General features: G+C 39.3%; 8 protein-coding genes across 13 annotated transcripts in view; 3 read left to right on the forward strand and 5 right to left on the reverse strand.

Moving 5' to 3' along the window:
* The first annotated feature begins 5,905 nt into the window (after window positions 1–5,905).
* On the forward strand, window positions 5,906–9,449 carry arr3b (arrestin 3b, retinal (X-arrestin)). Its single transcript, XM_057349105.1, has 11 exons — window positions 5,906–5,951; window positions 6,580–6,624; window positions 6,705–6,898; window positions 6,982–7,041; window positions 7,115–7,191; window positions 7,277–7,412; window positions 7,905–7,989; window positions 8,326–8,398; window positions 8,638–8,775; window positions 8,918–9,022; window positions 9,296–9,449. Exons 1-11 carry the CDS (start codon window positions 5,906–5,908, stop codon window positions 9,447–9,449), a joined length of 1,113 nt encoding a protein of 370 aa, XP_057205088.1.
* Window positions 9,450–10,136: 687 nt separating this feature from the next.
* nkrf (NFKB repressing factor) lies at window positions 10,137–14,979 on the forward strand. Its single transcript, XM_057349669.1, has 3 exons — window positions 10,137–11,598; window positions 11,716–11,840; window positions 12,392–14,979. The coding sequence occupies exons 1-3, from the start codon at window positions 11,384–11,386 to the stop codon at window positions 14,428–14,430; spliced, it is 2,379 nt and encodes a 792-aa protein (XP_057205652.1). The 5' UTR covers window positions 10,137–11,383; the 3' UTR covers window positions 14,431–14,979.
* Window positions 14,980–15,033: 54 nt separating this feature from the next.
* On the reverse strand, window positions 15,034–19,558 carry ube2a (ubiquitin-conjugating enzyme E2A (RAD6 homolog)). The gene is made up of 6 exons (XM_057349670.1): window positions 19,346–19,558; window positions 19,041–19,121; window positions 18,657–18,682; window positions 17,947–18,036; window positions 16,343–16,431; window positions 15,034–16,207 (listed from the first exon to the last, which is right to left on the reverse strand). Exons 1-6 carry the CDS (start codon window positions 19,387–19,389, stop codon window positions 16,079–16,081), a joined length of 459 nt encoding a protein of 152 aa, XP_057205653.1. The 5' UTR covers window positions 19,390–19,558; the 3' UTR covers window positions 15,034–16,078.
* A 2,347-nt stretch (window positions 19,559–21,905) lies between these two features.
* On the reverse strand, window positions 21,906–28,568 carry si:rp71-46j2.7 (uncharacterized). 3 transcript variants are annotated; one of them, XM_057349779.1, is made up of 16 exons: window positions 28,282–28,568; window positions 27,569–27,665; window positions 26,958–27,171; window positions 26,534–26,676; window positions 25,563–25,722; window positions 25,419–25,474; window positions 25,080–25,273; window positions 24,864–24,977; window positions 24,646–24,771; window positions 24,435–24,560; window positions 24,188–24,346; window positions 23,164–23,713; window positions 23,009–23,075; window positions 22,668–22,843; window positions 22,493–22,581; window positions 21,906–22,396 (listed from the first exon to the last, which is right to left on the reverse strand). In XM_057349779.1, the coding sequence occupies exons 1-16, from the start codon at window positions 28,462–28,464 to the stop codon at window positions 22,304–22,306; spliced, it is 2,547 nt and encodes an 848-aa protein (XP_057205762.1). In that variant the 5' UTR covers window positions 28,465–28,568; the 3' UTR covers window positions 21,906–22,303. The 3 variants fall into 3 exon arrangements, with proteins under 3 accessions (XP_057205762.1, XP_057205763.1, XP_057205761.1); XM_057349780.1 differs by having other exon boundaries at window positions 24,435–24,542; window positions 28,276–28,568; XM_057349778.1 differs by having other exon boundaries at window positions 28,276–28,568.
* Window positions 28,569–30,383: 1,815 nt separating this feature from the next.
* On the reverse strand, window positions 30,384–32,867 carry slc25a5 (solute carrier family 25 member 5). The gene is made up of 4 exons (XM_057349781.1): window positions 32,657–32,867; window positions 31,146–31,632; window positions 30,924–31,064; window positions 30,384–30,831 (listed from the first exon to the last, which is right to left on the reverse strand). Exons 1-4 carry the CDS (start codon window positions 32,765–32,767, stop codon window positions 30,674–30,676), a joined length of 897 nt encoding a protein of 298 aa, XP_057205764.1. The 5' UTR covers window positions 32,768–32,867; the 3' UTR covers window positions 30,384–30,673.
* Window positions 32,868–33,404: 537 nt separating this feature from the next.
* slc25a43 (solute carrier family 25 member 43) lies at window positions 33,405–38,439 on the reverse strand. Of its 2 annotated transcripts, XM_057350120.1 has the most exons (6): window positions 37,862–38,438; window positions 37,674–37,765; window positions 36,063–36,304; window positions 35,631–35,803; window positions 34,718–34,852; window positions 33,405–34,412 (listed from the first exon to the last, which is right to left on the reverse strand). In XM_057350120.1, exons 1-6 carry the CDS (start codon window positions 37,943–37,945, stop codon window positions 34,197–34,199), a joined length of 942 nt encoding a protein of 313 aa, XP_057206103.1. In that variant the 5' UTR covers window positions 37,946–38,438; the 3' UTR covers window positions 33,405–34,196. The 2 variants fall into 2 exon arrangements, with proteins under 2 accessions (XP_057206103.1, XP_057206102.1); XM_057350119.1 differs by having other exon boundaries at window positions 37,674–38,439.
* Window positions 38,440–49,567: 11,128 nt separating this feature from the next.
* Window positions 49,568–64,870, forward strand: lnx2b (ligand of numb-protein X 2b). 3 transcript variants are annotated; one of them, XM_057350070.1, is made up of 11 exons: window positions 49,568–49,764; window positions 49,932–49,991; window positions 53,489–54,041; window positions 56,396–56,586; window positions 57,949–58,145; window positions 60,094–60,495; window positions 60,583–60,717; window positions 61,749–61,923; window positions 62,041–62,284; window positions 62,401–62,559; window positions 62,664–64,870. In XM_057350070.1, the coding sequence occupies exons 3-11, from the start codon at window positions 53,647–53,649 to the stop codon at window positions 62,797–62,799; spliced, it is 2,034 nt and encodes a 677-aa protein (XP_057206053.1). In that variant the 5' UTR covers window positions 49,568–49,764; window positions 49,932–49,991; window positions 53,489–53,646; the 3' UTR covers window positions 62,800–64,870. The 3 variants fall into 3 exon arrangements, with proteins under 3 accessions (XP_057206053.1, XP_057206052.1, XP_057206054.1); XM_057350069.1 differs by lacking the exon at window positions 49,932–49,991; XM_057350071.1 differs by lacking the exons at window positions 49,568–49,764; window positions 49,932–49,991 and adding an exon at window positions 52,649–52,802.
* Window positions 64,871–65,086: 216 nt separating this feature from the next.
* Window positions 65,087–69,257, reverse strand: part of chic1 (cysteine-rich hydrophobic domain 1) — a 4,933-nt gene continuing 762 nt past the window's right edge. The window contains exons 2-6 of the mRNA XM_057349411.1: window positions 69,210–69,257; window positions 68,202–68,357; window positions 67,765–67,821; window positions 67,331–67,390; window positions 65,087–66,961 (exon numbers count right to left, since the gene is read on the reverse strand). The exon at window positions 69,210–69,257 is cut by the window's right edge and continues 7 nt beyond it. Of these exons, the coding sequence (XP_057205394.1) occupies window positions 66,911–66,961; window positions 67,331–67,390; window positions 67,765–67,821; window positions 68,202–68,357; window positions 69,210–69,257 (372 nt within the window). The 3' untranslated portion in view covers window positions 65,087–66,910. The remainder of the gene's footprint in view (window positions 66,962–67,330; window positions 67,391–67,764; window positions 67,822–68,201; window positions 68,358–69,209) is intronic.

Genomic DNA, 69,257 nt, shown 5'->3' on the forward strand with positions numbered 1-69,257 from the left:
AAGGCTACCACTCAGTCCACACCGCACGCATGCTCAATGCCATGTTCATCCTGGCCTTTTTTGGCTTCCTCCGATGCTCAGAGCTCACGCCACGTCGAGTTTCAACCCAAAACTGCATCCAACCTTCTCCGACCTATCCGTCCTAGACCCCAAAACCATCTCCTTCTTCATCAAACATAGCAAGACCGACCAAACAGACAATAGCCACCACATCTACGTTTTCAACCTCCAGTCCCCCATCCAACCATACCAAGCCCTCTCAGCCTACCTGCATCTCCGACGCCTTCAGATCAAACTCCCCTCCGACCCACTCTTCGTGGACGACTCCAATCGCCCCGCCACACATTTCTGGTTCCAAAAGCACCTCAAATCTCCATACTCCTCTGCGGCTTCCCAACCGACCACTTCTCAAGCCACTCCTTCCGCATAGGCGCGGCAACCTCAGCCGCCCAAAAAGGCCTCTCCGAACCCCAGATCCAAACCCTGGGTCGCTGGTCATCATAGGCTTTCAAAAGCTACATCCCGTCAGATAGCTCCCTCTTCAAAGAGGCCCATTGGACCCTCATTGCCCGAATCATCTAGTGCCAGCCCGCACCAATATTACACAATTGCCCGACAGGAACCCGCTCCCCCTTTCGTCTCCCCACCGCAGCAGATTCCTCTCCTCCAGAAGTCAGTATCGCCGCAGCAACCGTCCCCGCAGGGGCCCGTGCTTCCATCACACGCTCTGCCGCAGCAGACACCACCTAACACGGAGCCAGTATCGTCGCAGTGACCAGCCCTCGCAGGGGCCCGTGCTTCCATCACAAACTCTGCCGCAGCAGACACCACCTAACACAAAGCCAGTATCGCCGCAGCGATTGCCTCCCCAGGGGCCCGTGCTTCCATCTCTTGCTCTGCCGCAGCAGACACCACCTAACACGAAGCCAGTATCGCCGCAGCGACCGCCCCCGCAGGGGCCCGTGCTTCCATCACGTGCTCTGCCGCAGCAGACACCCCATAACACGAAGCCAGTATTGCTGCAGCGAATGCCCCTGCAGGGGCCCGTGCTTCCATCACGTTCTCTGCCGCAGCAGACACCACACCCTCTCCCCACTGCGGCAGCAGTGCCCGCTCCCGCAGGAGCCATCCTATCCCTTCCTCACTGCCGCAGCAGCGCTCGCTCCCGTAGGAGCCCAGTCCTTTTCTCCGAGGCTGCTGCAGCTTCGGCTTCCTTCACTCCTGCAGGAGCTTTAATCTTTACTTCACACTGCCGCAGTAGTGCTGCTCCCCAGGAGCCCTATCTTTACCCCGCACTACAGCAGTAGTGCCCGCTCCAGTAGAGCCTTATCTTCTTTCCTCGCCGCATAGACACGCTCGCTCCTGCAGAACCCTCAACAGCGGCCCCGCTCCAAGCTCCCGGTTCGGGCACAAGGGTGGTCAAGGGGTGGGTGCTCCGAGTTCAGGGAGAATCACCGAGCTCGGAGCCCTTGCCCCAGGACAGCACGCCAAACACGCATACTATCCGTCCCACTTTATTATCTGAGAGGCAATCTCATGAACTGTCTGAAGTGTAGCATGCTGAAACCTCTTACTCTATTTACTAAAGAGTGCCAGCATGCAAGAGTAACTGTTGTGTTTTGTTTTAATTAAAAAGCATACGTTTATCACAGTGGCATAAAAAGACCTCCGTTATACCAGGGGCAGCATGATAAAAGGAGAAGCACAGCGACCCGAATGTGTCTGACGTGTTTCTGGCAGTGCAGGATTCAGGTAGATTTGTTATGTAATACGCACCACAACTCCAGATCTTCTTCTTGTTTAGACGTTTCATGGCGATTGGCAAACCTGCTTATGGTGTGCATTTAAACTAAAGACCTGTGGTGTCGTTAGCACCTGTGAGCGAGCAACCATTTGGCATCGCGAGCAACCATGCCGTGATGCTTTCCAGAAACTTCATATCTTTATATTTTCGTCCTTAAAATAATGTCTCTAAAATTATTTCAGTGGTAAAACAACTCTTACAGGGACGAATTCTCCTGCCGCTGCTACCTGAGCAGCATCCTAGCTGGTCAAACCACACTCTGTAAGTTTTGTGTTCGGGTTGGTACACACAGCCCCGTCCATCCCCTGCCTGCGGAAGAGTGCGACCTGCTTTACGCCATACGTCACATATTTTTCTCATAGCCTGGGTAGAGTTAGCCAACAGCTAACTATGAGACAAAATGATCTAATAGGCATGTCTCAAAACCAACGCCATGGCAGAGCCATCAAAGAAACCAAAGAGGGTTTTGTCAGAGGAAATTAAGAAACATAGAGAGTGATCGGACACAAGCCCGAACACGAATCAATATCTGACGGACTTACACTCGGTGGTGCGAGCTGCAAGAGGCAATGGGTTGCAAAACGGATGGAGACCTAGCCTTCCTTTTGAAAAGATTTGAAAGTCTTATATGTACATTTATTCTTACTGTCCTGTACTTTTGAGCTTATTAGTTCTTAGGCTGTGCTCTGTTTTTTTATTGGCGCACTAACGTTACTGGTTTACAATTTATAACCGTAAGGTAGATGAGAGATAATGTAATGTTGCAGGTCTCAATAGCTAATGTAGCATGATCTTGCCTTGTAACGAATTTAGTGTTACGCTTGTAAACGATGACTACCAAACCACAATAAATGTTTTATGGTCAAAAGTTGCTGATTCCTTAGTTCATGCACGTAGACTACCAGTGAACCCATGTACACGATATACTGGCCGACCATGGGAACAAGGGAGCTGATTGAGACACAGGGACTGTTTGCTAGAATTCCCCAACTCTGTGGCTGTGAAAACCATGGGGATTTAAAACAAAAAATGGGATAACCTTTCGTTGTTGTCATGTGCTAGTGTAGCAGATATAATGTTTGAGTTTACACAACAATAAATATATTTTCATAATCATACACAGTCAGCTTGCTCTTGAGGATCCGGCTCGCACCGTTCCAATATAGTGGCCCATGGAAACAGATGCAGCAAGCGGCATCTAGTTATTTATATACTGTATATGGGTGCTAGCTGCAGATGCAAACTTTAAAAGTTCTTACCTTACATCCATAAAGTAGATGCAGTCTTTTTAAATTTATTTTCTGTTGTCTTTTCTCTTTGAGAAAGAATCAGAATTTGTCAGGTAAAAGAATTTACAGTAATTTAAGTAGTCCAGCACAACACAAAAATATGTAGGCTGCAGTGCAGATCCAAGTAAGAGCCAAAAAGCTGTTAGTACTCTAGGTCATAGCCACTAACCACTTCTGAAGTAGTTCCAAAATAGTCTCATACAAACCTCATTTCCTCTGAATGCTAAAAAAGCGTAACCATGCAAAAAGATGTAAAAAGATTAACAAAACAATGAGAGTGGTATCAATCGTATCGTAAAGTAGGTTTAAAGTCATAGTTGTTGCTGTTGTCCTGTCCTCTTGACTTGGAAACTGAAGCCAAAGTGGAAGCTTGCCCTTGGACAGATGCTATAGAAGCTCTTTACCATATTATTATGAATCTCAGCGATCCAGCCAAACCACCTGACACCGACACTCTCATTTATACCAAAATATAATCCTTAAATCCTATTCTGGGTTTATTTTTAAACACATTGTACCCTGAAAAAGAAGAGGACTAATTAACTAATAGGATTGGAGAACAGCCACTTTGTAACAGCCGTGTAAGACAAAGAGAGGGATGAGGGTTTGAGATACAAAGGTAGAGAAGATGTGAAAAACCCACCACAGAACCAACAACACCATCTGCAGACCGACAACAACTCAGAGGACATTCTGACAGAACCAAAAGCAGGTGAGATCTGAATCATGAATCCTGATAAAACAACTGTAGGCAAAAGGTGCAAAAGCTATGGACAGCAATACATTTAAATTGAACTATTATGACACTGTTTAGTAGTATTTGTGTATTATTGTAAAATATATTTAACAGGCAGATTGATTGTGAATGTAATATGTGTACCCAGATTCAATGGTGATGAGACCTAATGCCAGAAATCAACTGTAAAATAATAGTTTTTCACTGTTTACGTTTTTGACCGTATTTTAAAAATACATGAAAAAATCTGTAAAAAGCAGTAAAATTCTGTAAAGTTACAGTTTTTTACATTATACATGGAAAACCTGTACAAAAAAACATACAAATTCTGTAAAATTATGTTTTTTACAGTGTAAGGTCAGTGCGCGTTATAGTTATTCCTGAACCTTAACCACAAGGAGTGAGGTCATACATAAAATCAGTCATGGGAATGATAAATGCTTTTGATTGACAGTGGTGAGAAAATAAGGATGTCTTGCAAAGCACTGTAACCATTGTGCACAACTTTTGTTTTTATTGGCATTGCTTAAGAAAAATAGAACCTTTTGGGTTTCTTCGTCTTATTTTTGTTGAACTGCACAGACAAATTCATCCACTGACACACACAAGAGTCACATAGTCAAGAGTCAATCCTGAGAGGAGCTTCTGTAGGATTATAGCAATTTATCGTTATGCTAATCTCTTTTTCCCTGATTAGCGCTACTGGATTACATCTCAGCAGGACAACATGACATGAATGGTCCAAACATATTTAGTTCACTGCAGGATGTTTCACAGTGTTGGTAAATCAAATGACTGCCCTCTGGCACAGTAGACTCTAATCATGTACTTTTGATTTCAGAAGGCTTCTGGAGACCATAAGCATGACTAAGTAAGTTTGTTATTAATTTAATCAAGTATTTATGACACCCCTTTATATGAAGCATGCCTTTTGTACTCTTACATTCTGTTAATAAGGAGTATTAAATGTGTAGAGGTTCTATTCGGTCTTCAATCCCACTGAATTACCAGATTACAATAAATCTCTTTTAGAGTGGATTGACTGGATTTCTTCAAGAGTTTAAAAGTAACCGTGCAGAATTTAGCACATGCAGATGACTAATCACCTCATGCAGATTTATTTCATGTAAAAGCAATACATACAGAACTCTTAAAGGCTGAGAAAATGTAACACAGAAGAATTAGTGCCTTTTTGTTTCTAGAGGTTTGGTAAACATTATAGTTCGGCGAAGTGTGTAATTTGTAAAGTGAGACAATGTTGCTGTATCAGGCCAGTTGGGCCCTGTTCTCCAAAGATAAACTGTAGGCTATGTCAAGATTTCCAACTGTGATTTTTTTCTCTGGTTAATATCAGAGGTGCACCAATATATCCACCAACAATCGATATCGGTTACACTATTGGCTATCGGCGGTAGTTTAAGAACAGCTGATGATCAGGGCCGATATATCCTGTCAATCAAAAGAGGACAGGAAAATTGAATGAATATGTGCTCTTTACATAGAAAATGTTAAGAAACATCACCAGTTTGATGTTCAATATCAACAGTCATTATATGAACTAAGAACATTCAGAAAGTTAAGAAATAGAAATTTAAACTTCAGAACTGGTATAGGCAGATATCACAAATAATCGGCTATCGCGTTGGTGGAGAAATTTAGTATCTCGTTAGTTCTTCAAACACACATGTAGATTTGTTTAGAAAATTCTGATACGGTTCCACAGTGCAAGTGTGAAGTGAAGTGTGAAAGTGACACTGCATTTAACCCATCCAGAGAGTAGTGAACACACGCACAGCAAGTGGTGAACACACGAACACCCGGATCAAGTAGGGTAAGGTGCCTTGCTCAAGGGCACCTCAGTCATTACCCGCCGGCCCTGGGAATCGAACCGGCAACCTTCTGGTCACGAGTCCGACTCTCTAACCATAAGGTCACAACTGCCCCTGCAATCTTTTTAGGGGAATCACCCAGGGATACAACTTACTTATGGCTTCCTCTGCATATTAAAATAAGACACAATCAAATATTTTTTGAAGAGAAAATGAGATGCTATGACATGAATTTACTTTGAACTGAATGTTGTTTCTACAGGGTCTACAAGAAGACCAGTGGCAATGGTTCGGTAAGGTCTTTTCTTTTAAAGTGATATTTCAGAGGCAAAACAAAAGTTCCCCATGTTTTACTTTAAAAACAAGCCTTTGGTTCACGCGCAGCTGAGGGATAGCGGAAGTTAGACATTATCGTTAATAGAGCTGTCAACGTGGATATTTCTCTTAAACAAACGCATCGATTCGCTTCCGAAGACCTTTGTTAAGACAAGGAGCTGTGTCGAGCTGTTCTTTGATTGATGGATGCACTTTTTGGAGCTTCAAAAAATTGCCCCATTCACTCCCATTCTACCGCTTGGAAGAAAAATGATACATGGTTTTATATATCCGACTGCATTATTCTTCAAGAATACAGTCATATTCGGTTAGCATGCCTTGATGGTGAGTAAAACGGGGAAATTTTGTCTTGCCTCTGAAATATCCCTTTAAAAGCACAATCACAATACCCTTTATCTCAATTATCTTTTATTGCAGCTTTGCCTCTACTTAGGGAGAAGAGACTTTGTTGACCATGTGAATAGTGTCGATTTAATCGGTTGGTTCTGTTTCATTAAGTCAAATGATACTGTTGTTATCGTTATGAGGCTTTTTTATTCACCAACTGCAATTTCCAGTTTATAAGATTTGTGATTTCACTTTCAGATGGAGTGCTTAAGATTGACCCTTCAGATCTTAATGGAAGAAAAGGTATGATAAACACATCGTGTAATCTTGTCAATAAATTAACTCATAACTACATTAATATTTTTTTTTTTTCATTAATTCAGTGTGGGTACAGCTTGCATGTGCCTTCCGCTATGGAAGAGAGGATCTAGATGTGATTGGAGTTTCATTTAGGAAAGACATCTGGGTAAAACGCATTCAGATGTACCCACCTTCAACAAACAGGCCACCCGACACACCAATGCAAAAAGCACTTGTGATGAAAGCTGCGGACCAAGGACACCCCTTCACTCTTGACGTAAATCAGCAAATTTACTCATATGCAGTCCCTGACAACAAAAGAGCATGTCAAAGATTTTAGTTGTTCTTATTTTTTCCCAGATTCCAGTTCATCTTCCATGCTCTGTATCCCTTCAACCGGCATCAGATGATGTCGGCAAGGTACAGTAATAGAAACATACACATTCAGTTTCAGTACACACTTGCTCTCTCTTACATTTTGTGTCTCTTACAGCCTTGTGGGGTTGACTATGAGCTCAAAGCCTATATTGCCAATGAGGCAGACAACCTTGATGAGACGATTGTCAAGAAGTATGCAGTGCTCTATTTTAACATAAAAATACTATCCGAAGAAATGCATATTACTTGGATTGCAGTATCTCGTGACTTTTTATAGGGACACTTGCCGTTTGATCATCCGTAAAATCCAGTATGCCCCAGAAAAGCAAGCAGCAGGACCCAAGGCTGTGATCAGCAAACAATTTATAACAACAGACAAATCAATTCACCTGGAGGCCTCCATGGAAAAGGAGGTACGGTACCTGTTGTAGATCAATATACAGTATATGCAGTATCTCACAGAAGTGAGATACTGTACAGTATATTTAAAGGAGTAGTTCACCTTCAAAATGAAAATTCTGTCATTATTTGCACACCCTCGTCATTTCAAACCTGTATGACTTTCTTTCTTCCGCAGAACACAAACAAAGATTTTTTTGAAGACTGTTGTTGACAGCCCCCATTCACTTGCATTGGTTACAATAGAAGTGAATGGGGGGCTGTGCTATTCTGTTACCAACATTTTAGAAAATATCTTCTTTTGTGTTCTGCAGAAGAAAGTCCTACAGGTTTGAAATGACAAGAGGGCGTGTAAATGATGATAGAATTTTCATTTTGAAAGTGAACTACTCCTTTAATTTGGTACCTTTATCATGAACCAGTCCTAAAGTTTCAGTATATGCACATCTGGGTCTTCTTTTATTAGGATGACATCTCAACTCACAGCTGTTTTCTCCACATTTCAGCTTTTCTACCACGGAGATCCGATTCCTGTCACAGTAAAAGTGAACAATGAGACCAGTAAAGTTGTAAAGAAAATCAAAATTACAAGTATGTTCAAATTATTCATATTACAAAACAACTAGTCTGTATCATTTAAAAAAAATTGTAGTTTCTCACTGGTTTATGTTGTTCCAACCTGGAATGACTAATGACTTACTAATGCGCAATACAAAAGATAAAATCTTAGAGACTGACGGCTTCCCTAACATTGAGGTTTACACAAATAGCAATAAAAGGGTTGGAAAAACATAAGGGTAGTTAATAATGATAAATAAATATCTTTTAGAGTAAACGATGCCTTTAGTAATGATTGAGTAATATCTGTTATTAGGACGAATGTGACACAATTATGCAGAATTCATTCTAGCTCATTGTGTTTTCTAGTTCACCAAATTACAGATGTTGTGCTTTACTCAGCGGACAAATACCACAAATGTGTCCTGAATGAAGAATTTAGGTAAGTGAAAGAATTCCACATTGCATGTGTAAAATGTATTGTAATTATTAGTTTGGTAATGTACTAGTTTGGTTTGATTTTTAGCATTTTGTGTCATGTTAAATAAACGATGTTTAACTGACACAATAATGCCTAATAGAACATTTCAGATTTTTACACTTGTCATATTTTATGAAAGAACATTTCTAGGTTTAATAAGTTTTAGAAAAATTTCAACATTCCCTCTCTTTTTGTAACAGTGACCAGGTTAATGCTAACTCCACCTTTGAGAAGGAATACAAAGTCACTCCATTGCTGGCAAATAACAAAGATAAATTTGGTCTTGCCCTGGACGGCAAACTGAAGGATGAAGACACCAACCTGGCTTCTTCAACAATGTTAGTGAATTATTATATTCTTTAAAAATGTAAGACACATTGGATACATGTCACATTTTCATATTCCAAGTCCAAAAAAATAGCTCTATATTTTCAAACACGCTAATGTGTACAGACAGACAAAAAAGTTTATTCTGTGCAGTCTGCTACCTGATATGGATAAAAAGATGCAAGGCATGATGGTTTCCTACAAAATTAAGGTTACCCTCATAATGGGAGGTGGTCTCTTGGGAAGCCTCACAACAAGGTAAAGGTCTTTGTTTTCTTTCATCATAATGGCAGTGAGTCTCTGTGGAGTGTCATGGATGTTGTCTTTGTACCAGAGCACTATTAACTCTGATCTCTCAGTTCTTTCTCTGTCTTTTATTGTGATATTAAGAAGGATCTTTCCCTTGATAATGTCTTAACAGCTACTTACTGAGGAACAGTATGCTTAGTCACCGTACCATAATGACACAACAAAGAAAATCAATTCAGCTGTGTGTGGTGGAACTCATTTGTGTTGAACTTTTGTACACAGTGATGTTACTGCTGAGCTCCCACTGGTTCTGATGTCACCCAAGCCAGCAGGTGAAGTTTCTATTGTTGTGAAAAATAACACTGTATGGGTGTTGACAACTGATGGCAAATTTTCCTATAGCTGTGTGCTTATGAACATGTTTTACAAGTTCTGATTCTGTGTTTGTATAAACACTGGCACAACCATACTAAAGTACATTATTTTCTTGTCTTCTTTTGCATTGTGTCAAATTGAGCAGATGTGTAAGTATCGGAGTAAATTGGTGCTTTCTTGTGCTTGTGTGCACTTTTGCATACTTTGTATTATTATAAATCTGGCACTGTTTAAGTAATGCCTTCCTCTGTCTTTTTTCTATTTTAGGACTGATATAACTCTTGAGTAGGTTCTAGAGAAAATGATGCTGAGTGAAAAGAGAAAAACAAGAACAGATGCCAACGTGTTTAAATGGAACAACTTCATTTTATGAGCCATAGATCATAGACTCCTCCTTGTTGCAAATACCTGTGTAACCGGAATCGGCTGTATAATGTTAAAGATTGGGTAAAGCCCTTGTATTCTCGGATGAATTCATTGACATTGAAAGGTATGTAGGTATCTTTTGGTGTAATGCTTTTGAATGTTTTATTACTTCTGCCTTCATTATGGGAACTCAAATTAAAGTGTTTTACCGTCCTTTTGTATATAAAATAGTGCTGTGAAATATGAGAGTTTATGAAATATATCATTTGTTTTATTCTGGCATTTTTGAACATGAATAAATTTGACTGTACTACCAAACAAATAGATATTTTGTTATCTTCAACTTCATCTTTCCTTGGGACTTTCTATAAATCCTTCTTTACTAAACCAAACAACTAAACTTCAGTTGATCACCTCAATCAATGATCACAACCAGTCAGTGATCAACCCTCTTTCTTTGTATTTAAAGCTACAGAACTGCACACAAATGTGGGCGGGATAGAAACGAGTTTAGATTAGATTAGAAAACTTTATTAATCCCTGTGAAGGGAAATTCATTCATTTCACAATACAAAAGACACAGCAAACAATGGACATCAATACATACAAGATACAAAAATATAAAACATTATTAAAAAACCTAACAGCAGTGGGTATAAAAGACATTCTAAAACGCTCTGTAGAACACTGGGCATTACCAATCTACCACTAAATGAGCTCTTAAATCCACTAAAAATACAATGTAGTGGATGATCTCCATAAAACAGAATCACTTTAAGTTTGTCTTTAGTTCTCTTTTCAACGATAATCTCCAATGAATCAGGAGTAAAACCTATGACTGAACCGAACCAGCCCTCCTACTTAAAAATAGGATTCATAAATTATCATCCACTGCAATACTGCTCCCCCAACACAGCACTGCAAAGAACGAACACACTGGCTAGAATTCCCTGATAAAAAGTCAGTTCAGTTTCAGATTTTTGAGTTTCAGTCATGGCACCTTATTCGCATGAATACAGATTTTGTTCATTTAAAGCCACTGCGTTATAAAATATAAGGGGGGCATTTGAATGGGCAGGACGCATCTTATCACTCGACACAAGCCTTGTGAACATCTACTAAAAATGTAGATGAGCCGCATGAGTCTGTGATTGGTGGCAACAATGTCAAACAAAGTGCAACTCAATATAATTCAAGGCATCGCAGCATCTTTATACAGAGGCGCACTACAACAACAGATAACATGAACTAAAATATTAAAATTAGCTAACTTACATTCGTTTTTCTCATTTATTGTTAAAAATAAAGTAGCACGAATAAGAATAAGTTGATTAAGACTTGCGATGTCTGTGGAGATGCTACTGTGTCACCTAGTCGGGTAGCTATCTTAACGTTAACTTACTCACAAAGTGCACGTCTGGAGAACTTGTGTAACGTTAGTAATAAAAAAAAATGTCCGTGTGCAATTTAAAACATCAATCCACTGCATTAATATCTGTATGGGGATGATCGGATGTGGTTGTTTTTAGCTTTAGCCGGTTGGAAAGGCCCTACGATGTTCCCAGCATGCCCCGCGCGTTCGACGTCTGTTCTGTTCCGGTTAGCCGCTCGCTAGCGTGAGACACCAGAATGATCAGCGCTCAGTCACAGGGCCTGAATGATACGATAAAACCTTCTTGGCCCTGTAATATAGATGAATACCGACAGCAGTCCGAGAGCGACAAGCTGTGGACCGCCAGGCGTAAGTTTATAGTGAAGAACGTCAGCGAATATGAGGGAAAAGCTCTTGATAAGATGTTGGCCCTGTCGATGGTGTGGGTTAACCATGTGTTCCTGGGATGCAGGTGAGGATTGGAGCATGTGTAAACATATTCTGTAACTTAATTTTGGAAGGAAGTGCTGGAATAGTAATGTCAGCTGAATAACGGGGTCAAAAATACTGTTACTTGTTTTTCGGGTAGGTATGACCCTCAGCTAATGCAGAAGGTGCTTGAGATGGCAGAAGGGATTTCTGTTGGTGAAATGCGCTCTTATGAGCTAGTCCCAAGTGCTGAAGCTAAAAGAAGACCGCATTCATCCGAAGGAAGTAAGTGTATTAAAATGTCTGTCCATTTTTGTTTGTCTGTAGACATACACAAATATGTTATACTAAAGTCATTCTGCATTGGAAAAATTATGTTAAAGGAATAATTCACCAAAAAATTCTGTCATCATTTACTCACCTTATAGTTGTTCCGAATTATAACCAAACAGTTCTTGGACCCCATTGAATACCATAGTAGGAAAAAATCTTTTTTTATTCTGTCGAACACAAAAGACGATATTTTGAAGAATGTTCAAAGTTATGGGGCACTTTTGACTACCATTGTCATTTTTTCTACTATGGTAGTCCAAGAACTGTTTGGTTACAAGTAATAGCCCAAATTTCTTTCTCCGTGTTCAATTAAACAAAGAAATTTATACAGATTTGGGACAACTAGAGAGTGAGCAATTCATGACAGAATTTTCATATTTGGGTGAACTATCCCTACAAAGATGATTTGTATAAAATTTGAAACACTGTGATTCCTAATTAAAAACAGCATTATGTATTATTATATATTTGTATATTAACTCCTGTATGATTCTGTTTCCTAGGTGAGCGGCCCGTGAAGAAGATGTCTGTTTGCAGACCGCGATTCGAGCCGGTTCACTTTGTGAGTGGCGGGAGCAGCGGCAGTGGAATAGGAGGAACTGAAGAAAAAGAAAATGAGAAGGAAAGCAGGAAGAACGAAGAATTACAGAAAGAACCAGATCATCAGACATATAACTGTAGCCGTGATACCGGCCCCTCCTCCTCTGCTTCTTCAGAAATATTAAGGTATGGATATGACAGACAGGCTGACTCACAAACCAATCGATTTGATGGAAACGGTGCAACCGGAAGGTCCGGAGCCTGGGATAACAAACGCTGTGGACTTGGCTTTGGCCAACCGGAAAGGCCGAGCTCTTTCACCGGAGTTCAAAACGGACCGGGCAGGGGCGGCTCTGGTCTTCTCCCTACACCCTCGCTGCCGACTCCTATCCTCACACAGACGATACAGGAAAAACAGAGACTAATATTCAGAGTATCAAGAGCCATTGCGGTCACTCTCAGAGATCCCACATTCACCGGTGGACCTGAGACGCCGATATACAATTTCATACTTAGCCGCAGCATTCAGGCTTGTAAAACGAATCCTGAATATATCTATGTAAATCTAAAAGATATTCCACTCTCCGACTTGCCTAAGAACAGGAAAGTGCCATCAGAAGGATACGCATGTGAGCTGAGGTGTCAGGGCGTGTACCTGGCCACGGGTTACTCGGGAAGCAAAAACGGTGCCAGAGACCGTGCGTCCGAACAGGCTGTCAAGCTTTTAATGAGGCCGGTGGAAGTTCGTATCGTGCAAAGACAGTATAAGCGTAAGAATGTCAATGATATGGTGGTGTGTCAGGTTACCACTCCGAACCCAATCCTCCCTCCAACTCTTCGCAACCCAGAGGACAAAGTGCCCCCCAGCACCAAAGGCCAGTATGAGCCTGACAGAAGCAAACACTGGACTCAATTCGTTCTCATGGAAAACGCACACGATGCCATCTGTATGCTTAATAACTCAGCTGCTTTTAACCGTATGAAAATCGATTATACCTTTAACCCGATTCCTAACAGCAATTTGTGGTTGTGTAGTGTTTATTTGCAGGAAGAGCTGCTGGCACAAGCCAGAGGAACTAAGAAGAGCTCGAAACATTCAGCAGCAGAGGAAGCGGTCAGGGTATTGCGAATGCACCAGGCTGCTTACCAGCAACCGCAGCAGCATCTGTCTGGAGAAAACCACAGTTTAGAGCAGTCCGGCGGTCGCTTTGCCCAGCACGATGGCAAACAAACACAACTCAGCCAACTGGTTATCCTTGAAAACTCAGACAATGCCATTTGCATTATAAATGACACCGCACAATTCAACAAAGTGTTGGCTGACTACAAATTTACAGTTTTACCAGATCACAACTGGAGGTGTGAGGTTTACCTGGATGGTCAGTTTGTGGCCGCAGGCATCGGGCCCAAAAAGACTGTGAAGCACGTTGCGGCAGAGGAGGCCCTCGCCACGCTTCGACGAACACAGGCGGTGGTGAAATCCAACCTAAGAAAGGAGGATCACGCAGATGCAATTTCGCGAAATCAAATCATAGCTCACTCCGGAGAGGAATCCACGCGACAGGAAATCAAGGAAGACAACATTGGTAATCAGCTGCTCCGTAAGATGGGCTGGACAGGTGGAGGTTTGGGGAGAGATGGGGAGGGCATCGCCGTACCTATCAAGGTGAAAGAGCAGTTTACCAGGGAAGGCCTTGGCATGGATATGAACAGGCATGGGAAACAGCTGACTAAGCGTGACATTGACGAAATCATTCGGAATTACGCCTGTTCGGACCGTCAGGACGATTTGCGCTTTTCCAATGAGCTCAATAATGAAGAGCGCAAACAGATCCACCAGATTTCCCAGAGGTACGGCCTGCGTAGCAAATCTTACGGACAGGGCAGACAAAGGTTTCTTATGGTGAGCCGCAGAGTTCAGAAGGACCAGCTAATTGGTCAGCTTTTGCAGGATGGCCAAGTAGGACGATATGAACTGGTGAAGCCTCAGGCCTTACAATGACTGAACTCACTCGATGGGCCTCAAAGAAATTACCAGTGCAAATGAGAGCAAAATCGTTCTATTTGTTCCATTCATGTGTTTCAGCAGAGTGTATAGCATATTTTTAAAGTAAGATACCTGTAAGTTTGTTTATAATGTTCATTCTTTTCCTCAGTTTCCTTTATGTACTAAACTTGGTCAAATCTTGTATCATGTTATTGATATTTATTGACTGATATTAGTAGAGACCTGCCAGCGTGTTCTCAGAAGTTACATTCCATTTTCTCCACTTTATTATATTTTCACAAGGAACAATACATCATTGACTCGTGTTGCAAGATAACAATACTGAATATATAAAAGTATTGAATTACAGAGCACTACCTATTTTGTCATTTTTAGATTGGTGACCGTACAATTTAAAATGGGTCTTCAATGTTTCTGCTTCCTGTTTGACAAATGCCTGTGCAGCAGTTGTTATGACCTGCTGTATGTGAGTTAGTTGCTGTTGTGAACCAGTCTGTTTGTTCTGACCCACATTAAATGAAGACATGGTTCATTGGCATGTAAATCTTGATATTTTGTGTTTGTATCTTTATTTCTTCAAAAAAATGAAACCACCACATAATTTTACTGTTTATTTACAAGAAGTGAGAAAAATGTACAGTTTCTTACATGGATTACTAGTGCAAATCTGACACTCTTGAACTCTTGTGGTAAATTAGAAAACAAAACATTTAAAATAGCTCAAATCAACACTGCAAAACAGCAGCATGCCCACGTGGCTGGATAAGCAATGTAAAATAAACGGCACTTTGATGGAGACCAGTAAAATTCATGCAACTGGGGTGCAACAGACACACAAAACAAGTGAATACAGGACAGAAACAATCAACAGTGCCAATTTGTAATGTTCAGAGTCCCGGTTTGTGGCAAGGGTTTTTGTAGAACAGATGTACTAGCACACAGTGTCAATAGATATGTCTTTAGGTAGAACCTTGAACTGCAGCGTGAGCTTTTTGAGCACTAAATTACAAATTAACAGAGAAAACGTACATGATTTAAAAAAAAGGCCAAGAGCGACATCTGATGCATCACTTTGCATGGAATTATGTATTTAAATGCCAGGTGCAGTTACATAAAATCTACACCTTATTGAATCATGGACATTTTTCTTACAAGATAATGTAACCATCCTCTGTTTCAACTGGAACTCTGTATTGATGTATATTATGACCCTTACTCAAAGAGAAAATGAAAGAAACCTCTGGATTCAAACAAGGACACTCAAAGTTGGATAAGAAACATACTTAAAACCACAACCAACATGTTAATACCCAACACAAAATCAGCCCACACTGTCTGAGCAACTCATAAAGCAAAAAAAAGATTAAAAATAAAATTCCAAAATGAGGGCAGGCCAAATAAAAGTAAGTAACCCTGGCAACAATATTTTGTTAAATTAAGGTGTATCCTTTTCCAAGTTTTTGTATGAAAAGGGAGACCACAACACAACAGCACTCTAATCTTGCAACAGCTACAGAACAGACAATTCTACTGAGTAAGTGGAGGATGATTCAAAACATGACGTGTTTTTATTTTATTCTTTGCAAGGTGGTTTTCCTCTGGTTGGCTGAGGCTGACTATTGTTCATATGTTGTGAAGAGGGTCAACAGTCACGCCAGCTCTGTTCCACGATGGCGGACACACGTTTCTCATACTCTCTCTTATTTTCTTGATACAGCTGCGCTGCCTGGCTGTTTGCAGGGCTGTTTGGGTTCGGCTCATCCAGTAAAGACTGCGATAAGTGAGAAGCATGTTAAGAACCTGAATCATGCCAAAGCAGAACCTAATGCGTGTAATAATACCAATGGTCTTACTGTACCATCAAATTAAGAAAAATTGCTTTAGGATAACGTAAAAGCTTTCATACCTGTATTGAGGTTAAAATTGAGGAAACATCATATGTTGGACTCCAGCGATTCTGAAGAATGTCCAAACATATACTACCATCTGCATAAACTGAGAACAGAAAGAAAGAAAATGACATTATTTTTCATGCTGCATTGTAGCATATGTGAACAGTTTAGTATATACATGAAATAGAGTGCCGCAAAGATGACGTTTTTTGTATACAAAACCTGGAAGTAGGGCTGTGCACGATTAACCGAAATATACGTCACGTGTATATACGTCATTTATGCACAGCTTGTGAGTGAAGTACGGTAAAATGCTGCTGAACCCGAAAGCCAGAGGGCGCTCTTGTGCAGAAACTCCAAATACGCACTGCAGAAGAAGACCATAACACACGTAGTTCTAGGAAATGCCTAGGGACATGTTTTTTATCACTGTTCCTCAAGCCTCCTCAGGTGTTTTCATGATAATAAAGTATATTTATAATGATCATGTTTGACGGGTGTTGCTTTTTTAAATGCACGTTATAAGCGACTCAAACTCGCACTGCTTTTAAATCGAGCAGCATTTCCTACTGATCCCAGAGCCGTGCTTCACGGACAAGAAAAAAATGATCGATGCCTTGCTCGATTTCAGCATGATTTATTGGTAATCGCGATTAATCGTGCACAGCCCTACCTGGAAGCGAGTTAGCAATTTGCCCGAAAGTCAATGTTTTCCTAATGTTTTTTTGGGGGGGGGTAAATGTCTGAAAAAGCTCTGAGGTTAACAAAAGCTTTGAATATTATTATTCTGTATTTTATATTCTATTATTTTATATGAAAATAATTTATATTTTTATATTTTATATTCATACAGTTCTTTGTTCTATTACATAAAAATTTTTTAAATCATAAACAGGTCTTAAAAATGGTGGTTGAAAAGTTAAAAGCAACTACAGACATTGTGAAGGAAAGCTAAACGTCATTGCATATAAAATATGACAAATAATGAAATGTGGGCACAAAACAAAAAAAACGTGGATGGAGATTCATTCATAGAGTAGTTAGTTATCAGGGACCACGTTTTTAATAAAAATTGAAAGAGTTGTCGGACTGTGGTGTACTCTGTTTATAGCCTTATGTTAGCTTTTTAATTCTGCCAATTGTATTTAGGCTTCAAAATTCATAAATGTTGTGTTAGTTTGTAAAGATTATCTTGATAGACAAAACATGTATCATAAGCCTTTGTTAATCACAGAGCTTATTTTCGGCAATCTTCTGGGAAAAATCCAAAGGCTTTTGGTCGAGGGAACCAGTGCGATGCTAACTTATGGGTTGGCTATGCGGCACTCTATATAAAGTTGCCCAACTTCATACAGCTGCATGATATTTTAGAAAACTGATAGGCGGTACAATAATGCTTCAAGTTTCTAAAATGTTCTGTATAAAAATTTATTTAAAACTGTAAATTATATAACCAACATACATGTTATAAAATCTTTCTAGGAAAAGAAAGTATCACTACAACTTCTGACAGCGAACAGCTTTGTTCTACAATTGCAGTACATAAATACAAATCTGTAATTATCATAAAACACTTTGATATGCACATTTGCAATATTTTGATGTATTGTGCACTTACCATTAGGGTGAAACATTTTTGAGACAAACCGGACTGTAGGAGGCTTGTTAGGATATTCTTCTGTAAATTCTATTGTGAGCTTAAAAGTTCCTATGACAAACAGAACAAATATATTAGACAAATGTAAACACCACCAACACCACCAAAAATTCACCCAAAAATGTTAATTCTGTCATCTCTTACTCACCCTCGATTTCTTTGTTCTGATGAACACAGAGAAAGATATTTGGAAGAATGTCAGCAACCAAACTGATTGATGGTTGAATAAATACTATGGCAGTCAATGAGGGATGAGATCTGTTTGGTTACTGACATTCTTCCAAATATCTTCCTTTGTGTTTAGCAGAACAAATACATTTATACAGGTTTGGAACAATCTGAGGGTGAGGAAAATGATGACAAAATTTTCTTTTTTGGGTGAACATTCCCTTTAAAGGCAAGAGTAAAACGTACTATTTGTCAGTAAAGTATGCACTGCCATTTAACAAATTGTTTAGGCACTCATCCAATTTGACTAGGGTCATTTTTTAAAGAACTGAACCTACTACTCTGAGTAAGAACATCTGACAATGCCAAACAAAGGCAATTTAATCCTTAACAGGTCACTTAACCTTCTGTAGGCAAATCATTTCCTCCTTTCCTAATTTTAGGATTAGCCATTGCGAACAAAACAGAATTTGAACCCCAGTTCATACAGTAGTTTTTCTTACCATCTTCAAATGGTGTTCCTTCAGGGCTGTGGGTAGAAGAAAAGTGTCAACAAGTCAGATTATACAGAATATTTGGCATGACAACAAAGTACAAAATCACTGAGCTACTCTAATCCAAAAGTAACAAAGCAGAACAGTCTACGGATGTGACATTATAAGCGGTTTCCTTTACCAACACAACAAGAAAACACAGCTCTTATTCAGCACACCGTCACTTCAGATCAAATAACCAGCACCTCTTATGGAGGACCACTGGCCATCTGGCCCATTTTAAACAGGTTATATTACCGCTAACAAACTGGGTTGTCATCAAAAACACTTCAATTACATTAAGATAATAAAACGGTTCGCTGTCAAAAAAAAAAAAAGGAAAACGGTACAAACCCAAAAATGACAGCGTTCCAGACCATAATGTTGTTTTCAGACGGAGCTCCGCTAACTCCCGCTGGAGGATCTTCCTGGAGACTGAAAAACAAGTTCCCCGGTAAAGTTACTGTATACATATGGCCCGCGATACAATATCTAACGTTACATGACCGTAACATTCGCGATTAACGTTACATAAGTTCTAGACAAACACAGAAACCTGTGACGACGAATGTCGTTAAAAATATAATTTTCTAAAAAAATCGCCACGTTAAAGCCGGTTTCCATAGGCCGGGCCTTTAGCATTTTTCCGTGTCGCTTACCGTTTAAAATCTCTCATCAAACGCCGTCTTGCTGGGGTTGACATCGTTCACTTGTGTAACCAAGACGTAAACATAAGGTATCGACTTTATTTCTTTGAATCAGGTTTGTTTTTTTCGGTTTATTAGAAGTTGATTTTATCAATTCGGTGAAATATCGAGGTTAGCCGTTGGCTTGCTCGGCTCCTCCTGTCTGTTTTCTCTATTAAGCCAGTCTCTGGGGGTAGAGGACGATACCACCATAACGCGGGTAGAGAAACTATTTTTTCTAAAATAAAGCAGAGGTTACGCGTTCAACTGTAAACCAAACAGCTGTTTAAAACATTTTAAGACACTATATAATGGACTGGAAGTATTTATTTAGAGTTAATTGTTTTATATCAGGTACACATATGGTTAAAGTAGTTTATATAAATCCCTTCACGTTAACGCAGTTGCAGCCGCCCAACATAGTTACGTCATGTGTTTGACAGTCGTGGTAGGTACACTATACTATGGATGGGCGTATCCACCCTAATATCGATACCAACGTTGGTATTGGTATCGGATCGATACTAGTCTTACGAGAACGATATTTTAGTTTAAAGCTTTCTAATCTACGCTTAGTATTGCTTTCGTTTCATTAAGAGCAGATATGGATCTGAATATGCTGCTCCTTTCACGGGTTTTGACTAGAAGGGATACAGCTACCTCCACTGGGCATGCGCACTTCAATACCGCATAATTTTTGTCAAGCAGAAAACAGTTGATTAATATTTTGTTATTATTGTAAGGTTAGGTTTAGGGTTGGGGTAGATGTAGCCGTTAGCTAATGTAATTTATTGTAATTAGATGGCGAGGGTTTGCACCACTTCCGGCCGCAGCTGTATCCTTTTAAGCAACAACCCATTTCACACGTTACTCTTCCTCTTCTTCTACTTCCTTGTTTTTTTGGCGCATTACACCCTTTGTGCAGAACGCCACCTACTGTACGTTGCTGTTGTGCAGTCCTGATCCTCAAATACTTCATTTAGAAAATAAAATAAATATAACGAGAAAAAAAAACCTATCAACACGAATTCCTAGGGTTCACGGTCCCATCTGGAGCTGCGTGTTCAGCTCCTCCAGAATGTTCCCATAAATCCCTACATTGTCCAACCTAATTTTAAATCCTCACATTAAACCCTGTACTGTTAAAGTACCTTATTAGTAACCTATATCCTTCACTGTCTTTATTAATCTCATATCCTAACACATATCCTATGTCATTAATTACTTTTCCTTTTCCACTTAAATATGTTATTAATTCCATTCTTTCTTCATCATGTTTTTTACAATCAGATATTACATGCTCCACTGTTTCCCACTCCTTCCCACAAAACTCACACAAACCACTCTCATGTGCTCCCGTTATAAATAGAGATGAGTTCAATCCCGTGTGTCCGAGTCTCATCCTTGTCAACATAACATGATCCTTTCTATTTTTTCCATAAATGTTTTGTTTATTTGTAACTTTTTTTATTTTATTATTTTATAGAAGTGCCTACCCTTATTATCTAAGTTCCATATTTCTTGCCAGTCCTTTAAAATATGATCTATGATTAACGTTTTATCCCCCCATTTACTTAAAGATACATGCATATCTATTTCTTCCTTTTTAAGAGCATCTTTTGCCAGTCATCAACCTGTTACACTTCCTCTGCTCTCTGCTGCTGTTTAGTTGTCCTGTCATCACGTGACTCCGTGCAGCGGCACCAAACGCATGCAGGCACTGACCAGCGCTTCGACTGGGCGATGACAGAAAGAAAGTGGAGTTATTTTACCAATTCGCAGTGTCGCCTTTACGATCTCCTTACAAAATAAACTAGAACAGTCCAGTTACACACTATATTTGTACTATTTTTGTAATTACATGTCGAACGGGCAACGTAACTGGCACATCCCAGGCACGTAATTTCATTACTAAATTAAAAAAAACAAGAATAACAAAAACATTTTGGTATAATTGTGTGCACTTTATTTAAAATGTATATTTGTTTTTATTTTTGTAATTGTTTTAATGACTGAGATTTGTTAAGGGAGAAGTTGTTTGGGTATTATATTGTTTCTGTAGAAAAAAATGTAAAAATGTTGTTCTCCAGTAATAATTTTGTGTGAATTTCATGCCTATAAATTTAGTTCATTGCAGTAATAAAAATATTTTTCATTTGGCTTAAAAGTGTTTAAAATCTGTCCTTGGTTTTAACATACACATGACAATATACTTGCAATTTGAGAGCACAAATTACAAAATCTTTCAGTGTATACTGATTTAGCATGCTGATGATGCATTCACCACATAAATCATGACTCTGCAGTAAAGAACATGTATGTTTAAATGCATGATTTTAAAAGTAATAATTATAGATATCAGTGATACTGGGCCTGTATTTACGTGGTATATCGATACAAAATTTTGACACAGAGAGAATTGCTTTAATGTAACTGGTAAGCCCTATGTTGTGTAAATCCGAGTGACAGGTCAACTAAACATTTAATTGTGATATTTATCATGGTACAAGAAATCCGATACGAGATTAGTAGTAAAATATATTTATTAGCCAATTAATACATTCCTCAAAGTCCTCAACAGTATCTTATTGTAGTCTTATTGTAAATACGTGGTCATTAAGATTTTTTGTCCTGAATACATTATCCTGTGCTCTTTTTTAAGAAAAAGAAAAAACAAGTCCGTAAAGTGAACAATGTAATGGTACATAACAAACAGTGAGATTACAGTGATAGAGATGTGTACAGTTAAAAATGTGACTTTACAGTTAAATTTGGAACACAGTACATAACTTAAAATCTACAGTAACAAAGGTTAGTTAAAGCGCTGAGTGCCTGAGGTTTATCAGAATGCATTTAAAGAACATTTATAAAAAATATTACATAATACACAAAAAATGAGACATAATTTAAGAAAAAATTAAATAGATAATATTATGAAACAAAATCATTCACAGTTACATTAGTTATTGTACTAAAGGCAGGCTCTCCAGGTAGGAACTCCCTTAAAACATATTTCAGCAGCATCTAGGAACACACACAGAATTTTTTTTAAACACGATGCTGGAAAAACATGTAGAATAGGTTTTAACTGCTAAATATAATTAATAATAGAGTTCTCACATAGAGCAGTTTCTTGTTCCCGTCTGTATCCTGGAAGATCTTGAACACAGTTTCCACATCGCCCTTATTCAGGATTAGAGATTTTGAATCTAAAACCCCCACAAATTTACTGAACATTAGCAACATAAAATCAACACGTGAACCAGTATGTTTAAACCATAAATATCGTACATACATGTTGAACTTAAGAGCTGCAATGCCCTTTCCTTGGTCTCAAGCTTTTCCTCACTGTCACGTGGTGGTCGGAGAGGCATGTTTCCATTAGGCCATATTCTGTCCCGAAAATTGTCAATGTAGGATGCAATCTGAGCTTCTGTTGGATTCATCTTATTTAAAAAACTATTCACCTTTCTGTATGGGAAGAAATTGTATGTGAATCTTCACATCAACAACAACAAAGGTTTTTACACTGTTGCCAAGATTTGAATGCTGTGCTCAAAAGTCAGCAATCTAAAAAATGGAGAAAAATCTGGCCACACATAACAAAAACACAGGATACAAAGAAACAAAACTTACTTTTTTAACAAAGGCATGAAAGGTTTCAAAATGGCATCCACAAAGATATTAATGAGGAAAGAGTTACCTGAGGAAGAAATATAAAAATATCAGATATTTTTTATTAGTTTTTAACTACTTAAAGACCAGCGAAGTCAAGAAATCTCAAATCATACCAGTTATTTCCTTCAATAAATCAAAAATGGCTTTGGTGGCCTCAAGTTGCTCCCAATTGGTCTGGTTGAGCTCTTTTTTCTGTACCTGTGGCAGACTGGCCGTCTCTCCAGTTTTCTCTTTTCCTTTGAGCTTTTGTGATCCATTCGTTTTTTTGTGTGTTAACTGTTCTTTTTTTCTTCTAAAGCCATCAGTTGTGTCAGCCTGTAAACCTTCATTACAGTTACTGGTCAAGTTTGGGACATCACTGGAGTGTACAGCAGGAGTTATTAACTTTGATCTATTAACAAAGATATCTAAGCTCTCAGCAAGACTCTCCTGTCCGTCCAAAACCACTTCAGGGTCATCTGATATTTGTTTGCTGTCCTGCACATGCATTTCTGATTCCTGAGGGGTCCAAAACCTAAAGTTTACAGCTGTTGGCTCTTCCGTAATGCCTCCCTCCTGCTCTTCAGTTGTGTCAGTGCAGGCTAGGCGTGCTGGATTCTGTGTGGCATGATTTACTGGGGCTCTTGCTTCATCAAGCTTATCTTCCCTTCTGAGGTTATGAGACTGAAAAAGTATAGTAAAACACATGATAAGGTTAGGTTACCTGGATTGCCACAGGGTGGCAGTATTCTCAATGTACAGTTGTACACTGCTGTGCGGTAGTACTTGGGGTTTGTAAAATTAAAATGCATTGCAAGCAGCAGTTTAAAGGTGTTTTCACGTGTAAGCAGATTCGATATTAAAGGGATAGTTCACCCAAAAATGAAAATTCTGTCCTGAATTTGTCCCCCCCAACTGTATACAAAGGTTTACAAAGAAATGTATACAGGTTTGGAACAACTTGAGGGTGTGTAAATGATGACAGAATTTTCATTTTTGGGTGAACTATCCCTTTAAATCTTTCTGCATCTATATTGATCCTTGATTAAGAGAAGTCTTAAGTTATTTTCCACACAAATGATCTGAAATGGCTATATTTTACATTGATATTTGTTTATTATGCATTTATCAGTCTCCAAACTACAAGTCTGTATTTACCTCTTCCTCATCTTGGCCAGGAGTGAGAAAGTTTGCAAGTCCACTCAGAAGACCCCACACACCTCCATCTTGTTCCTCTTCGCTCAGTAACCGTGCAAGAGGGCACAAGAACTGGAATACAGGCTGACTGTGACTAAGTTGTGCATCAGAAACTAGCTCCTGAGGAGGAATTTAATTCGAAAAATGAGGTTTGAATTTTTGCTAAAAGTTCCCACAAATTAATGTCTGCAAGTCCACGTCGTCTTACTTGCAAAAAGTGCTCCAAAGATGATCTAACTTCCTCTGTGTATGCGTCATCGAGTTCCCTATTTGATTTTTCTACTATTGTAGATATAGAGGGTAAAGCCGATGTATACTTTAAAAAAACACATACCTTCAAAAAGTGAACCTACAGTATATATTAAAATATTAAGAGAAAGTAATAATGGACACAGCTTGTTCATGATTTCCTCTCTCACCTGCCAGAGACTATGAAAATGAAGAATTTCTGACTGGGTCTTTCTCACATCCCAGTGGAGATTCTCTGGATTATTTCTCTCCTCCAAGTGAACCGTGAAACACAACTCATCATTCTCCTTTTGAACCTAAGGTAATAATTCTTTTATTTTACTGAAAAACAAACATTTAAAAATTGCAAATGGTTTAGTTTTTATCACTGGTCTGAAATATGCCTCACGTTTCTAACTTGGACCGCCCACTTCCCCACTCGCCACATCTCGTAGGAAAGTTTAAACTCCATCCTGTCCTCCTGGACCTGAAAACTTGTTGGGCAAACATCCATATCACTGTCCTTTAGATACATAAAAACAAACAGACTCAGTTGCACAGAACGAAACATAGGAAAATAAAGAATAAAGAAATTAGATCGACACATTTTCTTTGGTTTGCTCACATTGTCAGTGTCTATGTTACTTCTGATGGAGCACTCTCTGCTGCTCCCTCCATCGTCCTCTATAACAGCAGGTCTGCGTGCTGTTAAAGCCCTTTGCAAAAGCTCTCGCTCCTTCTTCTTAAGCTTTTTCTTTTTGGCTTGCTTTGACTTGACCTTATCAACAAATTTAGAAATTTTTTCTTTGATCCTGTTGCCTGATTTGGTAACGGGAAACAAACAAAAGCATGTTGATTAAAAACAAATCAAGAAAATAAAGTAACTGACAACAAATAAAAAAGCAATACATCATATAATTATTGTAAACACACAGCTCAGTAATGAAATATAGAAATATATCACCTTTTTTCTTTCCTCTGGATTCTTCAGACCTGCTATCCTCTGTGTCATCTGTCAATCTTTGTCATTTTTTAATACAGCATGTTAAAACCAGAAATTCACAAATTTTATTTATTTGACTGAAAACTTTGTGTTGAGATAACTTACACTTCAGCTCCTTCACTAGCCGTGGAGGATGGTGTACCTTCCCTGTCAGAGTTCAGCAGCTCTCCAACCGAGCTTTTAGGGGTTATTCTATCCAACTGCAAAACCACCATCTGATTCAAGTTGTCTGGACTGCAGAGATTTGTCACAAGCACATCAAGCACTACAGATGGAAAAAGGGGTGTTAACATTGGCAAGTATTCAGTGTGTTATTAGAAAATACACGATACAGTATACTAACTATAACACAAATGTTAAATTTGTCAAGTTTATAGCAGCATTTGGCAGATAACATGACCTACTGTGAATATGAGAACTTTACAATGTTGGTTGAAGGAAAGGTTCTTGGTCACCACTGACTACCATAGTAGGAATTGCTTTATAAATTTCTTTGTTCTTATAAACACAAAAGAAGATATTTTGAAGAATGTAAGAAAGCAAACAGTTCTGGGGCACTTTTGACAACCATTGTAATTTTTCCTACTATGGTAGTCAATAGTGACCAAGAACTGTTTGGTTACAAGCATTCTTCCAAATATCTTTCACTGTGTTCACACAAAAAAATTATACAGATTTGGAACAACTCGAGGGTAAGTAAATGATGGCAGAAATTTTATTTTTGGGTGAACTGTCCCTTTAAGACTCTTATGAAAAGCCAATTAAAGGCACCATATGTAAAAAATCAATATTATCCATGAATATATATACATTATATACAGTATAGCCATAAATTTGTCTTTTGTCAGTGGGGGATATGAGGGGGTTGGAAAGTTCAGTTTTTATGGATGGCTTTGTTTATTGAGATATTTAAACTCAAAAGATGTGGAGGAACAGGTGCAGTGAAAGCATGTGGAGATCATTCCTAAAACAACAAGAACCAACACTGTAAATGGCACATATGGTGATGCCAGATAGCTGAGTGGAATGTTCTGATCATTAGCAAGATTATTGAATTTAGTACAAAGTTCACTAACCTTTCGTGGCCACAATCTCAGTTAGGAAACACTGGTAAAGCTTTGGTTGCCAGAGATATTCAGGGAAAAGATTTCGCACCAGGGCTTCAGAGAAGGTTCTGAGAAATTCCATTTCCTCAAACCTTGTGCTGAACACTGGGGAACTAAACACTCACACACACAAAAAACAACAGGCCAGTATTTTTTTCCTGTTTTAAAATGACATGTAAGTCATTTACTAACAGTATTTCTTAGAATTGCACCATGTGATAAGTCATAAGGTTAGAAAGGAAAGTACTTATGTTTTGTATTACAATTTCCCCAATATCTTTATCAAACGAACTAACACTCATCAACACAAGAAAAAATCCTGCAATAATAAGATGCTCATATTATGCAGAGTTTATTTTGAGGAAACAGAAAAAACAGACAAGGACATGCTCACCTGTCTGACTGCTTTGCATTGTGGAGGTGTTGAGTCAAGATCCGAACACAACCCACACTGGTGGCAGACACATCAAAGTTTTTGGCCTTACATATTATTTTCTCCACGACCAGGTTAAACTCGTTCTGCAGTGCCCTGTGTAAGGGCTGACTATCACCAAGTTCTGGGGCAGTGTACCAGGGCTGGACCAGGTAGGCATAGGCACATTTAAACACTACAAAAGATACAACACACGTTGAGTGCGCAATTGCTGTGGTTTATTCACAAAAAACATCTTCACCAAGCTATATTTGGTATCACAGTAACCAAAAACATTTTTGTTGCATAGCAATGTTTTGTTATTCTTTATAGGAACTATTTCTTTTAACAAATAGATGCCATTTAATAATTGTAACTTTAAACACAATGCTGTTGGGGTATGTCAGACTTTTGGTGAGAAAATGAACAGTACACTTCCTTTTTGTTTCACCACACAAAATAAACTATGATGCTGATAATATGTTTGTGTGGTGTGTGTCATGGTTCAGTGAAAATGTTTCAGTCCTGATCTGCAGACATGCTCAACATACAAATAGGGCATAACGCCTTTGAACTAGAAAAGGATTATTTACCCTGAAGAAGTGACCTCTGCACATTTGGATATTGCTTTGTCTGAGGTAAATGTTGACCTGTCCCGGTAGCATCGTTCTCATCGCTGCTTTCCTTTGTCTGAAACAGAGGATTATGTGGAAGGGATTACACTACAGTAATTTCACTGATGATTTCTCAGATGAAGTGCACACAGCTACAGAAATGAGGGCAGTAGAAGATTTGCTCCTTTTACAAGATCCTCATACGAATATAAGGAACAGAAAACAAATGAAAAGTGAAAGTAAAACCTTCATACTTTCCATATGTTTTCCCCTAGAAACCTTACGTTTTATGACCGTTATGTGAAATCTGCAGCCTCATGTCAGGCTTCAGTTATCCACTATAGTGCCTTCCATATTCTTGACACTTCTTGGAACCTTCACTAACACTTTTCAGATGTAGATTTTAATATTATTGTTTCTCAGTTTACAATAACTATCTATTTCTAAGAGGAAAATATTTTATGCCAAGATTCAACGTCATATTTTAAAATCTAGGTTTACAATTGTGTTCACAGGTAAGGTCACGCATTAGTATTATTAATAATAAAAACCAATAATTAAGCTAAATTAAATGTGATTTTTACATACAATAAAGATTCTCATTTTCATGTCACCTTCGTTCATATACAACACACAGTGTGCCTTGTGCCGTAACAATACTTTACAAATAAGGAACTTAACATTACCGTTACCTGTCGTGTCGTTACCTCCGTTAAATCGTCTGTCTGAGTACTTGTTTCGCGTTCTTGGTTTTTAAAAAAGAAATTGAAAAAGCTTAAAAAGCAAAAGAACGCCTGTGTCCATAACTGTCCAAACGCTGAAAAGTACCAAACGAGCACAAATACAACGGCGACAAAGCACCGCCAAGTGTGCATCTTTAAAAAGGTCCAATTTGCGAAAGAGATTCCGTCATTTGTCCATACAAAAGCAACACTAGACTTGTGTTTTCATTGAGACAGACGCGTTGTACTCAGAACCGGAAGATAAGATACTTCTTATGAGGGAACCTGCGATCGTAATGTGATTGGTGCAATATAAATTGTCGTGTTTAACGTACCCTTCCTGGAGCGTCTGCTTATTCTTAGCAGCCCTTTACCTGTAATGTATTGTGCTTTACGCTATTCCACATTTTCTTTTTAAAATGTAAAACGTTTTCTTGTAAACTGTATATAATCTATATACCTTAATAAAGTATATGTCATTTTACAGGACTTTTTTCCCTTTAGGGAAAAATACCAAATAGTTGCCATGCCATGCATAGCATCTGTAATGAACCATCTTCACCGCAAGGTGGCACACGTAAGATTATTTTATCTCTAGAATGATTATGCCCAAGAAAAGAGAAACTGCTGCAGTTGCTGTTTTATGTGTCAGGTAATATTATTAAAACACTGGATGAATTAAGACATGGTCCTCGTGCATCGACGATCCTGTCAGCAGACGACAGAATGCCCTTTCCCTGGCTATCAGCAAGGGAGCTGATGTGTAATAGAACCTACAGTAAGCAAAAGGTATGTGTGTTCCACTTCGTGCGGTGCTGCGCAGACGCAGACCCATAAGCCCTCAAAGTACCGCGAGAGCGTTTTGTAAACAAGCTTAGTTTAATCGCCCTCGCGGTACTTTGATGATATACGGCTCGATCTGCGCAGCTCGCTGGCCAGAGATCTGACCCATAAAAATAGGACCCGATGGTTATAAAAGCGTTAACAATCGTTTGACATGCGAGTAGCTGCTGCCAGCCAGCGCAAGAATGAACCGCCTTCTAGGATTACGTCACAGGAGTAGTTCTATCATGCCGATTCTTGCGTAATCGACAGAGAGCCTACTGTTAACGCAGATACGATGCTTTTTTTGCCACATTACAGTAAACATGACGTCTCTTACCTAACATTTGCTAGCATAATCCATATTCTCTATAGTGCATTACTGATATTACACATCTAAAGCAAACGAAACTGTCAAATTACCTCATGTAATACCACACCCAGCAAGTCGCCTTGAGGCATGCATGAACTGAAGGTGATGCAAGGACGGATTAGTGTGCTAATTTACAACCAGGCTAAGATCCACCAAGAGGGTCACCGAGGTTTTTGTTGCGAGAAATCTATGCACGAGCCACCTTTTGTCATTTTAAATTGCACCGGTTTAGACATACAAACTTTAGATATGCATAATCCTCAATCTTTCATTGACGTCATCTGCGTATTATCACCGCCGGGAAAGTGTTCAATTTGCCATTTAAAGCAAACTTTAGGTTAAGGTGCAAGTTTGTGAAGGTATTCGCCACAAATAGACACACATTACAAATTCATTAAAGTTCAAAAGTGATATTTTATTGTACAGCAACACAGACAGCTTCCAAGGTCAATAATCAGTATTGCAGGACTGAATTACACTGAAGGGCACACATGACCCTCACAGCTGCTCTTGGGACAGACCCAAATTCTTTCTTGCGTGTGCCAACAGGGAATGAGGTTGCATCCAAGGAAATAAAACACTGCTTGACATCCAGAAACCAGTCAAGGCATGTGTTGAGTGAGTCTAGCCTTCGAATAAACATCTACTGACAACTATCTATGGTGTAATCTAAAGACGCTGTGAGTATTTCTTTAATGTTTATAAGGTTCTTAAACATTAATGCATATTCTTACTACCTGAAAAGGGTATTACACCTTCCTATATGACAGCCCAATGCTCTATACACAAAGCTAACAAAAAAGTAACTGCTAAAATTACTGGCAGTACCTATAGATGTAGCAGATGGGTTGAAAGAAAACCAGGACAAGTTACAGTATAGGTTCGTTCAGTGGGTTTTTATTGAAGCAATGACTAAAAACAGACCGGCTGGAAAACAGGTAGATTTCAGTACCTGGCACTCTTTCTCTCCGGGAATGACAGTATTGTGAGGGGGAACAAAAGGAAAAAAGGGGGTGGGTAAAATAAAACCACAAAAACAACTTTCTGTACAACTAGTAATAACATACTAGTTGGTCCCTATAAATAAGGTGGAATTTGAGAGTCCTTCCAAATGTACAAGATATGTTACAGTTAAACATCTCACATTGAATGGTGGACAAGAAACGTTTAGATGACCTTCTTCAACTCATCATACAACACCAGCACAAAGGCACCACCCATGCCTCTGAGAACGTTGGACAAGGCACCCTTGAAGAAAGCCTTGCCACCCTCATCACGTGCAATCTTCTTCCAGCAGTCAATAGTGCCGCTGTACATGATGTCGGCTACAAAAGAAAAAAAGCGAATGATTTAATTATCTGCTTGAACGGGAACTAGTCAAGAACACATTAGGAATGGCTTATAAGCAGTAACTGACCTCCTTTACGTCCAGACTGCATCATCATACGACGACGGACTGTATCGAAGGGGTAAGATGCAAGACCAGCGACAGCAGTCACAGTCTGAGCAATCATCCAGCTGACAACAATGTGGGTGTTCTTGGGATCTGGCATCATACCTAAAGACAAGAGAACAAATAACAGTTATAATAATGGCAAAAACAAGATGCAAAAAAACAAATAAAGCAATGTAAACTCACCCTTGGCTGTGTCATAGATGCCGAAGTAGGCCGCTCTGTAAATGATGATACCCTGCACAGATACATTGAAGCCCTGGTACAGACCCTTGATACCATCAGACTTGGAGATCTTTACCAAGCAGTTACCAAGACCACTGAACTCTCTCTCTGCACCAGCTTTGCCAACATCAGCAGCAAGACGGGTTCTTGCAAAGTCAAGAGGGTAGACGAAGCAGAGGGATGTGGCACCAGCAGCACCACCTGAGGCCAGGTTACCGGCGAAGTACCTCCAGAATTGGGTGTGCTTGTCTACACCATCAAGGAAGACCTTCTTGTACTTGTCTTTGAAAGCAAAATTGAGGGCCTGGGTGGGGAAGTATCTGATGACGTTAGCCAAGTTTCCTCTCCAGAAGGACAGGAAGCCCTGCTCCTTGGGAATACGCACCACGCAGTCAATAATGCCCTTGTACTGCATATCCGCGGTAATCTGTTTGCTAGCATGTTGCACCTGTAAACAGCAGAATGTGATTAGTCGTATACATAATCAAAGACTTTCAATGAATCTGATCCATTTGATTGTTTTTATGTTTAGAAATATTTGGGAACCATGAAAATTGTAATTATCAAGCTATAGCACCAGAAAACAAGTCCGTAGAAAGCAAAATCTCAAGAAGGAACCACGGACATGTGATTATGCTACATGAAAGAAAAGCCGGTAGGGTGCAAATGAGTGATATCTTCCGGTAAAATGGTTTCCCGAACGAAACTTGTTAAAATGGTTATTCGCTAAAATTGCTCCAAAAGCGTGTACTAAGAAGAACTTACGACACTTAATAAATGTACACGAAAGTACAAAAACGCGATGCAATATTGTAGAGGACAGTGGTCTCGAACAAAAGATAACGTTAAGAGGTCGTACTAATATGTGAGCGTTAGCTTGTTAGCTAGCAACGAAGGCCTAGCTACTCGCAGGCCTCCCCTTCTCGCGACCTTGGCGAGATCATTAGATGCTGAGTTACATTGTTACAATAAAAAACATACTCTAAAAAAACATATGTATCGCAATGTCTTTATAGAGTAATACGCTAACAATCTCTGTCAAATTCCAGTCATTTAGCCTCCACTTGGTTGTCGGTTGAGGCATTTCACAGGTTGTTCCCTAGAAGGGGTAGTTAAAGGTTACTAACGTTAGGCACTTAAGGCCTAACGTTAGTCGATTCTAAAATGAAACAACAACCAAATCAAATTACCAACTTTAACCGAAGAATGGGTAACTTTAACGCTCAATCACTTGACGTTAGTTAAGACAATCTTTACTTCAGAAGCTTTGTAACTTAACCGTTAACGTTACCTGAATGTCCCATTAAACGTGTAACTAAATGTGTAGATCAAACGCGAAAACCCCGCTACACTTATCTTAACGACATAGAACTGTACCACACCGGCCCGGTGGCATTTCTTTTGAACTAATTTACAATTTTTCATAAATCTCAGATTATATTATCTCATTAATTTAACTGCGTATATTTTACCTGAAGCAGCAGTTTGACTCTCTCGATGGGGGCAACAGCAGTTTTGGAGATGGCAGCGGCAATGCCACCGGCCAAAAAGTCCTTAAGGAAAGAGATGGCGGTCTCACTCATTTTCGGATGTTCTTAGAGAGGTGTAGTTTAAAGAGGTCAATCCCGCTCTGCCGCAGGACTAGCGTGTTATGCCGGCTGATTCGAAATGGCCGAATGAACAGTTGCAAAGAGATTTTTAATACGTTGCTCTCGCGAGATGAAACGTACGCATTGCTTCTAAGATTTGATTGGACGCGGGGCGGGGCAATTGTGTGTGATGACGGGATGAATGGCTCAAAGTTAGAGTAACCTTAATAGCCTTACCAAGGTGTAAAGCATAAACGAAGAAAGGAAGTTTTGGTAACGATAAATGACGTGTTCCTAAGAAGGTAATAGTTGATGTTCAATATCAAAAATACGTACAAATATATTTTAGACTAGTTTAGACAGTTGACTTTAGCAAGAGTTGTCCAGTTTTCACCTTTAGCTTTAAGCAAAGCAGCAGTTCTCCAAGGTGACATAGCATACTTATTTGTCACTACTGTACCGCCCCGTCTTTAGTTAATGATCTCCAAGGTCACGTGAATGAGGGATAAAAGGTCATCATACCAGTATAAAGTCCTTCACATGACTTTTGATTGTGTGGCAAATTTAGTGATCCAATGTTATTACAAATCAATACTATAAGAAACAATAAAACACAACTGAGATATGAAAGTAAAGAAAGTTGACAAATATGTTTATTGTTTTCTATTTTACAATGTGCTTCCAGGTTTAGGATTGACATATTTATGTTCCAAATTTAAGAACATAACATGAAAACACTTAATGAACTGCATTTTTACAGTTCAGTCAGGGTCATTAAGGACTGTGTGTCCACATAAGCAGGACACATTATCTTACAATGCAGATTTAAAATCTCACGCATTATTTATCCAAGAAGCAAATGTTAAATTGCACCAAAACATGACCTTAAAAGCATGGGCTTATAAATAACAGAAGACCTTGGTGCCCTGAGTGCTAAAAGCTAATAAAATAATAATACTTTGTTTGACAAAGGCATGGATCTGTATTGTTGAATGGTACTCAACATTTTTTCCTGAGACGTGATCAATTCAAACTTCAAGTCTTAACCACAGTTCTTTACTTAAAAAAACACCATTGCTGTGGAGTGTAAAGTTAAGTGAGTGAATGTTATAACAATTAAATGCTTGTGCATCTTTAATACTGCCTAAAGGTTCACTACTGTGTCTCATGTGCCTGAGATACCACAGAAAATGGACTGTGCTTCAAGTATGTATGTGCTGAATCCCTAAACCAGCCCATTAGATGTAAAAACAATGACAGGTACAATGTTTTTCATTATTACTAAATATACTGCAAAAAGTGCCACACTGAACATGAACTTTGAGTTCTAGCTTAAGGCAGTAAAACCATCTTACACTCATATCAATATATACAGGAGAGTCACATAGCACCTCAGAGAATTGTCAGTCTAGCAGGAACCAAATTACCAGCGGTTTCCGATGGATGTATTCTGTGGTCTCTGTACTTTTCTATTTCTGAGGTTGCGCTTAAACTCCTGCAGTTCATATGGGCCCAGGCTTTGGTCCACCCCAGGTTTAGGTTTGTAGCTTAGAGGAGAAATGATGTAGCCATTCCGGTAAAGGCAGACTTGCTTACACATCTCAAAACAACTGAAGAGCAGGCCAAAATAAGGGACGATCTGTAATATAAACAAAGTGTTTTCAACCATATATCACACATTAAGACATGAAATGTAAGATTTGAGCATGCTGTTTTAGGCAGATACCTCTACAGAGAGAACATGTCTGCTAAGCAATAAACATTCTAGATTTTTTTATAGTGCTATCCAAACTGTTATTTAAGAAATAAGTGTGTAAACAGCAGTTTCACAGCTGACATAACGCAACCAATATCAAACGTCGTATGACCATTGACATAGAAAACATACAATGCTGAAGTTATTTTTATCATTGCCATCACATGAGCACATAACACAAACCTCACCTTCACCATGTTGGCAGTAAGGCCACTCCAAAGAGCCATGACGCCCTTGTTCTTGATGACCTGTCTGAAGCAGTCTATCATCCCATTAAAATGGACATCAACTCCTCCACAATGTGGCAGAAGAAGACTCTGGGCCTAAAGTATACATCGTAAAAACATTCCCTGATTATCAAATATTTCTATATGAGACCATTACCAATGTCATTAATAAAACATATTAAAAACTTCAAGAATACACAGTATAAAAGACCAAAAAAGACTGATATTCAGTATTTTTTTATTCAATAAAATTATGTTGGCTTTCTTTCACTAGCAAAACTATTATGCCATTGCAGCACATTTTCCTATGCTTCCTTGAACCCTCTTGAGGTGGTTCTGTGGGCTGTGTTAACTGTGTCTATAGATGCTGTTGTTTAGCACCAAACTGAGAGTCTTCTCAGAATATTTAGCAGCCATTTTTTTCTGACAATGCAGTTTAACCAAAGAGATAACGCAGATGTCTGGTTTTGCAGTTTGTTAAAACATACAAAAAAAAAACACATACACTGTATATGTGGTATACATATAGCAGCACTATTAGTTGTGTGTGTGAGGGGTCAGCTATCTTTAGAAATATTATCTTTGGCATAGGCAGACACTGGACACTATCTACATTCTCAGCTGCTACAAAGCCTTGTGCTCTTTAATAGTAGCCAGCGTCATGCTTTGTTCTGTGTGAACTGTTTCAAAGGCTATTTATTTTATAGTTTTTTATATTTTAATGTTTAATTCACAATATAAACGTACATCTAGGTACACCAGTCATAATGTACACATTTTAATAGAAAGTCTGTGACACTGATGCCATTGTGCCACCCTATGGTGAGATGTGGCACTACAGTGCAGTGCAACAGTACCCCTGAAAGATTTTTACCTGCATCTTTCTTTTAACAGTTTCAAAGGGGAAGGAGAGAGTCTGAGCAACTCCTGCCGCAAGACAACCATTGATGAAGTTCTGCAGATATGTGAAACGAACATGACGTTCTTGCCACAGCTTTTCCAAGTTGACATATACCGCATAGCAGCCAACCGAGAAGGGAACTGCACCTATTGCACAGTAATGCAAATGAGGTATAAAGTTCAATTTTCCAACTTTTCAACAGCTTTCATAAAGGAGATGCAAATGATCTTTCAAAATTGTGAAGTATCCAGAACTATAATCATGTTAAGCTATATTAATACTAATAGTATGAATACAGTATATAGAAAAATTGAGCACTTGCTAAATGGGACAGAAACCTATGCAGCATATTATTATGTTTTTTTTTTTTGCCATATTATTTAATGTGTCTGACATAATACTAACCTACTATTGTTAGGGAAAAGCCCCTGTAAAGGGCCTGAAGCCCTTCATTTCTGTAGACGCTGGAGAGAGAATCCAGAAGCCCCTTGTGAGTTGGTTCTCTGCAATTCTGAGCAATAAACCTTGTTTCAACCACCTCCAAAGGATATGTTGCTAAAGCCGCAGATATTCCAGCCAGTCCTCCTGCAACTATAGCCCTCCATTGTGAGATTTCACCCAGTTCATCAATGTGTAGATGGATAATACTGTCAGAAATAGAATTAAGTGAATAGTTGTGGTTTTACAATTAACATTTTTTACAAAAACATTTTGACAGTCAGAAAGTAACAGTTGAAGATTTGGACACACCTTATATTTTTCATAATGCAAAGGTTTAATACTTTTTATTTTGTTATTTCCTGAAAGATGAGTTACGAAGAGTAAAAAAAATCATATATATGGTTATGATATATTTATGTTATATATATGGTTATTATATACAAGATATCATTTAGTTTAGTTTGAACTTTGTTATTCACATAGGCCCAATTGTGTTATTCCATAAGCCTTTTGGTGTGTTATTATTTGTATTAGTAATTAACAGTAATAGTACTAGTAGAAAAAAAGTGCTTATCATTTCTGCTAAATTTTTTAATTACTTTAAAACGTCTTATTATCCATATATATATATGACTATTAAGCAATAACATAAATTGGAATTACAGAGGTCCACATCCTGTATTCTAATCACAGGAACACTCTGTTCAAAACAGATCAGAACACCCTCTCTCTCTTTTTACTGGAATACTGGAACGCTATGTACGGGTCTTTCTAACCATGCTGGCGGGGTTTCCGGTGTATACCCCTGCAGCATGGGAGACACGTGACATGTATAATAATAGAGACCTTGCTGATCCCTTGTTGATAATCGTTGCTGAGTGAATGTACACATACGTTTAAAAAACACACAAGCATTTCACTCGTTCTTCACAGAATTAACCCAAAACCTACTAAGCCTTCTCATATCCACCATGGATTTGTTCGATCACATGCGGCGATGCGCAGACCGTTCAGCGTATGACATCAAGGTACCGCGAGAGTTATTAGGAAGCAGTACTTTTGAATCACTTTCGCGATACTTAAATTTAATTCGCCAATACATCTGCGCAGCGCATATCTCATGACGCCACTTAACGCGCAGGTTCTCTGAGCCATTTGATTGGCCAGTAAGTAAAGGCGTGATTTGTACGTCACGATGAACGAGAGTAAACCCAGCTGCTGAAATGAATACAAGCTAATATAATGTAGCAAAAACAGATTATAATTTGATTAAACGATGCCTCTCATAAAAGCAACATGATAGGCACATTAAACCGAGTCTTATCATGCGACTTCACTATTCTTTTATAATACAAATTATATCTCACCTGCCTACTTTCAAATACTGTTAAGATAACACGTCAACTTCCTGTCAGTCTTTGTTTACCATCACAGCTCATTTTAAAAGTTCATTATCATCTTAGGAATCAAACAAAACATCAAGCAGAGTACATAATATGCACATCGTGTATAAAATGGAGATAATCGTTTATTCAAAACGGAACATTCGAGTATTAAAGAAGGTGTAATACTCACTTTTTGTAAGTTGCTAAATGTATGGCACTGTAGGGAAACAACCGTAAACAGGAAACCATATTACCCTTCCAAAATGCTCGTAGTCCCTCATTCTGATAGACAAAAACAAAGCTGTGTAGGAAGCCGCGTTTACAGTGAAATGTTCCTATTTGACTCAAAATCTTTACGACTTCCAGAGGTGACGTTACCGTTTTGCTGAAAATCCCCGCAAAACCGACGCAAAGTAAACTCTGAGAACTTGTCAATCGGTCATCCTTTCTGACTGTGGCCATAGTTCATAACAAAAACGATTCTGCTTCTCCAGCTAACGTTACTGTTAAACAAGCGATTTGTGAATTACAATCGTATCGTAAAAAAACTGATCTCGCTGACACTTACGGTTCGTCGTACAGGTAACGTTATCCAGCGGCAAGTCACATTTTGTTGGAGGCGGGGTGTAGTTTATGTGAACACAAATTCGGTTGCATGCAATCCAGCTGTCAATCTAGCTGTCACGCTTTTAGAAAGAAATTCTGCAAACCCGCTGGTGTGATCAGAGGAAATGTACCAGTCCAAAACGAAAAATATACACTAAATACAGGGCACTCAAGTCTCACGCATTGAGCGTGAGACACGCATTTCAACCCGCTCACACGCCACACCTTGTATTTCTCACGCAGAGAAATTTCCAGGATAACGCCCACCAAGTTGCACCGCTATTAGAAGAATCAAGTGAGTTCCCCATAGAGTTCAGAAGGCCCTGCCACGCACCAGCTAATCAAATAAAAAAAGCTACCGAACAGCCAATCAGAAAATAGCATTGCTGTATCCCCGGGTAAGATTGAGATATTCCCGCAACAACAATGTTTACATTCTGATTCCAACGACACATTCTGTGATTCACAGGCTCGCTCAACACATTAATTCAGATGGATCATTATCACTATAAAGTGCCTTTTGGTGTCATCAGAAACACTGAGCCATCGTGAACATAATGTAAAATAATGACATTTTGAGGTTTTATTATAAATGTCATAATATTTACACACATACAACTGCAATAAGAAGATTCTTAAAATGTGTTTTATCATTTTATACCATTTTCTTTGATTTGATGTATGTGATTTTGGCATGTCCCTCACACTGCTAAGCTAACTTCAGTGAGTGTAAAAAGTGGAAACATTGCACAAAATTAAAATATTTTTTGAATGTTCTTATTGTCCTCAACAATGTATTTAATAAAACAAATAATTTGGATAATTTATATTCTATTTTCATAATAATATTAAGCTTTTTGCATGCGTCCCTGTAATTGCTGTCTACCCTGTCATTTTGGGGTAAACGCCCCTTCAAGAAATGGTCTGATGTCCTCAGTGACAGCCCCTCCCCCATTCTGCCTTTCCTCAGTGGAGAGGTTAAAACATCTGCAGCACACACAGTAAGTATCTGCACTCATTTTTCCTAGTTTTCAACATAATGTGTTTGTAGTTAAATGTTGTCAAGCTTCACATGTCCACATTGTCATAGTGACATTTTAATTAACATAAAAACTTTTCAGTAATTGAAAATATATATCTTAAACAGTATACAGTCAGCTTTAACAGTGAATCCCTTTGCTAGCTGCAACTACACCATGTGTTCATCCCTGCTAATTTCAGCAGCTATTCTGACACTTGTTTAGTATTAGTTCTGATTCAGAAGGAAAGAAAAAGGAAAAAAAGGAAAGAAAAAACTATTATACACATTTCACATTGTGAAAACCTTTGGCCTAGGCTATTTCATTATATTTTATCCAGACAATGTATAGTATTAAATATTACATTTGTCTATTTCAAAGATGTCAGGGAAGAGGCAAATGAGCATTCTTTCATGCTTCGCTCTAAAGGATCAGCTCCCTAAAAGGGTGGCCAGGTCAGAGAAGGAGACTGTGGAGAAGACAGTAGATGAGGCAGTGGAGGAGAACAGCTAGGGTGTCAGTAGAGGATGAGTCCATGGAAGAGACTGTGGAGGACACCATAGAGGAGACAGTGGAGAACCCACTGGAAACAGGGAAAAAGAGAGGATTAAGTAGAGCAGCCACCTATAGGTGTTTCTTTAAGAAGGAGTGGTCAACCCGATGGCCATACATCACAATGGGAACCACCAGCTCCTTCTACTGGTGCTCAGTCTGTAGACAAGAGAACTCCTGTGCCCATCAAGGCGTGAGGGACATAAGCAGGCATGTTGGCAGCCAGTTTTGGAGGCTTTCTAAAATAGCTGCATTAGTGTTAGTGCTCCCTCATTCAAATGCAGACGCTGAGAGGGTTTTCTCCATGGTTGGACTAAATAAAACCAAACCCAGGAACAGCTTGGCACTGGATGGAACTCTGTCATCCATCATGACAGTGAAAATGGCTGGCCTGGAACCACAGTGTTTCAAGTGGGAGCCACCAACCCCTGTGCTGAAGGCCTCAAAACATGCCAACACCTACAATAAACAACACTAACCATTATATCTCTCTCTCTCACACACAAACCTGCACTAAGAAATGATGAATTAAATACATATTTTTTATTTGTACAAATTTATGTGTCACATTTTTCAGATCAGACCCCCGTCCCCACCCAAACCCCGGCCACCACCAAAATCTCACTCTGAACTCAGTTCAAAACTTGAGAGCCCTGTAAATATCATATACAGGGCTTTTACAAGACATACATGTATCCGTCTAATATGTTCAGCAGACATCACATGAAAATATGTAATTACATATTTCTTCCCAATGACAGGTTTTGTTTTTTTACAGCGATTGGGTGTGGTGGGACACTAGAAGTACCAATATATACCAACAGACGTCAGAGTTGGCATAGTTCTTCAAACTGAAAATGTAAATGTGTAACTTTCATTAAATATATCAACAGCTTTACGTAGTTTTAGAATTACAAATTGTTATTAACAAATTATATTAACTTTCTATTACTGATTAATTAAAATTTCTATGGCTCAATGAACAGTCTTTATGAAGAAAAAATACATCCGAATATTTCTACTAATATAATGCAAATTATAAGCAAACTATAACAGCATATAACAATCCTCATATGGCTGCATTTTAAGTATATGTCTATTGTTGTTTGCAAATACTTTTCCGACTATCTACAATATTTAGACATTATAATAGCAATAAATGTTTTGCTATGACAGTCTGCAGGTCATTTCTTTCACCAGAAGATGGCAGTCTTTACCCAACCCAACCGTTGGCATATTCCATTTTCATTAGTGTTTTTTTATTGATGCCGTACTTGCTGCATTTGTCAATCTAAATCATTCAACTCTCCCAATTTCTATAAAATTAAGAAATATATAATTAATATAGGTTAATTAATATCAGTTATTTAAGTTTTTCAATTAATACAAACCAACATTTGGTTTTAGATTAGCTTTAGATTTTTTGTAATTAAATGCCAAATCAGAAAACAAACTCTACAAAATTCACAGAAAATGAAACATTTGTTTGATGTCCTGAGGTTGCTAGTCAAAAATTGTTAGTTTTCTAGGCATACGTTTTCAAGTTTCGGACATATATATTTCTGAGACAAAGTTGGCCACTACATGCCCAACATATAGGAAATACAGATTTTCAATTTGTGAATCATCCACATCCACATTTAATTCTATTCCTAGCCCTGTTGAGTAATCTGTTGTGAATGAGAATTGTCAAAAGAGGGCGCTGTTTGACACACACTGGAGCAGACCATCACTCAGAAAACTGGTGCCAGGCCAGAGACAAGAGCAATGAAGTTCTCACCCATTATCATTCTTAACTCAATTATTTTTTGTTTCAGACCTTGTTTTCGTACCCTATTACATAAAATGCTGCACTAAACTGCTTCATTAATAGCTGATAACATGTAAAGTATTATTACAAAAAGAAAACATTTAAGGAAAGTTTGTTGAATAACCACATAACGTATAGGCCAGCAATTCACATTATCTGAACTAAATTGTTATTTTACCACACAAAGCAGTAAAAATCGTTATGACAAATCAGTCTAAAAATGGATGTTTATAAAACTTAGCTTTTCATTTGATTAAGTCTTTGAACTTGTACAATATACATAAGAATGCTGATTTTTCCAAGCAGTTGGCCTATACTGCGTGTATGTTATGTGTGTTGACTCTAAATCCACTAAATTCTACTAATGTAAACATTTACTCCCTGCCTTCAAACCCTTCATAACAACAAACATGCCACGTTGTAGCATGTCTCTCCATGTATGAAAATGAGCACATGAGTCCCCCTAATTTCCCAGCAGGGTCTTGTAGTTTCTTTCCTGTTAGGGCTAGTGTTTGTTTTCGGCCTGTATCCCCCTACGATGCACGCCTCCCTCCCCTGCTGAGTCGACAACCTCAGCTGCCTGTGAATATCCCACCTCCTGTCTGTAGCTGGGCCACTTGGCTTTTTCACAAAGGCTACTGGAATAACAGTGCCCCGAGAAGGAAATGACAGTCTGTTCAAAAGAGCCCCTATGCCGCAGCATTAGCTGGGGGCTGGTACTGGAGCTTAGAATAGCGATCGAGATATTTCAACATTACAGAAGTGACATTTCATTCGAGATTACCAGTCTGTCATTCAGCAGACATAACTCCGGATTATGTTTTATCTATTTATCTATGTCAATGACTGAAATATAATCATTGTCCACATCTGGGAGTCACTATATTTACACTTTCAATATTTACAGTCATTGTGATTTGACAAAACAATACCACAGTGAGAATGAGAAAACTCTGCTCTCAGAAGCAGTAAAAGTCCTGGCACTTCCTTTGTATGTGACAAGAAGCATCCCTTTGATCTTTCAATCACATGCATGCGGCTCCAGTCACAAGATAATGGAGTGATGCGTATAAAAGATCAGACGTGAAGTGTGTGCAAGTGCTGGATCATATCAATTAGTGAACGAGCTACTTAACAAAACTGCCACATCGTGTGCCACCACGTGAACTCTGAAGTAACCCTATTCTTGTGCACCTCAAAAACATCTTTTCATGATTTCTCACCATTGTTTATTCTCTGTTGCCCACCTCTTCTGTGATCTACATAGAGGACAGGGCACTACACTTCCTCTTGAATTCACAGTGTCCTTCCTGACTCCCTCAATAACTGTGTGTCTTGGACTTATTAACCCGGGAACTTCCAGAGTTCCTTTGTTTTGCTATTTTCTACCTAAGGGGGCTGCGAGTGGAGGGGACGGCTATTGTCATTCACTGTATGCCATGCGCAAGTCTGCCCTTGATCCCTCGCTTTGAAATGGAGTGCTAGAGGAAGAGAGAGTAACTTGTCTTAAGCAATACTACACTCTCTCTTTCTCACCCTCTCTCCTTATCCATAAGTTTTCAAGTTCCGGGCTTCTATGTTTTTTGTAATAGAATATGTTTATTTTGACAATGTTAGGCCACTATATGCTCAACATATAGGAAATACAGCTTTTCAATTTGTAAATCAACCACATTTAATTCTATTCCTAGCCCTGTTGACTAATCTGTTGTGAATGTGAATTGTCAAAAGAGGGCGCTGTTTGCCACACACTTGAAGCAGCCCATCACTCAGAAAACTGGTGCCAGGCCAGAGACAAGAGCAATAAAGTTCTCACCTCATTATCAAGAACATAGCCACATCACAGCCCTCTGCCAGGAGGGGTGTGGTGAGGGGATTGAAAATAATTTGGGAGAAGATAGCTGCACCCTTCGCCTGGTAAAACTGACCCACTCAATAGAATTGGACATTTCTTTTATATGGGAGATCGTTTTATGATGATTTATTTTTTTATGTTTAATTCATCTTCCTATACAGCCAAATCCGTGTCTGGCGCCGTTTTTGCCAACGCGAAATAAATTGGTATGCATGTCTAATAGCACTGTTTTTTATTTTTTTCAGTCATAAGTCAGCTATTAATAATTCCTCACAAGGAGAAATTACTTTGCGAACATTTTCATTTAGAACCTGGCAAAGTGCTAGAATAAACCCGGACTTCCAGCAGCTGGTGTCCTCCTATCTTCACATGTACAACCAATAAATCAATATCAAATCTGTCAGGAAGCCAGATGGCCTCCCTCCAGACCTTCAACATAGTATGTCACGGGCCTCTCAAAGCCAGCATGGCTACTGTAAGCCAGACCTACAGAGAGGAGCCTTTGAAGGCATAGACATTCAACAAGTAGGCTATGAATGACTAAAGGGGACAAATACGCTGTTACGACTCAGGTCAGATCAGTGTTTGTGTTTCTCTGAACATCAAAGGCTCGAGACTGTTTGATATGCAGCCCCCACACCTTGATCCAGAGACAGGACAGGTAATGGGGTGGAGTAGTCCATTGAGTAACAAGGAGGGGGGCTTGTAGAGTCCTCCTCTAAGGTCTTGCCGTAGGGCACTCGACCGAAACAAAGAATCTTTTAGGGCGTCTGACTCCTTACAGAGTGGTCGGCCCCATCAAACCTTGAGCATCTTCTGCTCGTGGCTGCGGCCCGGGCCTGGTTATATGGGCTTTTCCCGTGCATGCAGATAAATCATAAATATGTTTCATCTGATTGCAGTTATTGTATTTAAAGGTTACTGATAGTCTTTTACAAAAAGATTAAGAGTACAATTCCAGTGTTATGGATGTGACATTTATAAGTCAAAACTTGAAGTATAAATTCTCAGAGAATGTATTTAAGACCAATATATTGAATCGTATGTTTATACTGTATTTTGCTAAACCTCTGATGATAGAATCCAGTCATAAGGTAAATATCAATCTATCCATGTGGTTTTATTTTTTAAAGAGAGAAAATTGTTGGTGTTATGGATGTGACAAAAAAAAATACGTTTGGAGAGAGTGGGACGGACAACATACTTTGTGGGATTTCTGTGAATTAAAATGTACAAACCAGAAGCAATAACGCCCAACAAATGGAGAAGGGATGGCTCTTCATAGACCACAAAATAGTTATTTTATTTTAACTTTTGTGTCCATTTAATGAGAAATATGGACTGTTGGTGTTATGGATGTGACAATTCCCGACTATAGGAAACTAGAGATTATTAAGAAACCTTGAAACTTCACATGGGTGTTTAAACCACCAAAACGTTTGTGCATCAGGTCCCAAAAAGGTTGATGTGCAGATTTGAATTACGTTTCACTGCCATTTGACCCTATCCATTGATTATATCTAGTTTTTTAGTATTTATGTCCTTATTCGTGTAGCCTAATAATGCTAATTTCTTATAGGAACAACAGCTATAATATGAACAAATAATTATAATACGTAAAACACAGAATAGCATTCAATAGGGTTTACCACACGATATCACAATGAAAAAAAAATGGGTTAGGTTAAACAGTAGTTTGATTGAATGGCTGTTCACAGAGCAGTGTGAAATGCCAGCTCTATGGTGAGGTGTGACTAGGGGAGAAGGGGGCAGCCCTGGTCTTTGTGTAACTCCCAGGCTGTATGTGCAGGCCTCTTTTGTTCAGGCACGACCGCCTGGCCTCTCAGGCTCTCTCTTCCACAGCTTTGTCCAGAGCTGCATGACCACTTCCTTAACCCAGGTCAGGGCAAGGTCGTGACTTTGGTGATTTACCCCAGACCGTCTGCACTGTCTGCTCATCCTTAAACGCATAAGTATTCAGTCAGCTTGACTTTGAATTACACTTGGGTGGTATACTAAAGCATCATAACAGGCAAAAAGCCAAGAGTAAAAAAATACAGCAGCTCAAGACATGAAACACACCAGAAGGTGGTTGAATTTATTACACAATCAATTAAAAATCACATGAACCACTTCACAGAGCACGACGCCATCTTACAGCCAACCTGAGAGTGTACATAACGCAGATTTACAATGTTGAATTAACCCCCCAGTTAACCCTAATGGGCTATTCTATGTAACTGTGAAGACACGGGTCAGTCTGGCCTCTTCTATTCCAAGGCCTTATTGGACTGTGAAGAATGAAGCCATGAAATCTCTTTCTGTTGATAAGAAGAGGAAGGGCTATAGAGCTTAAAGGCATGGTATACACGGTGTGGGTACTTTGATGGAGTCAGAGTAAAGGAGGGGAGGTATATCAGATGATAAAGATCACCATGGCTCTTTGATCTTTGAGGAACTGATAAGACGTTACCAAGTGGCATGCTGAGTGGACAAGCAGGCCCACATGACAGGTACAAACAAGCAAACACAGCCCCAGAGGTGATGTCTTAAAGGGGAACCAGATAGCTACACGGGAGGAATGGCAGATGGGCAATTAGCCGGTTCACTTTGGAGTGAACTGAAGTGAGAAGTTAACACAAGACACTTGCCTCACTGAGCAAAGTACTTTAGACTTATATTAGATATGTTATGCATGAGTTGAGGACATTATTTATGACTTAGAAGCGGAGGATCACATTTACCTAATTAGGACAGCAGGGACCAACTTAAAGGGACAGTTCACCCAAAAATCAACAAATCTGTCATTATTCCTTCACTTTCATGTTTTTTAAAACCTGTTTAGGTTTCTTTATTATGTGGAACACAAAAAAGATCATTTGAGAAATGCCACAGTGGTTTTGTGTCCATACAATGGAAGTCAATGTGGGCCACTGTTGTTTGGTTACCAACATTCTTCAAAATATCTACTATGGTGTTCTACTGAAGAAAGAAAGTCATACAGGTTTGAAATGACAAGAGGCTGAGTAAAATCTTGGGCGAGCTTCCCATTTAATATCTTCTTAGCTTTGAAGGCCAGATCACACATTCATAAGTACAACACAGAGCTCAAGCAACTTCAAAATGATGGGCAACAAGCAGAAAACCCAAATACATGCACATTCGTTTTATTAACATTTGACACATTCGACGGCTGAAGATTGTTAAAGTGACACTCAAATGCCAAAATACAGCATAGCGGGGGAGGGATGCGCCTGCGTGATCTCCAGGCACTGATTTAGGGCCTGCATGTGGATGCCAGACAGAGCCTAAAGTCGGGGGTGCAACCTGCAGCCTGAAACAGATGCCTGGCTGTCTGGCTGAGGAGGGGGAGAGTCGTATTTGAATGAGAGGGAGGGAACTGCCTGTGGAGTTAATGTGCTTTCATTGGCCTTCCTAGCAACAGAGCTGTAATATTCACTGCACCTGCACCAGGTCTGTAAGTGCGCATGTTAAGAGAAACCCTCAGGGCCTTATGTGTATATGTGTGTGTGTGCAGTTATGCATATTATACCATTACAGTGAAGATGGTGAAAAAGTGAAGTGAAGTAAAAGATATGCATGCTTTTTCTTGAAGCCAAAGCTTTTGCAGGCCAAGAGTGTACATCAATGCATGCTCTGTATCAACAAATACCCTTTGACTAAAATAAATCGTTTACAAAGGTATGACACTCTATTATCAAACGCGCAAGAATACTTCTGCATTCTATCAGTCCTGCATGGGCCGCCGAGACAGATAATTAAAAGAATTAAGACGTAAAATCCTTCATTATCAGTTCCCTCCTACAGACATCAAAAGACACACAGAGTGAGAGTACAGCTGGCCTGCTGGTGTGACTTTCTTCTCTCTCTGTGCTGTTTGTGTTGAGGATGTTTACCGATCCCAGGAAAGACAAACGTGTTCTTTCTTATTTGTGTGAGCTGTGCTCAAACAGAGGATCCGGTAGGACTGATTCAGCAAAAGGGTCGGTCTGTTACTCATTGTTGGTATTGTTTTTGGTGCCCTTTCACATCAGCCATGTCTTCATCATGCACACAGACTTTCCCGTCAACTAGCAGGGTCACCCAGAATGTTTTGCATGTGACCTTGTGTGATAAAGTGGCTATACTGATGTTAAAATACTTTAACATTTGATGAATTAGATTAGTTAAAATGTTGGATCTTAATTCGTTCTATCATGATAAATGCCAACCAGTTTCGCTATAACAAGTAAGATTTTTCATACAATTCAGTTCTTTAGTTGTTAACTTCTGTAAGTTTTAGCACTCACAGAAGTCTCAGATGACAGAGCACATGCTTTTATTCACTGTTCAATGTAAGCGTAAACATCTGAGGACAGCTGGACAAATGTGGCACTAGATCAGCTGATCTCGATGTTCAACAGAAAAACAATGTTACATTTCCTTTACTTTTGATTTAATTATGAAACGTTTTATTGTGGTGATGTTTGTGCACTCTGTGTAATTTTAGGTTCAACTACAAGCTCATATTGCAATATTAGGTAACAATGACAAATATGAACACATTCTTAACATTTATATAAGCCTTAGCCATTGTAATGCTATGGTATGACCTACTTGTTAGATAATACAATCTCTTTTGCAATTAGTATAGTATTTTAAAGAAGGTACATTTTTCCGAAACACAACAAAGAAATGTCTAGCTAAACAGTGATTGGTTTTATCAGCAATAGTCATTGTCTGGACATACAGGGGTATAAATCACATGGGAACAAGCCTCAGCGGAGTTTTTATGAGGGGACAGACTTCCCTTGCATCCTGCAGGGGGGAGAAGCTGACACTGTTCAAGTGTCAAAGACCTTTTAACTGGCAGGATCACAAACAAAGAATTATTACTTTATTGGACATCATTTAAAGTGCTTTTTCCACTCTCACCAGCTCCTAGCATAGGAGAGTGTAATCACAGCACAAGGGTTATTCAAATTATACTTAATATAAGATTTCATTAAAAATCTCCTGCGGAGTTGCTTTTTTTAGTCGCCTGTTTATGAAAACTGCTCGGAGAATGTAGCAAAGGTCATTGCAATTAATTCATTAATTATGCAACCATAAAACAATTATACACATGAATTGTTTAAAGGAGGACACTACAGTTGAACAAGTGCATTATACTAAAATTAATGGTGCCCATGCAAGGTTGTTTTCTTACACAGGGGTCAAATGTCTTACCAGCACGTAATGGATTGCTGGCACAAAACATTTACACCATTTTCAAAACATTTGGAGCCTTTACGATATTAAAAATGAAGTAGGGTCATTCCAGCTTTATGGATGTGACAGTTGGAGTCAAAACGTGAAATACAGACTCTCAGAGAATATACTGAACCATCAGTTAATATCTTCCTAAACCCCAGTTGATAGATTCCAGACAGCTATCAATCTATAGATGTCTTTTATTTAAGATGTGGGAAATATACATGCGTTATGGATGTGACAAAAATAACAACGTTTTTGAAATAAACGTACATTGTAGGATTTTCTTATCAATTAAAATGCACAAATCAAGTAATAATACCCAACAAATGGAGAAGGGATGACTCTTTACAAAACATAAAATAGTTTTATGAATAATTTATGGACTATGGACGATTATGGACGTGACAATTCTGACTTTTACATGAAATTGTCCAGTACAGAAGCAGATTTATTAAATCAACACACACGTGGTATATTGCCCTGGACTTCCCTATATTGACTATTAAGTTATTGCCCAGTTAAAAAAATGATACAGTTCGCCTGCTGTCCTCTGGTCGCCGCTATTGAGGCACTTTAGCACACTATAACTAGCTAAATCCAAACAGCAAAAACCTTGCTGTTTAACACAAATATTGTGGTAAATTGTAAACACGTTTACACATTAACTTAATTTGGACAAACCTCAGGCTATTTTAGTGAGATATACTCCTTATAAAAACTCCCCAGTTTGACAACTAGTCATTTATATGGCCAATAATTAATATAATATACCTATGATTTCTGCCTCTCTAACAATGTCTGCTAGTTGTGACACAGCAAACTTGAAGATAACTTTCCGTGCATTATTATAAACATTATAAACACATTCAAGTCAAAACATGTGGACAAGTTTTCAAATGTAAGTTTTTATGCATTACACACCTCTGCACCTGCACGCCACGCGCCGAGTCCAAAGGTACCTGCACGCACTTCCTGTGAAAGCGTGACGTCCACTTCTGTGTGGAACTCACTCACCTCTCGCCAACCGTGTAATCATAAATAGTGTACCGTTTAGTCATCAGGACATGGAAAGGTCTGAACGTTGAAATATTAATGTTTCGTCGCTCAGACTAAGCCAGGAAGATTTATGTTTTTATTTCTACCTCTTCTTTGTTTTATTACTTCCGGAAGATCCTCCGCTCAGGTAAGACGAGTTTCAGTCTCGAGTGCGAAGTGTCTGACGCGTCTCGTTTCTAATCATGACCTTTAAATTCAGCTTTATGTGAATCTTACCATTGAAAGTGAATAATTGGAGGTGGTTAAAGGAAAACAGCACGAATGTTTGTTAGTTATATCGCTTCTGTCACCTAGGTCACTACGACGCAGTTGTCGGTGTTTTTCTGAAGGCGGGGGGACGTTACTAAGTTAAAGGTACACCGAGAGAATCAAACGTTACTTGTATAATTTTCTTATTAATATGCGTTTCAAGGGCAGTTGGTTGGTCTGGTTGTCCAGGTTACCATCTGTTTGTACAGTCAGCTGATTGATGAATGATTTATGACTTTTCCCTCGTGTCACATCTACCTGCAACAACGTGCTTAGGTCAAACCTTTTGTAAAAGGTTAAAATACATTAATATAATAACAGCTCGGTGGTATGTTCTTTTTTTAAAGCAAAAATGCGTTTCTGTGTTTTAATGTATGCCGTTAATGTTGTGAGTTGGGTCAATATATAAAGTGAGATTGCTGTAGGTGGTTTTTACCCTCTTGAGAAGGTGTCTTATGCGGGCCAGAATCAAAGCCAGGCTACCAAAGCTAAACAAATATGATGTTGTTCTGCCCCGTTTCGATCTTTGATCAGTTATTATTGATGTTTTCATCTTTCTTTAATTCTCCAAAACGTGTTTGACATACAGTATTTGGTTTTGAAATGCATAAATATTAAGAGATTGTATGTTGAAAAATAGTGTTTTACTAGAGGTCAAGCACACTTATTTCCTTTTTGAGACCTGAAGTGTCAATCTGAGGCTGCGCAAAGGAAAAGAGATATTAAACTGCTATTCTCTCACTTTCCTGTTGACTCGCAGGTATAGTAACGCCCCAGGTGAATGCATCAGTACACTGGTATGCTTTCCCAACGAAGTCATTCAGTCTGGGCCATGGCATTGCCCATGTTTTTATTCTGTATAGGTGTGGCTGAGCAAATGATTCATGGCCCCTGGTAGCGTTGGGTAGGTGAGAGCATTTCAGACTGGGTGTTCTCATCTTCTTTGATTTACCATTTGTTCTGTAAGCAGTGCACAGGAATAGTGTTTGATTTATGACATCAACAGCCTGATAATATCGACCTGCTGCCTAAAACATCTGGAAAGACTAAATGTGACCCTGGATCACAAAACCAGTCTTAAGTAGCACGGGAACATTTTTAGTAAAAGACAAAAATGCATTGTGTGGGTCAAAATTATCGATTTTTCTTTTATGCCAAAAATCATTAGGATATTAAGTAAAGATCATGTTCCATGAAGATATTTTGTAAATTTCCTACCTTAAATAAATAAAAACTTTATTTTTGTGAGTGGATGGCCTGCCACAGTGCCCCTGATTAACAACTTCAAAGGCAATTTTCTCAATATTTTGATTTTTTTGCACTCTCAGATTCCAGATATTTAAACGGTTGTATCTCAGCCAGATATTGTCCTATTCTAACAACTCATATATCTCTAGAAAGTTTATTTATTCAGCTTTCAGATTATGTAAAAATCTCAATTTCGAAAAATTGACCCATAAGACCCATAATTGACCCGTTTTGTTGTCAAGGGTCACAAATGGACTTTGAAACAGTTCACAATCTGATATACACAAACAGCTAAATGACCTACTGTTTACTCAGGGAGGTGTTTGAAGATAGATTTGGAGCGGAGTTCAACCTTGGGATGTTCAGAAACATACTCTGGATCATTACTAGAAAGAAGGGTCGACAGACAGCTGCTCGGTTACGTGTGAGATACTCCCATGAGTCTGTGGGTCCATCCATCTTAGCCAGGGTCACTGCCTCAATGAAAATGACACCAGCATATCACTCCACTACAGGCTATAAGGGTTTATGATATAAAATGTTTATGAATTACTGTTACTAATTGAACATGGCAGTATTTTGTGATGATTGCTAAAGCAGTATTCATTTATTGGCTGTATTGATTTTTGTAGTGTTAAACTTGGTCTCTTAAAGGTCCAATGTGTAATATTTTTGGAGGATGTATTGACAGAAATACAATGTAATTAATATACATGACTGTGTCTTTAGAGGTGTATGAAGACCTTACATAATGAAGTGTTATGTTTTTATTATGTTAGAATAAGATATTTATATCCACACACACCGGGGTCCCCTTGCATGGAATTCGCCATGTTGTTTCTACAGTAGCCCTAAACGGACAAACTTCTAATTAAAGGGAAGGCCTGTGCCATGTCTTCTTGGAACGAGAATATAAAATAAATATCATCACCAAGTACAACATAACCATATGGTTGCATCCTGGCAATGAACCAAAACATCCTGGCACCAAAATAAAAAATGAGTTGCAAACTCAATATAGATTTACAGTGCATCGGCTGCATCCTATTAAACAGATGAATTTCAAAGAAAATGTATTTTCTTGGCTTCAAAATAATACATAGGGTCTTTGTGACTTAGGACTTACTGTGTATAAATTTATTTTAAGTTTATCATTTCTTTGTACCTTGAATCACCTGTGTAAATCATTTAGCTCACAGGAACGTGTTGGTTACAGTTATCAGTAGAATATTGAAATAGGGCGGTCAGACAGAAAAAGAATGTCCTGCTTGACCTCGGACAACACACACACACACACACACACACACACACGCACGCACACACACAGTGTGCTGTGTAATTGGTCAGAGGTTGAGATTAGTTCTGAAAATGCTCTGCCTGCACTAGTATATCAGCAGTCCACACTGCCCCTCTTCCTCCGTCACACACGCTACACGCTCACATCGACCCCTCCTCCTGGGCGACGCAGCCAGACTCTGACCGTTTCTCTCCGCTCTGTTAAGAGCCCCTTTAACTGAATGTCCTTGCACACACATACGCTCTGTTCCTATAGTTGAGATGCCGGGCTCTGGTTTCAGTCAGGCTGCAGGCGGCCAGCACAGCTGTTAGGCTTGAGTTTCTTGTTTTCATGCAGTGGCTGATGGGAGTCTGACTGCGCCTTCATTTGAGGTGGGTTGGAAAATGATTTACTATCTCGCATACATTAGGGGACATGTTTGTTTTTGTTATCCCTTTTACAAAGTTTAACAGTATGTTTCAACCAATGTTTATGATTAACACTTGATTCAAAACATTGGTTTAATTGTTTCATCACCTTGAGTGATTTATTGTTTGCGCTGGGTTTATTCAATGGAAATTCTTGTATAGCATTATTAAAGCATTGTAGATGTCTTTTTGATGGAATAGATAGTTTGTTCTTGTATAGGATTGTGTGTAGTTTAGGATTATTCGGCACAACGTTTTGTTGTAGATGGAATAAGCAAAGATTATGTGCTCGCAGGAGGAAGTTCCCCACTGCTGATTGGCCAAGGAGTCATTAGCAAGAAGGCAGTGATATCTATACCATTCATAAATGCTTCTCTGTGTTTCTTATAGTAGCGCCTTTGTTTTCCCTTTTAGGTGAGTTCTTGTTCCTCGTTTCATAGAGCTTAACCTGTTTAATGACTTGAACATCGATAGTTAGCAAAACTCAGATTCCTATCGTGGAGGAAACTCGTGGAAAGGATACAGCTGCAGCCCTCTCCCCATATTGTTGCTGTTAAGTGGATCCATGTCATTTCCTGTCCAGTCGGCTTGAGCCAAAAAAAGATTGCCTGACGTGAGCTTCAGCTTTTCTTTGTTCTCTTTTCCAACAGAAACGTGGGGTATTTCAATGAAGCAGCTCGCTGTTCTTTGTCTGTCTGGATTGGAAATATTCAGCTTTAACACCTGATGAGGCTGGACTTCGGAGGCTGAGAAAGAGTCATAAGCGCTCCTCTTCAGCCCGGCGGACGTCCAGCATTGTACCGAGACCATGACGGAGCCTAAGGTGCCTTTGCCGGTGGGTGGCATAACGTGGGCGCGGGTGTGCAGGGAATGTGGGCAGTGCCACGAAGGTCAGGACAGTCACTTGTATGAATACCAGGATGAGGTGGATGATGAGCTGGTGTGCCACATTTGCCTCCAGCCTCTTTTGCAGCCAATGGACACGCCGTGCGGCCACACATACTGCTTCCAGTGCCTCAGCAACTTTCTCCACGATCATGACTTCTGTCCCGTGGACCGCCAGCGGCTTCAGTTACAGCATTGCCGTACGTCTAGCCTCCTGGTGCGCAACCTGCTGGACAAACTCACCGTGCTGTGCCCGTTTCGCAGCGAGTGCCAGCAGAGCATGCAGCGTTGTGAGCTGCAGCCCCATCTGCACAACAGGTTAGTGCGTGCCATATCACAACATTTTTGATGGAATTCAAAACAAAAGCAGCAGTGAATAGTGGTTAGAAATCACCAGGGATGGAAGGAGTTAGAGGTATTGTGATTATATGGGTTTGAAATGGAATTAGTCAGTGGTTAAATCTAAAGCTGAGTGCCATACTTAATCACATAAGTAACGTTTTGTTAAGCCCGTAAGTACAACATGTGCGAACACGGGTACCCTGTATTCAAGGCACTCCAAATAAGGATCACACGCATTACTGTATATGAGAGTTGCTCGGAAATGTATGGAATTCCACTCATCCAGGTTTCATGTGAACACAGAGATTTGAGCTGGATTAAAGAATAGACGTGAGTTTGAAAGAATGAGCGAGCTTGACTCGTACAAAACTGGTTGAGTCTTATTTCACATAATGGACTTGATGAGGAATCACATGAATCAGTAGGAACCATATAATGCAGTGGACATCAGATCGGTGACCACCTGTCAAACTTTTGTCAGCTACAATAATAAAATACCAATATTACAGTTTTGGCTGTTTAGAAACAAGATTTAAAGTGAAAGTGACTTATTGGTGACCCATACCCGAAATGTGACCTCTGCACTTAACCCATCCAGCGGTAGTGAACACACGCACAACAAGTCATGAACACACGTACACCCAGAGCAGTGGGCAGCTATCACTGCAGCGCCCGGGGAACCGCCGGTAACGACTGAGGTGTCGGCCCTGAGAATCGAACCGGCAACCTTTTGGTCACGAGTCCGACTCTCTAACCATTAGGCTCAACTCATACTCATCTTCAGAACCTATAAAGTAGGATTGCATACCCGAAGAGTATTTAGTTTGATCACATTTAGAAACGACAGATACAGCTGTACGATTATTTCCGAAAACAGACGGCCTACTGAAGGCATGCAGGGGGAGGGGGCGGAACTAAAGCATGAGCACACAATACATCATCGCATTATCCCTGCATAACTGTTGATTCATTATAAGTTTGTGTTGTTTACATAATGCACATATGTGCCGATTGCCAACAAAACACAGACATTTGACGCAGTTTCACTTAATGCGTGCAGTTCATGACCGGCATCTTTTAGCACTGGGACTGCTCCATCTATCAGTTTCAAACGATCTCCAAATCCAGTGTTATATCCTCCGTTTATATAACATTCCTCACCGAAATGCAGTGAACAAACAAACACAGCTGAATTTCGCGATCGAAGAAGCACATTGATGCCGCTCTCCCTGGTTGACGCGTGGGCGTGCTCTTTCTCCCACTCTCCCTGGTTGACGCGTGAGCGTGCTCTTTCTCCCACTCTCCCTGGTTGACACGTGGCATGCCTTTTCCTGAGAATTGTCCAGTAAGGGACTAAAAAAAGTTGTTACGTAAGGGAATTTCATGTTTGGAAAAAAAACTTTCCAAAACCTATGAACCTTGAGAGAATGTATCAAGCACAGAAATACTACGTCATACGTCCAACTCGTTTTTTGACAAGTTGACCATATTAAATATGAGAAGCCAGAACGTTTAACATCGTTAAGAAGTCAGAATGCATGAAACACCGTTGCACACCCCTTTAAGCAGTTTTACGATTTCAGCCAGGCCAACACGCAGACGCAACCATTGTATATTTTATAGATTTTACAGCTTCCTAAGATCAATGAAGGCTCAACAAAACAATGATCCTATGCCACAGCGTTCATCTCCCTTATGGTTTTCCCTTTGGCGTATGATAAATTTGTTTCTGTGATGTAATATGGGGGTCTAAAGGTTGTAGAGCAGCTGTAAAGGTTTCCGTGATGGGGATGGAGATGTTGACTTATCGAGATCCAGGTTAGACCTGATTCTGCTCCTGGCTGATCTGTTCCATCTCCATCCTTGCAATGCACCAGGATAGTCTCTTCATCTGCTCATCTGCATAGCTGCTCCTCTTTTTATGCTAAAAATTCCCAACCCTGATAATTCATGTAGAATTAGTAGCGATAACTAAATGTTTACCTGAAGCTTTGAGCTGAAATGGCTAAGCATTGATTTGTTCAGGTTTTTTGCCTTTGTTTTTGCTGACTTCCAGAATAAAGCAGCTCCAGAGCTGCAGTCAGCATTAATGCATCTTTGGGATATTTTTAGTTACTGCTGCTGGCATTTGGTAATGAAAGTTTTGTAGGTTAATTAACAGTAGACCATTGAGTAATGATGCTGATGTTCCCTTGACTCACCATGCTCCAATTCTCTCTCTCTCTTCTCTCTTCTCTCTTCTCTCTTCTCTCTTCTCTCTTCTCTCTTCTCTCTTCTCTCTCTCTCTCTCTCTCTCTCTCTCTCTCGCTCTCTCTCTCGCTCTCTCTCAGATGTCCTGCATTCAGACGGCTCAGGGAGGAGGCAGAGAAAAAGAAGAGACCTTCATGGAACGAGTTAAAGGGAAGCAAATCAGATGGAGATTTAGCTGATACCAAATCCACACCAATCACACGCACCACTCAACCTGCTGGACCCTCAGAACCTGGCTTGGTCAATCCCGCCTATGAGGAGGGTGAAGACGGTATAAAAGTGCTTTCTGATTTTCTTGTACCTCCCTCACAATAATCAGACCCAAATATCCTTATCATATACTATACGGACAAAAGTATTTGGATGCGTCCTTCTAATAAACATGTTTATTTATTTCATTCATTTTAATCAAACCAAATATTATTGCTATACTGTACAATGCAGTATAATTTTGTATGGACCATTTTCTGTTCTGCAATGACTGTACCCTTGTGTACAAGTCATTGATGGGTTTGGCTGATGAGTGTGTGGCTCAAAGCCTGCAAGTCATACCAAAGGTTTTCAGGTCTGGGCTTCATGCTGACCAGTCAAGTTCTTCCACACTAGACTGAATCAGTCGTTTCTTTTTTAATCTTGCTTTGTACGCAGGGTCATTGTCATGTTTGAATAGAAAAGAGCCCTGCCCAAACTGTTGATATAAAATTAGAAGCACACAATTCTCTGAAATATCATTATATGCTGTAGCATTAAGATTTATGCTCATGGTTGTGACTTAAGTAGTCAAATATGTACATTAGAAGGGGGCGTCCCAATACTTTTGTCCACTTAGTGTACACATTTTTTTTCAGGGTTTATTGTTCAAGAATCCTCTAACCCCTTGGTTTTTAGTCCAGGGTTCATGTGGGTACTGTTGGAGGTCTTTGGGCTGATATGTATGAAGTGTAGAAATGTAATAGAAATGTTCTGTGTAATGTTTATTTAAATAATTAAATTAGGTTGAATTTAGGCTTTACATATTTGTGTAAAAAGCACAGTTATTTCTGTACTGTACCAGTATATGCCATCAGGTAAAGACTGGACACTGGAAATTTTTATTTGCGTTTTTGTATTAACATGCTGATGTATGGGTAGCTCGGGTGGAAAGGCGAGGAAAGTGTAGCACAGTCAGTGGAAAGCAGAGGAAATAGATTTGCAGCTGTGTTTACTTATAAGTGAACCAAAACAGGGAATCTTTGATGTTGCTTTTTTCTTATGGGTAGGTGGGTTAGGAGTATCAGGATGTTATTATTGTTGCAAAACAATACTACGGCATTAGAACCAACAAACTTCAATGCATCGCTCTCTGAGAACCTGTATCTAATTGACATTCACTATGACCCATAACCGTCTATTGCTGGAAAGCTCCTGAGGGTAGTGTGGGCCTACTGTCTGGATTCATGAATATGCTATTGATCATAACAAAGTTACCTAGCAACTGTCCTGTCCTGTTATCTCTAGAGAAGATGACATTATTCGTTCAGTGCTTGCTATGATAAATGACTCATTCCAAAGCAAACATAATCAAGGAACAAGCTTTGTTACAGTATTTGGCAGCTAGAATATTGGCATTCCTGATGGTCTAATGATTTCCCAGATACCCCTCTGAGGTCCAGTCTCGTAGCAGAGGCGACCGTGGTTGAGCTGATTCGAGAGGATCCAGAGGAGGGTTTGGGATTGCGTATAGTTGGAGGGAAGGACACACCCTTGGGTAACATCGTCATCCAGGAGATTGTGCGTGATTCACTGGCTGCTCGAGATGGCAAGCTGGCCCCGGGAGATCACATTCTAGAGGTGAGACGCACCTCAGCACAAAGTGCTTTATTAGTTTTAGATTACCAGCTTCCACTGTTGGGTGTAGCATTGTGACAACATCAGATTTTTGCTACACGATTATCATGAGCAATATAATTCATTATAACAATATTATCATAGTATCTAGTAAATAATAATGCTATAGGCCAAATTATTTACAATATTATTTACATTTACACATTTGGCAGACGCTTTTATCCAAAGCGACTTACATTGCATTGTATTATACATTTTGTTTCTGACTATGTGCAATCACCTGGGATCGAACCCATGATCTTGGCATTGCTAGTGCCATGCTCTAACCACTGAGCCACAGGAAAGAACGATTATTATCATATGTGTGACATCACGATATCACAAATCATGGTTATTAATATACTGGTGTATTGAGATACCCCTAGTAGAATGTTTTTCACAGGTTTTCACAGTTATCTCTCAGAATCTGTCCATTGCTCACGTTGTCAGTGTACACACTCTGGCGATGATGTGTTTACATTCTGGTCATGTTCCTGCTCTCGTTTTTTTGAAACTGTGTGTTGGGGAATTTCCACAGGCCACCACGTGGTTGACCATGAAAAAATGAAATATTTCAGTGATGAACGTGAAATAAAATATGTATGTTCAGCGTCTTCAGCAGGCATCTAATAGTAAATAATAAGTAAATCTCTTCCTCTACACAAGCTTTAATTGATTATATTTAGCTGCTTCCCTAATAGAAAATGGGTCATCCTTTAATTCTCATGTTGAATTTTGTGACCTTATAATGAACTTGAAACAGTACTATAAACAATAATGTATTAAGATGTATAAAGAATTTTACCTATACATTTATGAAGGTTTCTGTTGTTTTAAGGACACCAGGGTAAAAACAGCATATTACATTCAAAATGTTGTCAAACAGTGCAGATCATAAGTTAATATTTGTAGAACCCTTATGGAAAAATAAGTCTATGGGAACTTGTGTAATGTTTACAAAAAAAATGTTTCAGCCTCAGACATTTATATTCAATCAGATAAACATGTTTTTACCCATATCATAGATTTTTCTTTTAGTTCATTTTACATTTATCATAAACGTGATTTAACAAAGGTAAATTATAATCCATACTGTCTATGTTCCTTGTAATTGGGATCAAGTAAACATCTGTATTTTACATACATCTGTTATTTAAAAATCGAATGCTGCTGGTAAACCTGCAAACATTGACTGAGTAACAAAAACATGAACAGCATACAATGGTTATAAGAACATATACACAATTCTTTACTTCCCTTTTTAGTTTTTCTCTGTTAAGTCTAGGAAATTTACGTTCTTGTTCCCACAATAATCTGCTCTCCTAGGATTTCTGCCTCTGGCCGTCCTGGAATGCAATGCCTTAGTAAACCAAACCAGCGCAACTTGCTTTACATTCAGATTCCACCCCGAGTATGAATAAACTCATTTTGTCTTCTTTTCTCTTCATATACATGAAAATCAGAATAAAGCCCACCAGCAGCCTTATGATCATCTGTATGCCAAACGGAGTTCCTTTGATTTTTTTTGAGGGAGCTGTTATCCATTAAGAGATCTGTGGATGGCCAAGATATATTATATTTCTTGAAATAGGATCTGTCTTTTCCCCTTCTGGTTCAACATTTCATTGATCATCACAAATGGTTGTTCCATGCCTTAGGCATAAGAGGAGATATTTTCAGTCCAGAAGCATGAAAAACACTTTATTTAAAAATCTGTTGATATGCTGTGAAAACAGAATGTACCTTTTGTATGTATTACACATTACACAGGTTACAAATTAGCAATATTTTCACTTGATGAAGAAAGATTGAACTTTCCCTGCCTTTATCACAGATTCTCAAGATCGTCAAGCTCTTTGTAAGTGTTTGGTGTATTAAAACTAACAATGTGGCGTTCTTGATCCTTCTACAGGTGAATGACGTCAGTCTGGCATCTGTGCCCCACAGTCGTGCCATCTCTGTACTGCGGCTGTCAGGTTCTCGCCTCAGGCTGACCGCCATGCAGGAAAAGGGCTTCAAGCCCCGTCCCGAACATCTCGCACAACCCTCAGCCTCACCCCCGACACAGCCAGCTAATCCCAACCAGAACCCTGGCACCGTCATACAAGTCACCCTGGTAAAGCGTGACCGCTCTGAACCGCTGGGCATCAAACTCATCAGAAAGTCTGAGGAGCCAGGGGTCTTCATCCTGGACCTGCTACCTGGAGGCCTGGCTGCCAAAGATGGGAAACTGCGGAACAATGACAAAGTGCTGGGCATAAATGGACATGACTTGAGACACGGTACCCCTGAGAGCGCAGCTACAATCATACAGGTAAAGAGAGAGAAGAGGGACAGACTCAGAATTACTGGGAAAATGTGCATCGGTGGGATAATTAATGGTGTTTGTTGTGTGTGGCAGGCAAGTGAAATGAGGGTGAACTTTGTAGTGATGAGGTGTCCTGATCCCACTGAGGAGGGGGGTGAGGGACAGAGCAGAGGAGCCAGGAGGGTCCCCGAACCACAGTACTTCAGACGACGCTCCACGTTTATGAAGGTAAACCAGCGTACACACTCATGTCATTCCAAATTGTATGACTTACTTTCTTCCGAAGAACACCGAAAAATATATTTTGAAGAATGTTGGTAACCAAACAACAATGGTCCCCATTGTATGGACAAAACCACTGAGACATTTCTCAAAATACAGTATCTTCTCTGGGTAAATAAATGACAGAAATTTCATTTTCGGGTGAACTATCGCTTCGAAGGAACAAATTTATGAAACAAAACGTGCATGTTCATTGCACGTTTCATATGCTGTGCTGTTCAAAGGCCACATATGTGCACGAGATGTTTTTTCACCCAGAGACCAGTCACACCCTTCTTTTGTGACACTTCCTCACCAGCTGAAGGCACAGGCAGCAAGTACAGTCGGATAGTGGGAGATGAAAGCAGATGCCCCCCTCTCTCTGGTACTCGTCTCTGATCAAAAGGACTGGGGTGCTGCTCTCAGAGCTTCTACAGCCACTGTGTTTGTTTGTTGCTGGGGATCAAAGCTGGTGACAGTTAGCTTTCACCTGTGGAGATGAAGCCCTAACTCATGCTGGGAGGAAGGGCCACCCCACTGTGTAGGAAGAGTCCCCCCTCCCCTTCTGGAAGTCTGGAGACTCCGGTGAAACTGGGAGAAGTTGCTTTGGCACAGGCTATGAGTTACGATGGCAGCGTGTCGGAGCTGTTCACATCGACGCATCTTTCCGCCTCGCGGCAGGATCTGAGATGTTTGTTTTTACAAATGTTTTCACCGCAGGAGTCGGGCACATGACTTACACTTTCACTTTTTGCCCATCCCCTTGGTTATCAGATTAGAACTTTTCAGAGATAACAGGTAGTCAATAATTAAAGCAATTGCTTATCCCAAAAAAAATATTTATTCACGTGAACTCAGACATCTGTATTGTGGCTACATGTTGTGATATCAAGATGTGTAGTGTCCAGTATGTGCAGTAGGTGGCAGGTGTGGGCTACACTAAAGTGATGATTATTTTTGTGCATGGGATTTGATGTGTGTGTATTATCTGATTCCAGGAGCCTCCAGGTGGCTTTTCCAGTCAAGAGAAGACAGTGACTCTGAAAAAGGAACCTCGACACTCTCTAGGCATCACCATTGCGGGTGGCAGAGACGGTCGCAGCCGTTTGCCTGTCTATATCACCAGTGTGCAGCCGGTGGGCTGCCTACACAGAGACGGCACCATTAAAACAGGTCTGAATTCTGTTACTCTCTTTATGTCTTGTATTTGACTTTCCTAAAATACAAATACTGTCATGTATTCTGCTAAGTCTCAATTGCTTTTTTTTTGTCATGTCTACGGCTGCCCAGGTGATATATTGCTGAGTATAAATGGTATTGACTTGACCCAGCTGACCTACAATGAGGCGGTGACAGTCCTAAAAACCCAGGCCGCTCAGAGTACCGTGACACTGCGAGTCATTCAAACCTTCTCTGATGAGGAAGAACAGGATGGAGAGTCCAGCAGCAGGGAAGACATGGACACGCAGGAGGGCACCAAAGAGGATGATATTAACTGGGTTCCTCTCTGGACCCGCTGGCTGGGCCTACCCAGGTTGGTGCACGTTCATTTTTTATCTTTTTTGATGATTGAAAGTCATAGGATGTTTTTATGGGCTTAAACGTGGTCAAAATTCATAATTTGATGATCAATCTCTTTTCGATCACAAGCTACATGCACTGGTGTCGTGATATCATGCTGATGAAGACCAACTGTGAGAGCTGGGGCTTCAGTATCGTCGGGGGGTATGAGGAGAGCCGTGGCCAGCAGCCCTTCTTCATTAAGACCATAGTGCCTGGAACACCAGCCCATTTTGATGGCCGTCTCAAGTGAGCGACATTGATATAGAATTATTATATGCAAGATTGATTCGTTTACACATTTTTAAGGCATCAAGGCATTTCCTTTAAAAAACTCTCGTACTCTCTTGCAGTTGTGGTGATGAAATCGTGGCTGTAAATGGACTCACTACAGTCGGCATGAATAACTCATCCCTGATCCCCATGCTGAAACTGCAGAAGAACAAAGTCACATTGACCGTGGTCTCGTGGCCGGGCAGTTTGGTTTAACACTTGCCTATTATCGTACCACTGTTACTTTTTCTACCACAAACTGGATGCACAGATCTATTATAAGAGAAAAATCTATCATTTTTTGTCCTTCCTTAAGAACAGGTTGCACTTAGATCAGGGACCACAGCTAACAATCATTGACCCAGATTTAAAGCCACACAGGAAGGTTCTTATTTAATCCACCGCACTCTAGAGGTAGTAGTGTTTCACAGGTATATAATGTCCTCTGCTTAGCTGTAATGATGCAGGATGTTGATTTACCAGAAATATTAATCTCCTGTTTGAACAAGTTTTAAATTGAGACATTTTAACTTTGAACCAGCTTTCTGTCTGGGACTATTTTTAGAATGGAACATTTAAGACTGTATTTACATATATAAACAATAAGAATCTTGTAGATGGTTTATGAATGACTTCAAATGGTCAGTTATGTGTCATTTTGACACTGTGTTCAATTTGGCTGGATTGATGCTGTTATGTGTTCGGAGCGTATTTACACTAGTGTAAAATTGTGTAGTTGCTGTTGGGGAATTAGTATGGGTCGTTTTCCTAAACCCACAGCTTGGCTTGTATAAAATATTTCTAAGAATGTATCTCTTTGGTGCCTTGCATATAAATATGTACAAACGCACACTGATCCACCCTTGCCTTAATTGCCTGTAAACCAGAAATTCCATCTTCCAATCTTTTAATCATTTTTCTGAATATTTTTGAGACTGGTTCCTTATACATTTCAGTGATTTGATGTGCTCTCTTGGGAATAGCATAGCAATGGAAAAGTGTTGCAATGATGACAGAATAAAGAGTCTGTTCAGTTTTATGCCATTGTTGTCAGGCAGTGACTTAAGTGCACTCTGTTCCATTTGGTCTGTTTTTATTTTATTAACCTATGTAGATTTACAAACCATTTTATTTATGTGGTATACATCTAGCCTGCATGTTATCTACTGGGGATAATCCTATAAATATAAAGGAGATCAAAACCTGATCTACAAGAACAGTATGTGACAGACATCAGCAAGTTAAACCAGTATGGATTATACACTGTTTTTCTCTCATTGTGATGTTGTTCTGTTGTGCAAGAGTTAAGGAATAGTTCATCTTCAAAATGAAAATTCTGTCATCATTTACTCACCCTGTTGTCATTTTAAACCTGTGTGATTTTCTTCTGCAAAACACAAAAGATATTTAAAATGTTGGTAACCAAAACCGTTGGTCCCCCTTGACTTCTACTGAATGGACCCAAAACCAGTGCAAGTCAATGGGGACCAACGGTTTTCTGTTACCAACATTTTTGTGTTCTGCAAACTTATACATGTTTGAAATGAGTAAATTTTCATTTAGAAGAGGAACTATCCCTTTAATACTACAGATCCATGTTTTACTCCTGCAAATCATTTGTTATAGTTCCTTTGGGATTCCCATGCAATAACAGCAGCTTTGGTCTGTTGGGTATCACTCCATCTGAGCCGTTTGAAGGGCAAGTGGGACATGTGCTGTCACACTACAGATCTCTGGAGGATGTAAATCAGCCCTGTGCCATTTGAATTTATGCTTTGCACTCTGAACCAAGGATTAACAGTATAAAATCTTGCTGACTGGTTAAACTTGTGCAGCAATAGGTTTCCAGTTGTGAAAGATCGAATTTTGGGTGATGATGTATTTGTACCAAGCACCTACAGAAAATCTGCTGTGTCAAAAAGGACATAATACTGCAATATGACACAACCTGTTTAGTTCAGACATATTTCAGAGCCGTACTCATAATATCCACAAATTTCCTATTATAAGTAAACTTTAAAAGTAACATACTCTACAAGGGTCCACTTCAGTGTCTCAGCCTGCCATCTGGAGGCCGTATATAGCTCAACATGTATTGGTGAAATCAAAACAAATCAATGATTTAAATTATTATTGATTAAATAATAAATGATGAAATAATCAAACACTGTGGACAGGCTCTCTCAAATCTAGCTGAATTGCTCGTGCTGAGTTTAGTTTGTTCTTCACACTCTGCTAAGCCCTCCCCCACCTTATATAGTCCACACAGACCACAATGGGTTACTTCTGTCTTTGAATCCATAAATTGATTAAGTAATAATAATACATCTTTCATAATCTTCCTACTGTAATCATTTTAACCACAACAAAAGCTTACATTTTTCAATTATATAATGTAAAATAAAGCATTTACTACAAATGTTACAAATAACAAAAAAATAATTACTGAATGTGTATTAAATACAAATGTTTGGAAACATTGAAGTTGTTATCTGAAGACCAAACTAAAAAGGTAAAAGTTAATTTAATCAGAGACTGTATTGACACAACTTTAACCTCATATTTGAATGATTATCCACATATTTGCTCTGGAGTAAAAACCAAATGAGTAAAAAATGGTCATTAAAATGTCAATTAAAAAACATACCATATATGAAACTAGACTATATATGTGACCCTGGACCACAAAACCTTGTCTTAAGTAGCACAAGAACATTTTTAGTAATAGCCAAAATACATTGATTGGTGGGTGGGTCAAAATTATTGATTTTTCTTTAATGCCAAAAATCATTAGGCTATTAAGTAAAGATCTTGTTCCATGAAGATATTTTTGTGAGTATAATATGCAATGCTAAGGACTTGATTTAGACAACTTTAAAGGCGATTTTCTCAATGTTTTGATTTTTGGCACCCTCAGATTGCATTTTTTCAAATAGTTGTATCTCGGCCAAATATTGTCCTATCCTAACAAACCATACATCAATGGAAAGCTTATTTATTCAGCTTTCAGATGGTGTAAAAATCTTAATTTCAAAAAACTGACCTTTGAAACTGAGGTTTTGTTGTCCAGGGTCACATATTTAAAAAAGAGAGTTGTTCAAAAACATCAAAACCAAGAATTTATTTAAGCTTTCCATAGGATTAGATAGGGACAAACATTTACAGGTACTTCAACAGAACCAGTACTAAGAGCAGATTCCTTCCTTTTCATTAGATTGCTAGGCAAAGAATCATTCCTCCGAGACCTATCTACAGAGGCACTCAACTAATGCAGTCTGTCTACAGTATATGGAGCAAAGATGTAATACAAGGATAGAAAACACGAGGAGCAGTTTCATCCATTACATTTACAATGCCGTGTTTGTAGTAAACATAATAACAATGAAAAAACTTAAGATACTCTAAGACGTGACTGTATCAAACAAACAAAAAATACAGGGTACAAAAAATTATGCATAAAATAAACCAAAACCTGCCTATGTGAAATTCATTTTGAAATGGATGACACATTGTTCTCTGCAACAAATTTTGCTTGACTGGCAAAATCGTGTTATGAAACACGCCAGGAATGATATTGTTATATAATATCAAAAACCTCTATAGGACAGTACATGAAACTCAGTTATATTAGTGCAATATTCAGCCCTAACTCAAGTGGCATCTTGTACATACATTTTATGGCTTACTGGGTAAACAGATTGTTAAAACTGTAAAGTTACAGAGACACGGCGTATAAATCTATGCTACAATAAGATCTTGGCGATAAACTAATTACGGCGAAATTACATAATGTAAACATGGCATACCATACTGTACATATTGTCTAGGATATATACAAGTCAGTTGCTTGACTTCCCCGTGTAGTAGCAGATCGCTCACTTTCTGCACAAGCTTCGACAACTCCCAAAACTAGTCAAATCCACTTCTGACTCCTACACGTACACTTTTGACTTAAAAAAAGTTTGTCCTTTAACATAAGGCAAATTCACACCATAAGGTGCCTTATTCTGATTGATGATAACATAATATATTGTGTAGGGATGACATGATGGCTCTTTGGGGTAAATGCACTTTTAAACAGTATCAGCTTGCTCTCTTTCCATCACTTATTACATGTAACTAAACATCTCGAAGCAACACAAACAGCTCTTCTACTACATCAGGAAATGTGCAAAATCTGCTCTAAAGCAAAGTGACAGTGTCGCGAATTCTACTGTACAAGGTTACCAGGAGAGGGGGTCTTGTGGAGACCCTCAATCTGACATATATACAAGGCACTAAGGAGGGAAATCAAAGACCTTCCACTGGGCTCCATCACAAGTCATTTTTAGTCAGGTCTAAATATAGGATATTTTGGCAAGAATTCTATAAGAATAACCTGTAAACGTAGAAAAAAACAGTGTCAAACAAGCACACACTATTTGCTTGCTTTTTTGTTATTAAAGTGATAGTTCACCCTAAAATAAAAACTGTGTCATCATTTCCTCACCCTCTTGTCATTTCAAACCTGTATGACGGACTTTCTTCCGCAGAACACAAAAGAAGATATTTTGAAGAATTTAGGTAACTGAACAACACTGGCCCCCCATTCACTTCTATTGTATGGACACAAAACCAATGCAAGTGAATGGGGGCCAGTTACCAACATTATTCAAACAGGTTTGAAATGACAAGAGGGTGAGGAAATGATGACAGAATTTTATTATTGGGTGAGCTATCACTTTAAATTTACAGCATATAAACTTACATATTCCATCATGTTGTTGCTGTCACATTTTCTTCTGCTGAGTTTCCAGTGAAGCCCCAACTGAAGAGGAGACACGGGAAGAGATGCGTTAGACAAAGCCGTGCAATACATGCATGCACTTCAGATGCTCAAACACTCAAGGGTTAGCTGAGGTCAGCGCTTAAGAGGAGTTTCCTTAATGTGTCTGCGCAGCTACTGGCTGTCAATCGAAGCTTCGAGACACAACAATACCAACGTGGCATTTTACAGCTGACCTTTCCATAGTCTGGTCAGCCTCTGCACTATATCAACGCAACAGACAAAAATGGCTGCGGGGGAATGAGCGTTTGACAGGGTCAAATGTTAGCAGCCATTTTAATGATCATTATCCACCACACACCAAGACATGCGACGGGAGAAAGTCGGGCAGACCTTTGAGCTTCTGAGGATCTTACCTTGTGATACAGTCTGTTGTTTTCCCATTCTAGCAATTTCTGCATAGATCTTCGTGTCTGTAAGACATAAAATATAAGTTTATACAAATGAACACACACGCTCACTCACGATTTTCGTGTTAATCACCCTTTCAAACACATGTTTAACAAATGCCAATAAAACTCTTAAGCCATGAAGACTTCAGAGGCATTTATGGACTGAAGCCTTCCGTTAACCACCTTGTAAGCTGTGTGTCATGGCCAATAACTCAGAATCTGTAGTTGTAAAATCGCCACCTTTCCACAGCATATAATTCAACAAGCCACGATAAGCCTAACACGACTGGTAATAAGTGGATGCGGTTAGTTACTCACTCAATGAGGGGTTTGCTCCGTGCATGTTCAAATGGTGCATGAATTGACAGGGAAAGACTGGTCATATCCGAGGAATGACTTACACGCTTGTTGAGACATACGACAGGCCACAGACTGAAGCCTACGGTACAGCAACAGCACAGACAACCGCAGAGCAGCCATTTTACATTGACCGGCAGGTTCTTCTTTAAACACGCGTTTACTCGATTGACACTCGTCTTGAACTCCTCTGGAGCAACCTGGGGTAGACAGGACGGAAAACATACCGGAAATAAGTAAGACACCATTGCATGTTAACAGAGAATAGTATTGCACGCATCTATATCAAAAACATGCTTTTTTGCATTGACTTTCAGGAAATCAATATTTAGGAACAAAAGGAAAATAAACAGAACTTTTATTTTCAGGAAGGAAGTAAAACATGTTTGCAGATGCAATTGCACGCTTGTAACTTGCCAACCAAGATCTTACACTCTCAGGGCAAAGGGAGGACAAAAAGATGAGATAAGACCACGGCCTGTGGCTGCGCCGTCTAAACAACATGAATGGCTGCTCATTCCTCTTCGGGTATGTACGCCATAAAACCGGGGTCGTAATCTTTTATGACAGGATGCAAAGGTCTCTTTGCAAACAGCCAAAGACCTCGGAATAAAGCCCAGCAGGCCTGATCTGCACCCTTCAGTCATCATAATCCTGACCTCATCCATCACATGTCACCCTGGGTCACAATACTGGAGATCTGTTTTATTGCCCCGCACTTCCCTCTGCCTGCTCTTCCCCTGAAGCCTTTTTGTTTTTCTGCGTCCGACCCAGGAAGCTTCCCATTCTTGTGGATGGCACAGTCTTTATTTCATTATTGCGTCACCTGGAGCTGTGTCCTCTCAGGGCCGGGGTCCCAGCCTACCGGGGCCGTGGACGGTTTACTTATTGACAGATTGTGTGGCAAACACATAGCACTCTTCGATTTAAACCATTTAGGGAACATTAGGGACTTCTGTGATTCAAAGCTGATGTTGTCACGAGTCATACGAAGGGTAAAGGTCAACTCAACAAATAATATGATTTCATGTACATGAGCTGGAGATCATTACCTTTCCTGTGAGAACCGAAGGGAACTCTGTGTCAAATTTGTTGCTTAG

This window comes from Triplophysa rosa, linkage group LG13 (assembly GCF_024868665.1).
Source record: "Triplophysa rosa linkage group LG13, Trosa_1v2, whole genome shotgun sequence".
NCBI lineage: Eukaryota > Metazoa > Chordata > Actinopteri > Cypriniformes > Nemacheilidae > Triplophysa > Triplophysa rosa.

Bases quoted from the DNA above. Each gene is read 5' to 3' on its own strand.
- nkrf (XM_057349669.1), top strand. From the start codon at position 11,384: ATGATCAGCGCTCAGTCACAGGGCCTGAATGATACGATAAAACCTTCT. The intron at 11,599-11,715 runs GTGAGGATTGGA...TTTTTCGGGTAG, and splicing joins CATGTGTTCCTGGGATGCAG to GTATGACCCTCAGCTAATGC. The intron at 11,841-12,391 runs GTAAGTGTATTA...TCTGTTTCCTAG, and splicing joins ACCGCATTCATCCGAAGGAA to GTGAGCGGCCCGTGAAGAAG.
- ube2a (XM_057349670.1), bottom strand. From the start codon at position 19,389: ATGTCAACCCCAGCAAGACGGCGTTTGATGAGAGATTTTAAACG. The intron at 18,683-19,040 runs GTTTGTACCGTT...TTCTACCCACAG, and splicing joins TGGAACGCTGTCATTTTTGG to CCCTGAAGGAACACCATTTG. The intron at 16,208-16,342 runs GTATGAAAGCTT...CACTTATCGCAG, and splicing joins CAATTTTAACCTCAATACAG to TCTTTACTGGATGAGCCGAA.
- slc25a43 (XM_057350119.1), bottom strand. From the start codon at position 37,945: ATGGCCACAGTCAGAAAGGATGACCGATTGACAAGTTCTCAGAGTTTA. The intron at 36,305-37,673 runs GTGAGTATTACA...TATTTCTGACAG, and splicing joins CATTTAGCAACTTACAAAAA to TATTATCCATCTACACATTG. The intron at 35,804-36,062 runs GTTAGTATTATG...ACTGTGCAATAG, and splicing joins CTTTTCCCTAACAATAGTAG to GTGCAGTTCCCTTCTCGGTT.
- si:rp71-46j2.7 (XM_057349778.1), bottom strand. From the start codon at position 28,464: ATGCACACTTGGCGGTGCTTTGTCGCCGTTGTATTTGTGCTCGTTTGG. The intron at 25,475-25,562 runs GTAAGTTATCTC...AAAATGACAAAG, and splicing joins GCTAGTGAAGGAGCTGAAGT to ATTGACAGATGACACAGAGG. The intron at 22,397-22,492 runs GTGAGAACTCTA...GTGTGTTCCTAG, and splicing joins GGAACAAGAAACTGCTCTAT to ATGCTGCTGAAATATGTTTT.
- lnx2b (XM_057350070.1), top strand. From the start codon at position 53,647: ATGACGGAGCCTAAGGTGCCTTTGCCGGTGGGTGGCATAACGTGGGCG. The intron at 60,718-61,748 runs GTAAACCAGCGT...ATCTGATTCCAG, and splicing joins GACGCTCCACGTTTATGAAG to GAGCCTCCAGGTGGCTTTTC. The intron at 62,285-62,400 runs GTTGGTGCACGT...TTCGATCACAAG, and splicing joins CGCTGGCTGGGCCTACCCAG to CTACATGCACTGGTGTCGTG.
- arr3b (XM_057349105.1), top strand. From the start codon at position 5,906: ATGTTGTTTCTACAGGGTCTACAAGAAGACCAGTGGCAATGGTTCG. The intron at 5,952-6,579 runs GTAAGGTCTTTT...TTTCACTTTCAG, and splicing joins AGACCAGTGGCAATGGTTCG to ATGGAGTGCTTAAGATTGAC. The intron at 7,413-7,904 runs GTACGGTACCTG...TCCACATTTCAG, and splicing joins AGGCCTCCATGGAAAAGGAG to CTTTTCTACCACGGAGATCC.
- slc25a5 (XM_057349781.1), bottom strand. From the start codon at position 32,767: ATGAGTGAGACCGCCATCTCTTTCCTTAAGGACTTTTTGGCCGGTGGC. The intron at 31,065-31,145 runs GTGAGTTTACAT...TCTTGTCTTTAG, and splicing joins CATCTATGACACAGCCAAGG to GTATGATGCCAGATCCCAAG. The intron at 30,832-30,923 runs GTCAGTTACTGC...TTTCTTTTGTAG, and splicing joins GCAGTCTGGACGTAAAGGAG to CCGACATCATGTACAGCGGC.